Here is a 72,089-nt window from a genome sequence, read left to right on the forward strand (position 1 = left end):
ATACACCACTAGTTCTATCCCCCTATACCAGACACCACTAGTTCTATCCCCCTATACACCACTAGTTCTATCCCCCTATACCAGACACCACTAGTTCTATCCCCCTATACACCACTAGTTCTATCCCCCTATACCAGACACCACTAGTTCTATCCCCCTATACACCACTAGTTCTATCCCCCTATACCAGACACCACTAGTTCTATCCCCCTATACACCACTAGTTCTATCCCCCTATACCAGACACCACTAGTTCTATCCCCCTATACACCACTAGTTCTATCCCCTAATACAACACTAGTTCTATCCCCCTATACCACCACTAGTTCTATCCCCCTATACACCACTAGTTCTATCCCCCTATACACCACTAGTTCTGTCCCCCTATACACCACTAGTTCTATCCCCCTATACACCACTAGTTCTATCCCCCTATACCAGACACCACTAGTTCTATCCCCCTATACACCACTAGTTCTATCCCCCTATACCAGACACCACTAGTTCTATCCCCCTATACACCACTAGTTCTATCCCCCCTATACCAGACACCACTAGTTCTATCCCCCTATACACCACTAGTTCTATCCCCCTATACCAGACACCACTAGTTCTATCCCCCTATACACCACTAGTTCTATCCCCCTATACACCACTAGTTCTGTCCCCCTATACACCACTAGTTCTATCCCCCTATACACCACTAGTTCTATCCCCCTATACCAGACACCACTAGTTCTATCCCCCTATACACCACTAGTTCTATCCCCCTATACCAGACCACCACTAGTTCTATCCCCCTATACACCACTAGTTCTATCCCCCTATACCAGACACCACTAGTTCTATCCCCCTATACACCACTAGTTCTATCCCCCTATACACCACTAGTTCTGTCCCCCTATACCAGACACCACTAGTTCTATCCCCCTATACACCACTAGTTCTGTCCCCCTATACCAGACACCACTAGTTCTATCCCCCTATACACCACTAGTTCTGTCCCCCTATACCAGACACCACTAGTTCTATCCCCCTATACACCACTAGTTCTGTCCCCCTATACCAGACACCACTAGTTATATCCCCCTATACACCACTAGTTCTGTCCCCCTATACCAGATACCACTAGTTCAGTCCCCCTATACTAGACACCACTAGTTCTATCCCCCTATACACCACTAGTTCTATCCCACTATACCAGACACCACTAGATCTATCCCACTATACCAGACACCACTAGTTCTATCCCCCTATACCAGACACCACTAGTTCTATCCCCCTATACCAGACACCACTAGTTCTATCCCCCTATACCAGACACCACTAGTTCTATCCCCCTATACCAGACACCACTAGTTCTGTCCCCCTATACTAGACACCACTAGTTCTGTCCCCCTATACTAGACACCACTAGTTCTATCCCCCTATACCAGACACCACTAGTTCTATCCCCCTATACCAGACACCACTAGTTCTATCCCCCTATACCAGACACCACTAGTTCTGTCCCCCTATACACCACTAGTTCTATCCCCCTATACCAGACACCAATAGTTCTATCCCCCTATACCAGACACCACTAGTTCTGTCCCCATATACTAGACACCACTAGTTCTATCCCCCTATACATCACTAGTTCTATCCCCCTATACCAGACACCACTAGTTCTATCCCCCTATACACCACTAGTTCTATCCCCCTATACCAGACACCACTAGTTCTGTCCCCCTATACCAGACACCACTAGTTCTATCCCCCTATACCAGACACCACTAGTTCTATCCCCCTATACCAGACACCACTAGTTCTGTCCCTCTGGTCTAAATAGATCACTACATATGTTTTATAAAAATAAAAAAAATTACCCGGTAATTTGACTGAGAAAACATTCTCATTTACATCAACGACCTGCGGAATTGTTATGGGGAGAGGAGGGGGATGGGAGATGTAAGAGTCAATTGGAACCATTTACACACAGTAGTCAGTGATGTGGATCAGAGCAGCAGTACACATTCAATGAAGACAGGTGAGCACCACTTTAAATTTGTTTTTGTTTTATTTCTCACGTTACGTCAAAACAGTCACTCGTAACAGGGGGGGGGGGGGGGGGGGGGGGGGGGTGGAAGGGCCGAAGATAAAAAACATACAAAGTGGAAATTCGTCTTCTTCTGACCCCTGACCCCAAGAGGAGGGTAGACAGTCAGCGGTGGTAGAGGGATTAAAGAAGGAGATGGAGGGTTTAGTTGATTTTGGGGTGACGGTAGTCCTTGCCGGCGAACTTGGCCTTGTTTCCAAGCTCCTCTTCAATCCTGAAGGACATAAGTCAGGGGTTAGAGGTCAGGTTCCTTCATCTTTGCAACAGAAAATCTTGTCCAGCAGTTTGAATTGAACACATCTGGTATGTATATACACACACACAGTGGGACAAAAAAGTATTTAGTCAGTCACCAATTGTGCAAGTTCTTCCACTTAAAAAGACGAGGCCTGTAATTTTTGTAGGTACACTTCAACAATAACAGACAAAATGAGAAGAAAAAAATCCATAAAAATCACATTGTAGGATTTATAATGAATTTATTTGCAAATTATGGTGGAAAATAAGTACTTGGTCAATAACAAAAGTTTCTCAATACTTTGTTATATGCCCTTTGTTGGCAATGACAGAGGTCAAACGTTTTCTGTAAGTCTTCAAAAGGTTTTCACACACTGTTGCTGGTATTTTGGCCCATTCCTCCATGCAGATCTCCTCTAGAGCAGTGATGTTTTGGGGCTGTTGCTGGGCAAAAAGGAATTTCAACTCCCTCCAAAGATTTTCTATGGGGTTGAGATCTGGAGACTAGCTAGGCCACTCCAGGACCTTGAAATGCTTCTTACGAAGCCACTCCTTCGTTGCCCGGGCGGTGTGTTTGGGATCATTGTCATGCTGAAAAGCCCAGTCACGTTTCATCTTCAATGCCCTTGCTGATGGAAGGAGGTTTTCACTCAAAATCTCACGATACATGGCCCCATTCATTCTTTCCTTTACACGGATCAGTCGTCCTGGTCCCTTTGCAGAAAAACAGCCCCAAAGCATGATGTTTCCACCCCCATGCTTCACAGTAGGTATGGTGTTCTTTGGATGCAACTCAGCATTCTTTGTCCTCCAAACGCGATGAGTTGAGTTTTTACCAAGAAGTTCTATTCTGGTTTCATCTGACCATATGACATTCTCCCAATCTTCTTCTGGATCATCCAAATGCTCTCTAGCAAACTTCAGACGGGCCTGGACATGTACTGGCTTAAGCAGGGGGACACGTCTGGCACTGCAGGATTTGAGTCCCTGGCGGCGTAGTGTGTTACTGATGGTAGGCTTTGTTACTTTGGTCCCAGCTCTCTGCAGGTCATTCACTAGGTCCCCCTGTGTGGTTCTCAGATTTTTGCTCACCGTTCTTGTGATCATTTTGACCCCATGGGGTGAGATCTTGCGTGGAGCCACAGATCGAGGGAGATTATCAGTGGTCTTGTATGTCTTCCATTTCCTAATAATTGCTCCCACAGTTGATTTCTTCAAACCAAGCTGCTTACCTATTGCAGATTCAGTCTTCCCAGCCTGGTGCAGGTCTACAATTTTGTTTCTGGTGTCCTTTGACAGCTCTTTGGTCTTGGCCATAGTGGAGTTTGGAGTGTGACTGTTTGAGGTTGTGGGCAGGTGTCTTTTATACTGATAACAAGTTCAAACAGGTGCCATTAATACAGGTAACAAATGGAGGACAGAGGAGCCTCTTAAAGAAGAAGTTAGAGGTCTGTGAGAGCCAGAATTCTTGCTTGTTTGTAGGTGACCAAATACTTATTTTCCACCATAATTTGCAAATAAATTCATTAGAAATCCTACAATGTGATTTTCTGTATTTTCTTTCTCATTTTGTCTGTCATAGTTGAAGTGTACCTATGATGAAAATTACAGGCCTCATCTTTTTAAGTGGGATAACTTGCACAATAGGTGGCTGACTAAATACTTTTTTGCCCCACTGTATATATCTATATATGGTATACACTACAGTAGTAACTTAGTATAAAGTCAGTCAGGGTGCAGTAGCTGGTGTTTTCCTGTAGGGGTCAGTCTACCATAACACTACATATATTAACTGAGTCGGTGTGCAGTAGCTGGTGTTTTCCTGTAGGGGTCAGTCTACCATAACACTACATATATTAACTGAGTCGGTGTGCAGTAGCTGGTGTTTTCCTGTAGGGGTCAGTCTACCATAACACTACATATATTAACTGAGTCGGTGTGCAGTAGCTGGTGTTTTCCTGTAGGGGTCAGTCTACCATAACACTACATATATTAACTGAGTCGGTGTGCAGTAGCTGGTGTTTTCCTGTAGGGGTCAGTCTACCATAACACTACATATATTAACTGAGTCGGTGTGCAGTAGCTGGTGTTTTCCTGTAGGAGTCAGTCTACCATAACACTACATATATTAACTGAGTCGGTGTGCAGTAGCTGGTGTTTTCCTGTAGGGGTCAGTCTACCATAACACTACATATATTAACTGAGTCGGTGTGCAGTAGCTGGTGTTTTCCTGTAGGGGTCAGTCTACCATAACGCTACATATATTAACTGAGTCGGTGTGCAGTAGCTGGTGTTTTCCTGTAGGGGTCAGTCTACCATAACACTACATATATTAACTGAGTCGGTGTGCAGTAGCTGGTGTTTTCCTGTAGGGGTCAGTCTACCATAACACTACATATATTAACTGAGTCGGTGTGCAGTAGCTGGTGTTTTCCTGTAGGGGTCAGTCTACCATAACACTACATATATTAACTGAGTCGGTGTGCAGTAGCTGGTGTTTTCCTGTAGGGGTCAGTCTACCATAACACTACATATATTAACTGAGTCGGTGTGCAGTAGCTGGTGTTTTCCTGTAGGGGTCAGTCTACCATAACACTACATATATTAACTGAGTCGGTGTGCAGTAGCTGGTGTTTTCCTGTAGGGGTCAGTCTACCATAACACTACATATATTAACTGAGTCCGTGTGCAGTAGCTGGTGTTTTCCTGTAGGGGTCAGTCTACCATAACACTACATATATTAACTGAGTCGGGGTGCAGTAGCTGGTGTTTTCCTGTAGGGGTCAGTCTACCATAACACTACATATATTAACTGAGTCGGTGTGCAGTAGATGGTGTTTTCCTGTAGGGGTCAGTCTACCATAACACTACATATATTAACTGAGTCGGGGTGCAGTAGCTGGTGTTTTCCTGTAGGGGTCAGTGTATTAAGGCTATAGTATTAACTAGGGTTAGTGTAACTAACCTCATCAGCTGGTTGTATTTGGCCAGACGTTCTGATCTACAGGGGGCCCCAGTCTTGATCTGTCCAGTGCAGAGTCCGACCACCAGGTCAGCGATGAAAGTATCCTCTGTCTCTCCGGAGCGATGAGACACCATCACACCCCATCCGTTAGACTGGGCCAGCTTACACCTGTAAGAATAATACAAAATCATTATTTAAACTTCTAAAGTACTTTTCATAACGGAAAGAAATCTCAAAGCAAAAATGAACTAATACTATATAATGAGAAGCCTAGTCACTACTACACCCGTTTCACATAAGAGATGGTCAATTTGTCCCTGTAATATAGTGCCTGTGGTGCAGCTCCAGCAGGGGGCACTGTAATATAGTTCCTGTTGTGCAGCTCCAGCAGGGGGCCCTGTAATATAGTGCCCGTAACACAGCTCCAGCAGGGGGCCCTGTAATATAGTTCCTGTTGTGCAGCTCCAGCAGGGGGCCCTGTAATATAGTGCCCGTAACACAGCTCCAGCAGGGGGCACTGTAATATAGTTCCTGTTGTGCAGCTCCAGCAGGGGGCCCTGTAATATAGTGCCCGTAACACAGCTCCAGCAGGGGGCCCTGTAATATAGTGCCTGTAGCGGAGCTCCAGCAGCGGGCACTGTAATATAGTCCTTGTGGTGCAGCTCCAGTAGAAGGTCCTGTAATATAGTGCCTGTAGCGCAGCTCCAGCAGGGGACCCTGTAATATAGTTCCTGTAGGGCAGCTCTGCGAGAGGGCCCTATACTTACGCCTTGATGGACTCTGTGACGGAGCCGATCTGGTTGACCTTGAGGAGCAGGCAGTTACAGGCCTTCTTCTCCACAGCCTGCTGGATACGCTTGGGGTTGGTCACTGTCAGATCATCTCCCACCACCTGTAGAATAACATACAGATTGTTTTACACCTTTATTTAACCAGGTGGCCAGTTGAGAACACCTTTATTTAACCAGGTGGCCAGTTGAGAACACCTTTATTTAACCAGGTAGGCCAGTTGAGAACAAGTTCTCATTTACAACTGTGACCTGGTCAAGATAAAGCAAAGCAGTGACACAAACAACACAGAGTTACACATAAACAAACATACAGTCAATAATACAATAGGAAAATCTATATACAGTGTGTACATATGAGGTAAGATTAGGGAGGTAAGGCAATAAATAGGCCATAGTGGTAATTACAATATAGCAATTAACACTGGAGTGACAGATGTGCAAGTAGAGCTACTGGGGTGCAAAAGAGCAAGATAAATAAATATGGGGATGAGGTAGTTGGGTGGGCTATTTACAGATGGGCTATATACAGGTATGTACTTGCTTAAACTAATATAATTTCTACTGACTCTCTACTGACTCCATGTGTCGGTAAAAAAACGCATTATTCTAAATAATAACGAATGCCGAAATTATTTTTGAACCGAACATTATCTAGCATCCCTCCTCCAGACCCAACAACATTATCTAGCATCCCTCCTCCAGACCCAACAACATTATCTAGCATCCCTCCTCCAGACCCAACAACATTATCTAGCATCCCTCCTCCAGACCCAACAACATTATCTAGCATCCCTCCTCCAGACCCAACAACATTATCTAGCATCCCTCCTCCAGACCCAACAACATTATCTAGCATCCCTCCTCCAGACCCAACAACATTATCTAGCATCCCTCCTCCAGACCCAACAACATTATCTAGCATCCCTCCTCCAGACCCAACAACATTATCTAGCATCCCTCCTCCAGACCCAACAACATTATCTAGCATCCCTCCTCCAGACCCAACAACATTATCTAGCATCCCTCCTCCAGACCCAACAACATTATCTAGCATCCCTCCTCCAGACCCAACAACATTATCTAGCATCCCTCCTCCAGACCCAACAACATTATCTAGCATCCCTCCTCCAGACCCAACAACATTATCTAGCATCCCTCCTCCAGACCCAACAACATTATCTAGCATCCCTCCTCCAGACCCAACAACATTATCTAGCATCCCTCCTCCAGACCCAACAACATTATCTAGCATCCCTCCTCCAGACCCAACAACATTATCTAGCATCCCTCCTCCAGACCCAACAACATTATCTAGCATCCCTCCTCCAGACCCAACAACATTATCTAGCATCCCTCCTCCAGACCCAACAACATTATCTAGCATCCCTCCTCCAGACCCAACAACATTATCTAGCATCCCTCCTCCAGACCCAACAACATTATCTAGCATCCCTCCTCCAGACCCAACAACATTATCTAGCATCCCTCCTCCAGACCCAACAACATGATCTAGCATCCCTCCTCCAGACCCAACAACATTATCTAGCATCCCTCCTCCAGACCCAACAACATTATCTAGCATCCCTCCTCCAGACCCAACAACATTATCTAGCATCCCTCCTCCAGACCCAACAACATTATCTAGCATCCCTCCTCCAGACCCAACAACATTATCTAGCATCCCTCCTCCAGACCAACAACATTATCTAGCATCCCTCCTCCAGACCCAACAACATTATCTAGCATCCCTCCTCCAGACCCAACAACATTATCTAGCATCCCTCCTCCAGACCCAACAACATTATCTAGCATCCCTCCTCCAGACCCAACAACATTATCTAGCATCCCTCCTCCAGACCCAACAACATTATCTAGCATCCCTCCTCCAGACCCAACAACATTATCTAGCATCCCTCCTCCAGACCCAACAACATTATCTAGCATCCCTCCTCCAGACCCAACAACATTATCTAGCATCCCTCCTCCAGACCCAACAACATTATCTAGCATCCCTCCTCCAGACCCAACAACATTATCTAGCATCCCTCCTCCAGACCCAACAACATTATCTAGCATCCCTCCTCCAGACCCAACAACATTATCTAGCATCCCTCCTCCAGACCCAACAACATTATCTAGCATCCCTCCTCCAGACCCAACAACATTATCTAGCATCCCTCCTCCAGACCCAACAACATTATCTAGCATCCCTCCTCCAGACCCAACAACATTATCTAGCATCCCTCCTCCAGACCCAACAACATTATCTAGCATCCCTCCTCCAGACCCAACAACATTATCTAGCATCCCTCCTCCAGACCCAACAACATTATCTAGCATCCCTCCTCCAGACCCAACAACATTATCTAGCATCCCTCCTCCAGACCCAACAACATTATCTAGCATCCCTCCTCCAGACCCAACAACATTATCTAGCATCCCTCCTCCAGACCCAACAACATTATCTAGCATCCCTCCTCCAGACCCAACAACATTATCTAGCATCCCTCCTCCAGAGGAGGACTGACTTGCCTCGTTAAATAAAGGTAAAATAAAAAGTGAGCCATGTCAGGCAGTAAATGAGGCTGAATGAACTGTTTCGCTGCCAGACAAGGCTCCGCTGATAGGACTCTGCTGTTGGGACAGCTTTATGGAGGCCCTAACAGTTTGTGGGCACCGTCTCACCATTATTGTGTTGTGTAGTGGCTTTGCTGCCATGCAAAAATAAAAAAAAATAAGCTTTACTCACCAAGATATTCATGAGAAAATTGCCACTCCGGCCAGCTATCTAATCTTGTAGTAAGCATGGTCGAATTACCGACCGGGGTGGGGCCCATTGATCAGTTAATATACAGTGCCTTGCGAAAGTATTCGGCCCCCTTGAACTTTGCGACCTTTTGCCACATTTCAGGCTTCAAACATAAAGATATAAAACTGTATTTTTTTGTGAAGAATCAACAACAAGTGGGACACAATCATGAAGTGGAACGACATTTATTGGATATTTCAAACTTCAACAAATCAAAAACTGAAAAATTGGGCGTGCAAAATTATTCAGCCCCTTTACTTTCAGTGCAGCAAACGCTCTCCAGAAGTTCAGTGAGGATCTCTGAATGATCCAATGTTGACCTAAATGACTAATGATGATAAATACAATCCACCTGTGTGTAATCAAGTCTCCGTATAAATGCCCATGCACTGTGATAGTCTCAGAGGTCCGTTAAAAGCGCAGAGAGCATCATGAAGAACAAGGAACACACCAGGCAGGTCCGAGATACTGTTGTGAAGAAGTTTAAAGCCGGATTTGGATACAAAAAGATTTCCCAAGCTTTAAACATCCCAAGGAGCACTGTGCAAGCGATAATATTGAAATTGAAGGAGTATCAGACCACTGCAAATCTACCAAGACCTGGCCGTCCCTCTAAACTTTCAGCTCATACAAGGAGAAGACTGATCAGAGATGCAGCCAAGAGGCCCATGATCACTCTGGATGAACTGCAGAGATCTACAGCTGAGGTGGGAGACTCTGTCCATAGGACAACAATCAGTCGTATATTGCACAAATCTGGCCTTTATGGAAGAGTGGCAAGAAGAAAGCCATTTCTTAAAGATATCCATAAAAAGTGTTGTTTAAAGTTTGCCACAAGCCACCTGGGAGACACACCAAACATGTGGAAGAAGGTGCTCTGGTCAGATGAAACCAAAATTGAACTTTTTGGCAACAATGCAAAACATTATGTTTGGCGTAAAAGCAACACAGCTCATCACCATGAACACACCATCCCCACTGTCAAACATGGTGGTGGCAGCATCATGGTTTGGGCCTGCTTTTCTTCAGCAGGGACAGGGAAGATGGTTCAAATTGATGGGAAGATGGATGGAGCCAAATACAGGACCATTCTGGAAGAAAACTTGATGGAGTCTGCAAAAGACCTGAGACTGGGACGGAGATTTGTCTTCCAACAAGACAATGATCCAAAACATAAAGCAAAATCTACAATGGAATGGTTCAAAAATAAACATATCCAGGTGTTAGAATGGCCAAGTCAAAGTCCAGACCTGAATCCAATCGAGAATCTGTGGAAAGAACTGAAAACTGCTGTTCACAAATGCTCTCCATCCAAACTCACTGAGCTCGAGCTGTTTTGCAAGGAGGAATGGGAAAAAATGTCAGTCTCTCGATGTGCAAAACTGATAGAGACATACCCCAAGCGACTTACAGCTGTAATCGCAGCAAAAGGTGGCGCTACAAAGTATTAACTTAAGGGGGCTGAACATTTTTCCACGCCCAATTTTTCTGTTTTTGATTTGTTAAAAAAGTTTGAAATATCCAATAAATGTCGTTCCACTTCATGATTGTGTCCCACTTGTTGTGTTGTGTAGAACTGCAGGAAATGTGATGTAAAAGAGAATATTTTTCTCTCCGCCCCATTGCAATTTTGTATTGGCTGTCACCAGGGGTTACGTTAAAATGTTAGACCCCTATAGATATAGGGACCCACAGAGTTAGACCCCTATAGATATAGGGACCCACAGAGTTAGACCCCTATAGATATAGGAGGAGCTGAAGACAAACAAACTGGACCCACCTGGATGTTAGACCCCTATAGATATAGGGACCCACAGAGTTAGACCCCTATAGATATAGGAGGAGCTGAAGACAAACAAACTGGACCCACCTGGATGTTAGACCCCTATAGATATAGGGACCCACAGAGTTAGACCCCTATAGATATAGGAGGAGCTGAAGACAAACAAACTGGACCCACCTGGATGTCGACGGCGGCGGTGAACTTTGACCATGCAGCCCAATCATCCTGATCGAAGGGATCCTCAATGGACTGGACTGGAGGAAGAGGAGAGGAGTTAGAGGGGAAGGGATCCTCAATGGACTGGACTGGAGGAAGAGGAGAGGAGTTAGAGGGGAAGGGATCCTCAATGGACTGGACTGGAGGAAGAGGAGAGGAGTTAGAGGGGAAGGGATCCTCAATGGACTGGACTGGAGGAAGAGGAGAGGAGTTAGAGGGGAAGGGATCCTCAATGGACTGGACTGGAGGAAGAGGAGAGGAGTTAGAGGGGAAGGGATCCTCAATGGACTGGACTGGAGGAAGAGGAGAGGAGTTAGAGGGGAAGGGATCCTCAATGGACTGGACTGGAGGAAGAGGAGAGGAGTTAGAGGGGAAGGGATCCTCAATGGACTGGACTGGAGGAAGAGGAGAGGAGTTAGAGGGGAAGGGATCCTCAATGGACTGGACTGGAGGAAGAGGAGAGGAGTTAGAGGGGAAGGGATCCTCAATGGACTGGACTGGAGGAAGAGGAGAGGAGTTAGAGGGGAAGGGATCCTCAATGGACTGGACTGGAGGAAGAGGAGAGGAGTTAGAGGGGAAGGGATCCTCAATGGACTGGACTGGAGAGGAGGATGAGGAGTTAGAGGGGAAGGGATCCTCAATGGACTGGACTGGAGAGGAGGATGAGGAGTTAGAGGGGAAGGGATCCTCAATGGACTGGACTGGAGGAAGAGGAGAGGAGTTAGAGGGGAAGGGATCCTCAATGGACTGGACTGGAGGAAGAGGAGAGGAGTTAGAAGGGAAGAGATCCTCAATGGACTGGACTGGAGGAAGAGGAGAGGAGTTAGAGGGGAAGGGATCCTCAATGGACTGGACTGGACTGGAGGAAGAGGAGAGGAGTTAGAAGGGAAGAGATCCTCAATGGACTGGACTGGAGGAAGAGGAGAGGAGTTAGAGGGGAAGGGATCCTCAATGGACTGGACTGGAGAGGAGGAAGAGGAGAGGAGTTAGAAGGGAAGAGATCCTCAATGGACTGGACTGGAGAGGAGAAGGGTTAGAGGGGAAGGGTGTATATACAGTGTGTGTGTTTCTCTACGTACCGGGATATCCCTTGATGAAGCTCTTGTACAGATCTCCCAGCTGATCCCCGGTGATGTACCTGGCAGGGTCGTCAGGTGACTTGAAGTCCAGGTCGTACTTTCCTGCCTTGTAGAACTCCGAGGCGGCCACGTCCATGCCGATGATGATCTTGTCTGGGTAGCCGGCCTTCTCAATGGCTGACTTCAGGAGCTCCAGAGCTGGAGGGAGAAGAAAGGGTTAAAGTATCACACACCTCCACCAGGGGGCCCTTTAGAATAGTCCCTGTGGTGTAGCTCCACAAGGGGGTCCTATAGTAATAGTCCCTGTGGTGCAGCTCCACAAGGGGGTCCTATAGTAATAGTCCCTGTGGTGCAGCTCCACAAGGGGGTCCTATAGTAATAGTCCCTGTGGTGCAGCTCCACAAGGGGGTCCTATAGTAATAGTCCCTGTGGCGCAGCTCCTACAGGGTGCCCTATAAACTCTTACCCTCGTTGTTCTCCAGGATGTTGGGTGCGAAGCCGCCCTCATCTCCTACGTTGGTGGCATCCTTTCCGTACTTGGCCTTGATCACGTTCTTCAGGTTGTGGTAAACCTCAGCTCCGATCCTCATGGCCTCGTGGAAGTTGGACGCTCCGATGGGCAGGATCATGAACTCCTGCATGGCCAGCTTGTTACCAGCATGGCTACCACCGTTGATCACGTTGAAGGCCTGGAGGACAAGCAAGAACACATATTTTCTTTAGGGTCATTTCTAATTTGATATGTTAGCCATTTTATTTCTTTTTCATTTCAAAGCTGACAATATACTGTACATCAAGTATAAAGGTAGTTGTAAATATGAAGCTATATGTACTCATGGGTTAGGGTGATGTCCTGGTTATATTATATAGGTAGGTATATGATGGGGCAGGGGTCAGGGTTAAAGGTTAAACCTGTACTCACGGGGCAGGGCAGGATGACATCCTTGTGTCCGGCCAGGTCAGCGATGTGTCGGTACAGGGGCACTCCCTTCTCTGCTGCTCCTGCCTTACAGACCGCTAGAGACACGCCCAGGATGGCATTGGCTCCAAACTTAGCTACAGGAGGGGGAGAGGCATGAGGCAGGGGGAGTGAGGGAGGCAAGAGGGAGGGGGAGGCAGGAGGGTAAGGGGGGCAGGAGCAGGCAGGAAGGAGTGGGGGGCAGGTGGAAGGGGGACTGTGTGAATATGCATATTGCTAAGAGTTTACACTGACAGTGTTAAGCCTCATTTAATTTGAACAACACAATGCATTATCAAAGTGCCCTCTCCCGTTTGCACTCTATGCGTCAGCAGAACACGTTTCCTAGGAGATGTGTGGACACAGACGAGGAATCCTGTGTTGATGGGAGTGGACGTTCGATAGAAGCAGAAGGTTTAAATTGGGCTTAAGCGCTCAAACTTTTAATGTCAAGAAAGACAAAGGAGGAGAGACATACACTTGTTCTCAGTTCCGTCCAACTCGAGCATGAATTGGTCAATCTTCTCCTGGTCAACAACACTGAACTTCTTCTCAATCAGTTTGGCAGCGATGTCCTTGTTTACATGATCCACAGCCTTAACGGTACCTTTAGAGATAGTAAAGATGATTAGATATTAAAGAGAGAGAACACTGTTAGATCACAGAGAAACCAATCAGTCTACTCCAGGGATATTCAAAACTGACTCTAGTCCAGTACCTCTACTCCATAGTCCAGTACCTCTACTCCATAGACCTGTACCTCTACTCCATAGACCTGTACCTCTACTCCATAGACCTGTACCTCTACTCCATAGACCTGTACCTCTACTCCATAGACCTGTACCTCTACTCCATAGACCTGTACCTCTACTCCATAGACCTGTACCTCTACTCCATAGACCTGTACCTCTACTCCATAGACCTGTACCTCTACTCCATAGACCTGTACCTCTACTCCATAGACCTGTACCTCTACTCCATAGACCTGTACCTCTACTCCATAGACCTGTACCTCTACTCCATAGACCTGTACTTCTACTCCATAGACCTGTACCTCACCAGGTGACTGCAATTAACTAGCAGTTAGAAATGAAAATCAAAAGTGGAACTGGACTTATGGTCTAGATTTGAGTATCTCTCATCCAGATCAACAGATCCCAGAGAGGTAGATCTGCCCAGGTCAACAGATCCCAGAGAGACATAACTCACCTTTTCCCAGGTAGCGTGACTTGTCTCCATCTCTCAGCTCCAGAGCCTCATGGACACCGGTAGAGGCACCGCTGGGCACGGCTGCCCTGAAACGGCCTGAACACACAGAGAGAGAGAGAGAGGTTAGACTGCTGGGTCTCTCTGAACACTGAGAGAGAGAGAGAGACAGAGAGATACAGAGGTTTGACTGCTGGGTCGGTGAACAACATTGTGGTACAGTATGTTTGTATGTAAACACTATGTGCACCTTTGGCGGTGTAGAGGTCCACCTCCACAGTGGGGTTTCCTCTGGAGTCGAGGATCTCTCGGGCATGGATCTTAGTGATAGACATACTGACTGGAGAGGAGCGATAGAAATAGATGAGGGGAGAGAGTGAGAGAAAGATGGGAGGGGACAGGGGGAAGGGGAGAGAAAAAAGGAATAATCAAGTATTATATTGACCTTCAGATTTCCACTGTTGCTCTCAGTCAATCAGAATTCAGGTCAGAGTCTACACTCTCCTAGCAATCTGTACTGTAGTCGGTATGTACACCTCTGTGTGTGACCTGACTTAGCCACTGTGTAGGTATCTTCATGTCTGCATCACAGTGGAATCTGTCCCACTCTCCACGCTGTGCTTCCTCCTACAAGCATCACACACAGCTAGTATGGTTACCTGGTTACGTAGGTTAGTGTAGTATGGTTACCTGGTTACGTAGGTTAGTGTAGTATGGTTACCTGGTTATGTAGGTTAGTGTAGTATGGTTACCTGGTTACGTAGGTTAGTGTAGTATGGTTACCTGGTTACGTAGGTTAGTGTAGTATGGTTACCTGGTTACGTAGGTTAGGGTAGTATGGTTACGTAGGTTAGGGTAGTATGGTTACCTGGTTATGTAGGTTAGTGTAGTATGGTTACCTGGTTACATAGGTTAGTGTAGTATGGTTACGTAGGTTAGTGTGGTATGGTTACCTGGTTACGTAGGTTAGTGTGGTATGGTTACGTAGGTTAGTGTGGTATGGTTACCTGGTTACGTAGGTTAGGGTAGTATGGTTACGTAGGTTAGGGTAGTATGGTTACCTGGTTACGTAGGTTAGTGTAGTATGGTTACCTGGTTACGTAGGTTAGTGTAGTATGGTTACGTAGGTTAGTGTAGTATGGTTACCTGGTTACGTAGGTTAGGGTAGTATGGTTACATAGGTTAGGGTAGTATGGTTACCTGGTTACGTAGGTTAGTGTAGTATGGTTACCTGGTTACGTAGGTTAGTATAGTATGGTTACCTGGTTACGTAAGTTAGGGTATTATGGTTACCTGGTTACGTAGGTTAGTGTAGTATGGTTACGTAGGTTAGTGTAGTATGGTTACCTGGTTACGTAGGTTAGGGTAGTATGGTTACGTAGGTTAGGGTAGTATGGTTACCTGGTTACGTAGGTTAGTGTAGTATGGTTACCTGGTTACGTAGGTTAGTGTAGTATGGTTACCTGGTTACATAGGTTAGGGTAGTATGGTTACCTGGTTACGTAGGTTAGTATAGTATGGTTACGTAAGTTAGGGTATTATGGTTACCTGGTTACGTAGGTTAGGGTATTATGGTTACCTGGTTACGTAGGTTAGTGTGGTATGGTTACCTGGTTACGTAGGTTAGTGTGGTATGGTTACGTAGGTTAGTGTGGTATGGTTACCTGGTTACGTAGGTTAGTGTAGTATGGTTACGTAGGTTAGTGTAGTATGGTTACCTGGTTACGTAGGTTAGTGTAGTATGGTTACCTGGTTACGTAGGTTAGTGTAGTATGGTTACCTGGTTACGTAGGTTAGTGTAGTATGGTTACCTGGTTACATAGGTTAGGGTAGTATGGTTACCTGGTTACGTAGGTTAGTATAGTATGGTTACGTAAGTTAGGGTATTATGGTTACCTGGTTACGTAGGTTAGGGTATTATGGTTACCTGGTTACGTAGGTTAGTGTGGTATGGTTACCTGGTTACGTAGGTTAGTGTGGTATGGTTACGTAGGTTAGTGTGGTATGGTTACCTGGTTACGTAGGTTAGTGTAGTATGGTTACGTAGGTTAGTGTAGTATGGTTACCTGGTTACGTAGGTTAGTGTAGTATGGTTACCTGGTTACGTAGGTTAGTGTAGTATGGTTACCTGGTTATGTAGGTTAGTGTAGTATGGTTACCTGGTTACGTAGGTTAGTGTAGTATGGTTACCTGGTTACGCAGGTTAGGGTAGTATGGTTACCTGGTTATTTGTAATGTGTGAGTGGGTGTGCGTATACGTGTTGAGCTAAGTGTGTTGTTAGCAGTGTGTGTATGTGTGTGTGTGTGTGTATACACGTGCTGAGATAAGTGTGTTGTTAGCAGTGTGTGTGTGTGTATACGTTCTGAGCTAAGTGTGTTGTTAGCAGTGTGTGTGAAGAGGTCTAGAGCCTGTTTAATCTCTAACCTTTTAGTTTGACCTTTCTGTAGATTCACTAGAGGCTTCAGTGTGACCTTTCACTCCATGTTATTGTTGGCCATGGCATTACTGTATTACAGTACGCAATACAGTGTGTATTAATAAACACACTGGCCCTCACCCACGCACTCAACATTCAGAACATTTGAGATTACATTTCCTATCTGGTTCTTGAGTTATCTTTTATGTCATTCTTCCTCTCTGCCTGAGACTCTGCCTGAGACTCTGCCTGAGACTCTGCCTGAGACTCTGCCTGAGACTCTGCCTGAGACTCTGCCTGAGACTCTGCCTGAGACTCTGCCTGAGACTCCCCTTATATGACTGGGAGACAACCTTCTCATTCCGTATGTCCTCATCAACATTTTAAAGCAATATCTTAGAGCAACATTAAGATGTTCTAGATTTAAAAATAAACTCTGGTCTAGGCTGTTGGTTTAGCTAAACTAGGCTAACATGCTGCATGTCCTCATTAACATTAAAACCCACATCCCACATCTCCTCTAAATGTACCCAATCTTCATTCATTCATTCTACACAAAAAGCTGTTGCACAGCACACCATTCACCCTGTTGGACTGGATCGCTAGCAGATGCACTGTACCACACTCTGCAACCTGGAACCAAAAGAGGTTCTTCGACTGTTCCCACAGGAGAAACAAGGGCTGTGTTCTTCGACTGTTCCCACAGGAGAAACAAGGGCTGTGTTCTTCGACTGTTCCCACAGGAGAAACAAGGGCTGTGTTCTTCGACTGTTCCCACAGGAGAAACTAGGGCTGTGTTCTTCGACTGTTTCCACAGGAGAAACAAGGGCTGTCGAAATTGCAAAAAGTGTATTTTTCCATATATCGATACATCCTGTGAGTTTAAATCAAATCAACTATATGCACCGAGGTTGTCTGACACTGTTAGATTAAATAATTAAGACACACAACTGACAAGAGGGAGTCCAACTGCAATTGATTTGATTGTGCAGGGCCTGGCTCAGACTGCGCCGTGTTAAAAAGAAAGGCAGCTAGTGATTGTGACTAGCACCCGTTCTCCCTGTCCTGACGGATTGTGCCATCCCCACAGCCTCCACAATGGATCAGTCCACTCAGACAGGCGTCATGTTAGACTGACAGACTGTGCCATCCCCACAGCCTCCACAATGGATCAGTCCACTCAGACAGGCGTCATGTTAGACTGACAGACTGTGCCATCCCCACAGCCTCCACAATGGATCAGTCCACTCAGACAGGCGTCATGTTAGACTGACAGACTGTGCCATCCCCACAGCCTCCACAATGGATCAGTCCACTCAGACAGGCGTCATGTTAGACTGACAGACTGTGCCATCCCCACAGCCTCCACAATGGATCAGTCCACTCAGACAGGCGTCATGTTAGACTGACAGACTGTGCCATCCCCACAGCCTCCACAATGGATCAGTCCACTCAGACAGGCGTCATGTTAGACTGACAGACTGTGCCATCCCCACAGCCTCCACAATGGATCAGTCCACTCAGACAGGCGTCATGTTAGACTGACAGACTGTGCCATCCCCACAGCCTCCACAATGGATCAGTCCACTCAGACAGGCGTCATGTTAGACTGACAGACTGTGCCATCCCCACAGCCTCCACAATGGATCAGTCCACTCAGACAGGCGTCATGATTATTATTATTTATTTTTTGCTACTCAACTAAAGAAATATTGGTCGACCAGCAGCCTATTGACCAGTAGACTAAATGGGGTCAGCCCTAGGAGACACTAAATGGGGTCAGCCCTAGGAGACACTAAATGGGGCCAGCCCTAGGAGACACTAAATGGGGCCAGCCCTAGGAGACACTAAATGGGGCCAGCCCTAGGAGACACTAAATGGGGCCAGCCCTAGGAGACACTAAATGGGGCCAGCCCTAGGAAACACTAAACCCCTTTTGGGTCTACATGGAACACTAAAGAGTTCTATCTGGAACCATAAAGGGTTCTCTTATGGGGATAGCTGCAGAACACTTTGGAACACTTTTTTTCTAAGAGTGTAGAGATGCAAGAGAGGCTGAAACAACAACCTTCATGTCCTTCACACAAATACAGCACACTGGTCTCTCTCACTCTCCCTGTTAGATGACAGCCGACAACGGTCGTTACAGGTTCAGCTGCCCAATAACTCCACCCAACACCAACTGTGTCCGGTGAGGAATCAAACAGAGTGCGTGCTTGGTAACTGCCTGGATACTTACAGAATGTTTGAATAGATTAGATGGTCGAGAGGAAGTATAACGTCACACAGAAATATCAAAAGAGCATCACAGTGACGCAACTGAAACGGCCAGTGCCCGACAGTGATTGTGAGACGGCACTTTATCGGGAGATTATGTAACAGTGTCCTGCTCCCCCTCCGATGCTATAGTCTACATCCTGCAAACTATCTCTGTTAGATGTGGTGTAGACCTGGACTATAATCAAATGCGCTGCAAATGTGGAAGTGAATTAAAGTCATCCCGCTACAATATTTAATTGCATGCTGGTCATAAATATATATGCCTAAATCAATATTGGGGCTTTACTATACAGGCTGTAGTATAGCTCAGATCCATCTGCAGAGAGTAACAGTCAAGTTAATTATTAGAGTTTATTCTAGGCCTTCAACTTTGTAGCTTACAACACATGAACTATTAGTGTCCTCAACTGAAGGTCATCACGTTGTCATTCGGCTACAAACACACAGGAGGAGGTTTGTGTACAAAAACTGAAAAGATGAAAAACAAATTAAATCGCAGACGCATGAGAACTAGGCTACACTGTATGTTTTTAACAGTTGCAATGTCTAAGAACATATCCCATTGCTTCAATCCCAAAGGCTAAAATTAAAGTATTCATTGTTTCTAAAGTTGATCAGGCATAGAACATAAGCAAACACAGTTACAAGGCTAGAGTTGAGAAAGCAAGAGGAACATTCAATTGACAACTACACAAGTTGGTCTTTCCAAGGCCTGTAAATGTTTCTGAAGTTTCTATGAATGTGTAGGCAGAGCGAATCGAATAACCCAGAAAGCATGGTACCTGAGGGGGGTTGATGCGGCTGGCTGGCTGGCTGGCTGGCTGGCTGTCCGACTGTCCTTCTGGAAAGTGACACCCCTGTCCCTCCTCCTGTGCTTTATAGACTGCCACTAGCGGCCTGCCGCCCCCATATAAGGACAAGGGTTTAGGGGCGGAAGGGAAATTATCAGACACACAAAAAAATGCAGAAAATGAAATGACGGTGAGATATGTCTGTGTTAATGTGTCGAATACATATGTTTCCCTACAAATGATTAATCAATATATAATATGTTTCCCTACAAATGATTAATCAATATATAATATGTTTCTTAGATTCTCTCCATATGATTCATAAATATATAATGTTTTGAGTTTCTCTCTCCAAATAATTCAACAGTATGTAAGATCATTTGAAGAGCATCACATAATAATTCCGATTTTTTTCTTCAAATTAAAACATGTAGGCCTACTGTTGACTTACAGGGAGGTTCATATGAACACATGAATATGACTGATACATGGATACAGCTCTACTACAGGACTGATAGATGGATACAGCTATACTTTAGGACTTTTACAGCTCTACTTTAGGACAGACATGGATACAGCTCTACTTTAGGACTGATACATGGATACAGCTCTACTTTAGGACTGAGAAATGGATACAGCTCTACTACAGGACTGATACAGCTCTACTTTAGGACTGAGACATGGATACAGCTCTACTTTAGGACTGAGACATGGATACAGCTCTACTTTAGGACTGAGACATGGATACAGCTCTACTTTAGGACTGATACAGCTCTACTTTAGGACTGATACATGGATACAGCTCTACTTTAGGACTTTTACAGCTCTACTTTAGGACAGACATGGATACAGCTCTACTTTAGGACTGATACATGGATACAGCTCTACTTTAGGACTGAGAAATGGATACAGCTCTACTACAGGACTGATACAGCTCTACTTTAGGACTGAGACATGGATACAGCTCTACTTTAGGGCTGAGACATTGATACAGCTCTACGTTAGGACTGATACATGGATACAGCTCTACTTTAGGACTGATACAGCTCTACTTTAGGACTGATACATGGATACAGCTCTACTTTAGGACTGATACATGGATACAGCTCTACTTTAGGACTGATACATGGATACAGCTCTACTACAGGACTGAGACATGGATACAACTCTACTACAGGACTGAGACATGGATACAGCTCTACTTTAGTACTGAGACATGGATACAGCTCTACTTTAGGACTGAGACATGGATACAGCTCTACTTTAGGACTGATACATGGATACAGCTCTACTTTAGGGCTGACACATGGATACAGCTCTACTTTAGGGCTGACACATGGATACAGCTCTACTTTAGGGCTGACACATGGATACAGCTCTACTTTAGGGCTGATACATGGATTCAGCTCTACTTTAAGACTGAGACATTGATACAGCTCTACGTTAGGACTGATACATGGATACAGCTCTACTTTAGGACTGATACAGCTCTACTTTAGGACTGATACATGGATACAGCTCTACTTTAGGACTGATACATGGATACAGCTCTACTTTAGGACTGAGAAATGGATTCAGCTCTACTTTAGGACTGATACAGCTCTACTTTAGGACTGATACATGGATACAGCTATACTTTAGGACTTTTACAGCTCTACTTTAGGACAGACATGGATACAGCTCTACTTTAGGACTGATACATGGATACAGCTCTACTTTAGGACTGAGACATGGATACAGCTCTACTACAGGACTGATACAGCTATACTTTAGGACTGAGACATGGATACAGCTCTACTTTAGGGCTGAGACATGGATACAGCTCTACTACAGGACTGATACATGGATACAGCTCTGCTTTAGGACAGGATACAGCTCTACTACAGGACTGAGACATGGATACAGCTCTACTACAGGACTGAGACATGGATACAGCTCTACTTTAGGACTGAGACATGGATACAGCTCTACTACAGGACTGATACATGGATACAGCTCTACTACAGGACTGAGACATGGATACAGCTCTACTTTAGGACTGAGACATGGATACAGCTCTACTACAGGACTGATAAATGGATACAGCTCTACTACAGGACTGATACATGGATACAGCTCTACTACAGGACTGATACATGGATACAGCTCTACTACATGACTGATACATGGATACAGCTCTACTACAGGACTGATACATGGATACAGCTCTACTACAGGACTGAGACATGGATACAGCTCTACTACAGGACTGATACATGGATACAGCTCTACTACAGGACTGATACATGGATACAGCTCTACTTTAGGACTGAGACATCGAAACAGCTCTACTACAGGACTGATACATGGATACAGCTCTACTACAGGACTGATACATGGATACAGCTCTACTACATGACTGATACATGGATACAGCTCTACTACAGGACTGATACATGGATACAGCTCTACTACAGGACTGATACATGGATACAGCTCTACTACAGGACTGATACATGGATACAGCTCTACTTTAGGACTGATACAGCTCTACTTTAGGACTGATACAGCTCTACTACAGGACTGAGACATGGATACAGCTCTACTACAGGACTGAGACATGGATACAGCTCTACTTTAGGACTGAGACATGGATACAGCTCTACTACAGGACTGATACATGGATACAGCTCTACTACAGGACTGAGACATGGATACAGCTATACTTTAGGACTGAGACATGGATACAGCTCTACTACAGGACTGATACATGGATACAGCTCTACTACAGGACTGATACATGGATACAGCTCTACTACAGGACTGATACATGGATACAGCTCTACTACAGGACTGATATATGGATACAGCTCTACTTTAGGACTGAGACATGGATACAGCTCTACTCTAGGACTGAGACATGGATACAGCTCTACTTTAGGACTGAGACATGGATACAGCTCTACTTTAGGACTGAGACATGGATACAGCTCTACTTTAGGACTGAGACATGGATACAGCTCTACTACAGGACTGAGACATGGATACAGCTCTACTACAGGACTGAGACATGGATACAGCTCTACTTTAGGACTGATACATGGATACAGCTCTACTACAGGACTGAGACATGGATACAGCTCTACTACAGGACTGAGACATGGATACAGCTCTACTACAGGACTGATACATGGATACAGCTCTACTACAGGACTGATACATGGATACAGCTCTACTACAGGACTGATACATGGATACAGCTCTACTACAGGACTGACACATGGATACAGCTCTACTTTAGGGCTGACACATGGATACAGCTCTACTTTAGGACTGATACAGCTCTACTACAGGACTGAGACATGGATACAGCTCTACTTTAGGACTGAGACATGGATACAGCTCTACTACAGGACTGAGACATGGATACAGCTCTACTTTAGGACTGAGACATGGATACAGCTCTACTTTAGGACTGAGACATGGATACAGCTCTACTTTAGGACTGATACATGGATACAGCTCTACTTTAGAGCTGACACATGGATACAGCTCTACTTTAGGGCTGACACATGGATACAGCTCTACTTTAGGGCTGACACATGGATACAGCTCTACTTTAGGGCTGATACATGGATTCAGCTCTACTTTAAGACTGAGACATTGATACAGCTCTACGTTAGGACTGATACATGGATACAGCTCTACTTTAGGACTGATACAGCTCTACTTTAGGACTGATACATGGATACAGCTCTACTTTAGGACTGATACATGGATACAGCTCTACTTTAGGACTGAGAAATGGATTCAGCTCTACTTTAGGACTGATACAGCTCTACTTTAGGACTGATACATGGATACAGCTATACTTTAGGACTTTTACAGCTCTACTTTAGGACAGACATGGATACAGCTCTACTTTAGGACTGATACATGGATACAGCTCTACTTTAGGACTGAGACATGGATACAGCTCTACTACAGGACTGATACAGCTCTACTTTAGGACTGAGACATGGATACAGCTCTACTTTAGGGCTGAGACATTGATACAGCTCTACGTTAGGACTGATACATGGATACAGCTCTACTTTAGGACTGATACAGCTCTACTTTAGGACTGATACATGGATACAGCTCTACTTTAGGACTGAGAAATGGTTTCAGCTCTACTTTAGGACTGATACAGCTCTACTTTAGGACTGATACATGGATACAGCTATACTTTAGGACTGATACATGGATACAGCTCTACTTTAGGACTGAGACATGGATACAGCTCTACTACAGGACTGATACAGCTCTACTTTAGGACTGAGACATGGATACAGCTCTACTTTAGGGCTGAGACATGGATACAGCTCTACTACAGGACTGATACACGGATACAGCTCTGCTTTAGGACTGGATACAGCTCTACTACAGGACTGAGACATGGATACAGCTCTACTACAGGACTGAGACATGGATACAGCTCTACTACAGGACTGAGACATGGATACAGCTCTACTTTAGGACTGAGACATGGATACAGCTCTACTACAGGACTGAGACATGGATACAGCTCTACTTTAGGACTGATACATGGATACAGCTCTACTTTAGGACTGAGACATGGATACAGCTCTACTTTAGGACTGAGACATGGATACAGCTCTACTACAGGACTGAGACATGGATACAGCTCTACTTTAGGACTGATACAGCTCTACTTTAGGACTGATACATGGATACAGCTCTACTTTAGGGCTGACACATGGATTCAGCTCTACTTTAGGGCTGACACATGGATACAGCTCTACTTTAGGACTGAGACATGGATACAGCTCTACTACAGGACTGAGACATGGATACAGCTCTACTACATGACTGATACATGGATACAGCTCTACTACAGGACTGATACATGGATACAGCTCTACTACAGGACTGATACATGGATACAGCTCTACTACAGGACTGATACATGGATACAGCTCTACTTTAGGACTGATACAGCTCTACTTTAGGACTGATACAGCTCTACTACAGGACTGAGACATGGATACAGCTCTACTACAGGACTGAGACATGGATACAGCTCTACTTTAGGACTGAGACATGGATACAGCTCTACTACAGGACTGATACATGGATACAGCTCTACTACAGGACTGAGACATGGATACAGCTCTACTTTAGGACTGAGACATGGATACAGCTCTACTACAGGACTGATACATGGATACAGCTCTACTACAGGACTGATACATGGATACAGCTCTACTACAGGACTGATACATGGATACAGCTCTACTATAGGACTGATATATGGATACAGCTCTACTTTAGGACTGAGACATGGATACAGCTCTACTCTAGGACTGAGACATGGATACAGCTCTACTTTAGGACTGAGACATGGATACAGCTCTACTTTAGGACTGAGACATGGATACAGCTCTACTTTAGGACTGAGACATGGATACAGCTCTACTACAGGACTGAGACATGGATACAGCTCTACTACAGGACTGAGACATGGATACAGCTCTACTTTAGGACTGATACATGGATACAGCTCTACTACAGGACTGAGACATGGATACAGCTCTACTACAGGACTGAGACATGGATACAGCTCTACTACAGGACTGATACATGGATACAGCTCTACTACAGGACTGATACATGGATACAGCTCTACTACAGGACTGATACATGGATACAGCTCTACTACAGGACTGACACATGGATACAGCTCTACTTTAGGGCTGACACATGGATACAGCTCTACTTTAGGACTGATACAGCTCTACTACAGGACTGAGACATGGATACAGCTCTACTTTAGGACTGAGACATGGATACAGCTCTACTACAGGACTGAGACATGGATACAGCTCTACTTTAGGACTGAGACATGGATACAGCTCTACTTTAGGACTGAGACATGGATACAGCTCTACTTTAGGACTGATACATGGATACAGCTCTACTTTAGAGCTGACACATGGATACAGCTCTACTTTAGGGCTGACACATGGATACAGCTCTACTTTAGGGCTGACACATGGATACAGCTCTACTTTAGGGCTGACACATGGATACAGCTCTACTTTAGGGCTGATACATGGATTCAGCTCTACTTTAAGACTGAGACATTGATACAGCTCTACGTTAGGACTGATACATGGATACAGCTCTACTTTAGGACTGATACAGCTCTACTTTAGGACTGATACATGGATACAGCTCTACTTTAGGACTGATACATGGATACAGCTCTACTTTAGGACTGAGAAATGGATTCAGCTCTACTTTAGGACTGATACAGCTCTACTTTAGGACTGATACATGGATACAGCTATACTTTAGGACTTTTACAGCTCTACTTTAGGACAGACATGGATACAGCTCTACTTTAGGACTGATACATGGATACAGCTCTACTTTAGGACTGAGACATGGATACAGCTCTACTACAGGACTGATACAGCTCTACTTTAGGACTGAGACATGGATACAGCTCTACTTTAGGGCTGAGACATTGATACAGCTCTACGTTAGGACTGATACATGGATACAGCTCTACTTTAGGACTGATACAGCTCTACTTTAGGACTGATACATGGATACAGCTCTACTTTAGGACTGAGAAATGGTTTCAGCTCTACTTTAGGACTGATACAGCTCTACTTTAGGACTGATACATGGATACAGCTATACTTTAGGACTTTTACAGCTCTACTTTAGGACAGACATGGATACAGCTCTACTTTAGGACTGATACATGGATACAGCTCTACTTTAGGACTGAGACATGGATACAGCTCTACTACAGGACTGATACAGCTCTACTTTAGGACTGAGACATGGATACAGCTCTACTTTAGGGCTGAGACATGGATACAGCTCTACTACAGGACTGATACACGGATACAGCTCTGCTTTAGGACTGGATACAGCTCTACTACAGGACTGAGACATGGATACAGCTCTACTACAGGACTGAGACATGGATACAGCTCTACTACAGGACTGAGACATGGATACAGCTCTACTTTAGGACTGAGACATGGATACAGCTCTACTACAGGACTGAGACATGGATACAGCTCTACTTTAGGACTGATACATGGATACAGCTCTACTTTAGGACTGAGACATGGATACAGCTCTACTTTAGGACTGAGACATGGATACAGCTCTACTACAGGACTGAGACATGGATACAGCTCTACTTTAGGACTGATACAGCTCTACTTTAGGACTGATACATGGATACAGCTCTACTTTAGGGCTGACACATGGATTCAGCTCTACTTTAGGGCTGACACATGGATACAGCTCTACTTTAGGACTGAGACATGGATACAGCTCTACTACAGGACTGAGACATGGATACAGCTCTACTACAGGACTGATACATGGATACAGCTCTACTACAGGACTGATACAGCTCTACTACAGGACTGAGACATGGATACAGCTCTACTACAGGACTGATACATGGATACAGCTCTACTTTAGGACTGAGACATGGATACAGCTCTACTACAGGACTGAGACATGGATACAGCTCTACTACAGGACTGAGACATGGATACAGCTCTACTACAGGACTGAGACATGGATACAGCTCTACTACAGGACTGAGACATGGATACAGCTCTACTACAGGACTGATACATGGATACAGCTCTACTTTAGGACTGATACATGGATTCAGCTCTACTATAGGACTGATACATGGATACAGCTCTACTACAGGACTGAGACATGGATACAGCTCTACTACAGGACTGAGACATGGATACAGCTCTACTACAGGACTGAGACATGGATACAGCTCTACTTTAGGACTGAGACATGGATACAGCTCTACTTTAGGACAGGATACAGCTCTACTACAGGACTGAGACATGGATACAGCTCTACTACAGGACTGATACATGGATTCAGCTCTACTACAGGGCTGATACATGGATACAGCTCTTCTACAGGACTGAGACATGGATACAGCTCTACTACAGGACTGATACATGGATTCAGCTCTACTATAGGACTGAGACATGGATTCAGCTCTACTACAGGACTGAGACGTGGATACAGCTCTACTTTAGGACTGAGACATGGATTCAGCTCTACTATAGGACTGGATTCAGCTCTACTTTTGGACCAGTTCTTGTTCTGCTGATACTGCACGTTTTTGACATTTTTAAGATTACGAGCGTTTAAGTGCAAAATATATAACAATGGTTTTGGTGATCAGCAATGTTCCTCTGAAATTTCTAACAGTGAACGTAGACTTAGAAAACCAGTTATTATAATTCATCCATTCACTGATATTGATCAATGAGTTGAGTTGGGGAGGTGATGTGGTGCTTGATTGGAACTAAACCCTGCACAAGGCCTTACTGCAGCTCTTCAGGAGCAGGGAGACTTACTATTGGGGTACAGGAGCCCACACTAATCAGGTAGAGGTAGTGATATTGTAGTGCAGTGCTTCCTAAGCTGTGGGTCGGGGCACAGGTCCAAGTGAGCCGTAGGAGAAAAAATGTTGTGTATTGAAAAAAAAATGGGGGATGCATAAAAGGGATGGGAAAAACGCTTTGTTTAAACTTAAATGATTAAACCCAAATAGAAGTATGTAGAAAAGCTAATGGACTGATATATTTTTTAGTAATAGCCTATAATCTTGGAGAATTTACAACAACAGAATTAAAGCTAGACAATCAGGCCCCCATTGATGTTTTTATAATGTTACAGCACTATAACAAGGCATTAGAACACTGCATTAGAACACTGCATTAGAACACGGCACTATAACACGGCATTAGAACACTGCATTAGAACACTGCATTAGAACACGCCACTATAACACGGCATTAGAACACTGCATTAGAACACTGCATTAGAACACGCCACTATAACACGGCATTAGAACACTGCATTAGAACACTGCATTAGAACACTGCATTAGAACACGCCACTATAACACGGCATTAGAACACTGCATTAGAACACGGCACTATAACACGGCACTATAACACTGCATTAGAACACGGCACTATAACACGGCATTAGAACACTGCATTAGAACACTGCATTAGAACACGCCACTATAACACGGCATTAGAACACTGCATTAGAACACTGCATTAGAACACGGCATTAGAACACTGCATTAGAACATGGCACTATAACACGCCACTATAACACTGCATTAGAACACGGCACTATAACAAGGCATTAGAACACGGCATTAGAACACTGCATTAGAACACTGCATTAGAACACGCCACTATAACACGGCATTAGAACACTGCATTAGAACACGGCACTACAACACGGCATTAGAACACTGCATTAGAACACGGCACTACAACACGACATTAGAACACTGCATTAGAACACAGCACTACAACAAGGCATTAGAACACGGCATTAGAACACGGCACTACAACAAGGCATTAGAACACGGCATTAGAACACGGCACTACAACAAGGCATTAGAACACGGCATTAGAACACGCCACTATAACACGACATTAGAACACTGCATTAGAACACGCCACTATAACACGGCATTAGAACACTGCATTAGAACACGCCACTATAACACGACATTAGAACACTGCATTAGAACACGGCACTATAACACGGCATTAGAACACTGCATTAGAACACGGCACTACAACAAGGCATTAGAACACGGCATTAGAACACGGCACTATAACACGGATTTAGAACACGGCATTAGAACACTGCATTAGAACACGGCACTATAACACAGCATTAGAACACTGCATTAGAACACGGCATTAGAACACTGCATTAGAACACGGCATTAGAACACTGCATTAGACCACTGCATTAGACCACTGCATTAGAACACGGCATTAGAACACGGCATTAGAACACGGCATTAGAACACTGCATTAGAACACTGCATTAGAACACGGCATTAGAACACGGCATTAGAACACGGCATTAGACCACTGCATTAGAACACGGCATTAGAACACGGCATTAGAACACGGCATTAGAACACGGCATTAGACCACTGCATTAGAACACTGCATTAGAACACGGCATTAGAACACGGCATTAGAACACGGCATTAGAACACTGTATTAGAACACGGCATTAGAACGCGGCATTAGAACACGGCACTATAACACTGCATTAGAACACGGCACTATAACACAGCATTAGAACACTGCATTAGAACACGGCATTGGAACACGGCATTGGAACACTATATTAGAACACGGTGTTAGAACATGGCATTCAAACAATGTATTAGAACACGGCATTAGAACACTGTATTAGAACACGGCATTAGAACACGGCATTAGAATACTGTATTAGAACACGACATTAGAACACGGATTTAGAACACTGTATTAGAACACTGCATTAGAATACGGCACTAGAACACTGCATTACAACACGCCATTACAACACGCCATTAGAACAAACCATTAGAACACGGCATTAGAACACTGCACTAGAACACGGTGTTAGAACATGGCATTAGAACACTGCATTAGAACACGGCATTAGAACACGGCATTAGACCACTGCATTAGAACACGGCATTAGAACACTGTATTAGAACACGGCATTAGAACGCGGCATTAGAACGCGGCACTATAACACTGCATTAGAACACGGCACTATAACACAGCATTAGAACACTGCATTAGAACACGGCTTTGGAACACGGCATTGGAACACTATATTAGAACACGGTGTTAGAACATGGCATTCAAACAATGTATTAGAACACGGCATTAGAACACGGCATTAGAACACTGTATTAGAACACGGCATTAGAACACGGCATTAGAATACTGTATTAGAACACGACATTAGAACACGGATTTAGAACACTGTATTAGAACACTGCATTAGAATACGGCACTAGAACACTGCATTACAACACGCCATTACAACACGCCATTAGAACAAACCATTAGAACACGGCATTAGAACACTGCACTAGAACACGGTGTTAGAACATGGCATTAGAACACTGCATTAGAACACGGCATTAGAACACGGCATTAGACCACTGCATTAGAACACGGCATTAGAACACTGTATTAGAACACGGCATTAGAACACTGTATTAGAACACGGCATTAGAACACGGCACTATAACACAGCATTAGAACACTGCATTAGAACACGGCATTGAAACACTGTATTAGAATACGGTGTTAGAACATGGCATTAAAACACTGTATTAGAACACGGCATTAGAACACGGCATTAGAACACTGCATTAGAACACTGCATTAGAACACGGCATTAGAACACTGCATGAGAACACGGCATTAGAATACTGTATTAGAACACGGCATTAGAACACGGCATTAGAACACTATTAGAACACTGCATTAGAATACGGCATTAGAACACTGCATTAGAACACGGCATTAGAACACGGCACTAGAACACTGCATTACAACACGCCATTAGAACAAACCATTAGAACACGGCATTAGAACACTGCACTAGAACACTGTATTAGAACACTGCACTAGAACACTGTATTAGAACACGGCATTGAAACACTGTATTAGAACACGGTGTTAGAACATGGCATTAAAACACTGTATTAGAACATGGCATTAGAACACGGCATTAGAACACGGCAGTACAACACCTCATTACAACACGCCATTAGAACACGGCAGTACAACACCTCATTACAACACCTCATTACAACACTGCATTAGAACACTGTATTACAACACATCATTACAACACGCCATTACAACACGCCATTAGAACACTGCATTACAACACGCCATTAGAACACAGCATTACAACACGCCATTAGAACACTGCATTACAACACCTCATTACAACACGCCATTAGAACACCGCATTACAACACGCGATTAGAACACGCCATTACAACACCTCATTACAACACGCCATTAGAACACTGCATTACAACACACCATTACAACACCTCATTACAACACACCATTAGAACACTGCATTACAACACACCATTAGAACTCTGCATTACAACACGCCATTAGAACACTGCATTACAACACGCCATTAGAACACTGCATTACAACACCTCATTACAACACACCATTAGAACACTGCATTACAACACACCATTAGAACACTGCATTACAACACGCCATTAGAACACTGCATTACAACACACCAATAGAACACCTCATTACAACACGCCATTAGAACACTGCATTACAACACGCCATTAGAACACTGCATTACAACACGCCATTAGAACACAGCATTACAACACGCCATTAGAACACTGCATTACAACACACCATTACAACACCTCATTACAACACACCATTAGAACACTGCATTACAACACACCATTAGAACACCTCATTACAACACGCCATTAGAACACTGCATTACAACACACCAATAGAACACCTCATTACAACACGCCATTAGAACACTGCATTACAACACACCATTAGAACACTGCATTACAACACGCCATTAGAACACTGCATTACAACACGCCATTAGAACACTGCCTTGCCAATGTGTAGAATTAAACAAGATTAGCTTTAAAACTGCAACATTCTCTGTCTGCGGCCAAGATGATATCTCTTTATTTATTCTTTGGTGTGTTTTTTCACCTCTCAACCCTTATGGTGGGTCGCAACTCAAAAGACACCTCAATTGGTGGTTCACGAAGCAAAAATGTCTGCCTCTCAGGCCGCCTTTAAGAGGCACATGGTCAACAGTACAGCAGGCCTACACTTTGAATCCATCCCTTAAAGCAATTTAGTTATAGACTAAATCACTTTTCCAATAACTATTCGTTCATTCATTCTCTCCTCTCCTCATGTCAGATGCTCCCTAGCTTTCCAGCTAAGGTGTAAAGGTCAAGGTTCAGCTAAAGGTGAAATGTGAGCTGCTCTGGGTTCACAGTAAAAGGCCAGCTACCCGACAAACACACAATCATGTACCCGTTTCACTGTACTGTACTTGGTGCGAGAAAGGCCAACACACACACACACACTCTTACCCTTTGCCAGTCCCCTCAGCAGCACCCCTACCCTTTACTACTGGGTACAAAAATATATTTAACCCTCCTGTGACCAGATAGTTAAATACTTCACAGAGAGATACGTAGTTAGTTACAGACAGAGAGGGTGTTAATGGGTACATAGAGATACGTAGTTAGTTACAGACAGAGAGGGTGTTAATGGGTACATAGAGATACATAGTTAGTTACAGACAGAGAGAGTGTTAATGGGTACATAGAGATATGTAGTTAGTTACAGACAGAGAGGGTGTTAATGGGTACATAGAGATAGGTAGTTAGACAGAGAGAGTGTTAATGGGTACATAGAGATACATAGTTAGTTACAGATAGAGAGAGTGTTAATGGGTACATAGAGATATGTAGTTAGTTACAGACAGAGAGAGTGTTAATGGGTACATAGAGATATGTAGTTAGTTACAGACAGAGCAAGTGTTAATGGGTACATAGAGATAGGTAGTTAGTTACAGACAGAGAGGGTGTTAATGGGTACATAGAGATAGGTAGTTAGACAGAGAGAGTGTTAATGGGTACATAGAGATACATAGTTAGTTACAGACAGAGAGAGTGTTACTGGGTACATAGAGATAGGTAGTTAGACAGAGGGGGTGTTAATGGGTACATATATATAGGTAGTTAGTTACAGACAGAGAGAGTGTTAATGGGTACATAGAGATATGTAGTTAGTTACAGACAGAGAGAGTGTTAATGGGTACATAGAGATATGTAGTTAGTTACAGACAGAGAGAGTGTTAATGGGTACATAGAGATATGTAGGTAGTTAGACAGAGAGAGTGTTAATGGGTACATAGAGATATGTAGTTAGTTACAGACAGAGAGAGTGTTAATGGGTACATAGAGATACGTAGTTAGTTAGTCCTGACCCCTCCTGTCTCAGCCTCCAGTATTTATGCTGCAGTAGTTTATGTGTCGGGGGGCTAGGGTCAGTTTGTTATATCTGGAGTACTTCTCCTGTCCTATTCGGTGTCCTGTGTGAATCTAAGTGTGCTTTCTCTAATTCTCTCCTTCTCTCTTTCTTTCTCTCTCTTGGAGGACCTGAGCCCTAGGACCATGCCCCAGGACTACCTGACATGATGACTCCTTGCCGTCCCCAGTCCACCTGACTGTGCTGCTGCTCCAGTTTCAACTGTTCTGCCTTATTATTATTTGACCATGCTGGTCATTTATGAACATTTGAACATCTTGGCCATGTTCTGTTATAATCTCCACCCGGCACAGCCAGAAGAGGACTGGCCACCCCACATAGCCTGGTTCCTCTCTAGGTTTCTTCCTAGGTTTTGGCCTTTCTAGGGAGTTTTTGAGAGAGTGTTAATGGGTACAGAGATACGTAGTTAGTTACAGACAGAGAGGGTGTTAATGGGTACATAGAGATATGTAGTTAGTTACAGACAGAGTGTTAATGGGTAAATAGAGATATGTAGTTAGTTACAGACAGAGAGGGTGTTAATGGGTACATAGAGATAGGTAGTTAGTTACAGACAGAGAGAGTGTTAATGGGTACATAGAGATATGTAGTTAGTTACAGACAGAGAGGGTGTTAATGGGTACATGGAGATAGGTAGTTAGACAGAGAGAGTGTTAATGGGTACATAGAGATAGGTAGTTAGTTACAGACAGAGAGGGTGTTAATGGGTACATAGAGATAGGAAGTTAGTTACAGACAGAGAGGGTGTTAATGGGTAGATAAACTCAGCAAAAAAAGTAACGTCCCTTTTTCAGGACCCTGTCTTTCAAAGATAATTCGTAAAAATCCAAATAACTTCACAGCTCTTCATTGTAATGGGTTTAAACACTTTCTCATGCTTGTTCAATGAACCATAAACAATTAATGAACACGCACCTGTGCAACGGTCGTTAAGACACTAACAACTTACAGACGGTAGGCAATTAAGGTCACAGTTATGAACACTTAGGACACTAAAGAGGCCTTTCTACTGACTCTGAAAAACACCAAAAGAAAGATGCCCAGGGTCCCTTCTCATCTGTGTGAACGTGCCTTAGGCATGCTGCAAGGAGGCATGAGGACTTGCAGATGTGGCAGGTCAATAAAGTGCAATGTCTGCAATGTGAGACACCGAAGACAGCGCTACAGGGAGACGGGACGGACAGCTGATCGTCCTCGCAGTGGCAGACCACGTGTAACACCTGCACAGGATCGGTCGATCCGAACATCACACCTGCGGGACAGGTACAGGATGGCAACAACAACTGCCTGAGTTACAGCAGGAACGCCCAATCCCTCCATTAGTGCTCACTGTCCGCAATAGGCTGAGAGAGGCTGGACTGAGGGCTTGTAGGCCTGTTGTAAGGAAGGTCCTCACCAGACATCACCGGCAACGTCTCCTATCGGCACAAACCCACCGTTGCTGGACCAGACAGGACTGGCAGAAAATGCTCTTCACTGAGGAGTCGCGGTCTTGTCTCACCGGGGGTGATGGTTGGATTCGAGTTTATCGTCGAAGGAATGAGCGTTACACCGAGGCCTGATCTCTGGAGCGGGATCGATTTGGAGGTAGAGGGTCCGTCATGGTCTGGGGCGGTGTGTCACAGCATCATCGGACTGAGCTTGTTGTCATTGTAGGCAATCTCCACGCTGTGCGTTACAGGGAAGACATCCTCCTCCCTCATGTGGTACCCTTCCTGCAGGCTCATTCTGACATGAGCCTCCAGCAAGACAATGCCACCAGCCATACTGCTTGTTCTGTGCATGATTTCCTGCAAGACAGGAATGTCAGTGTTCTGCCATGGCCAGCAAAGAGCCCGATACTCAATCCCATTGAGCACGTCTGGGACCTGTTGGATAAGAGGGTGAGGACTAGGGCCATTCCCCCCAGAAATGTCCGGGAACTTGCAGGTGCTTTGGTGGAAGAGTGGGTTAACATCTCAGAGCAAGAACTGACAAATCTGGTGCAGTCCAGTAAGTTTGCTGAAAATAAACGCAGTTGACAGTGAAGATGTGTTTTTGTTGCTGAGTTTAGATATACGTAGTTTGTTACAGAGTGTAAATGGGTACACAGATACGTCAGAGATACAGTGCATTCGGAAAGCATTCAGACCCCTTGCCTTTTTCCACATTTTGTTACGTTACAGCCTTATTCTAAAATGGATTAAATTAATATTTTTCCTCAATCTACAAACAATACATCATAATGACAAAGCAAAAACAGGTTTTTAGAGATGTTTGCTAATGTATTAAATAAACAAAAACACATGTACTTTATTTCCATCAGTATTCAGACTCTTTGCTATGAGACTCGACATTATGTACATCAGTATTCAGACTCTTTGCTATGAGATTCGACATTATGTACATCAGTATTCAGACTCTTTGCTATGAGACTCGACATTGAGCTCAGGTGCATCCTGTTTACATTGATCATCCTTGAGATGTTTCTACAATTTAATTGGAGTCCAGCTACAGCTACAGAGTTCCTCTGTGTAGATGGGAGAACCTTCCAGAAGGACAACCATCTCTGCAGCACTCCACCAATCAGGCCATAATGGTAGAGTGGCCTGAGAAGCCACTCATCAGTAAAAAGGCACGTGACAGCCCGTTTGGTGTTTGCCAAAAGGCACCTAAAAGACTCAGACCATGAGAAACAAGATTCTCTAGTCTGATGAAACCAAGATGGAACTCTTTGGCCTGAATGCCAAGCATCACGTCTGGAGGAAACAAGGCACCATCCCTATGGTGAAGCATGGTGTGGGAATGTTTTTCAGTCGCAGAGACTGGGAGACTAGTCAGGATGAAGGGAAAGATGAATGGAGCAAAGTACAGAGATCCTTGATGAAAACCTGCTCCAGAGCGCTCAGGACCTCAGACTGGGGTGAAGGTTCACCTTCCAACAGGGCAACGACCCTAAGCACAAGAGCCCAGACTTGAACCCGATCGAACATCTCTGGAGAGACCTGAAAATAGCTGTGCCGCAACACTCCCCATCCAACCTGACAGAGCTTGAGAGGATCTGCAGAAAATAATGGGAGAAACTCCCCAAATACAGGTGTGCCAAGCTTGTAGCGTCATACCCAGGAAGACTCAAGGCTGTAATCGCTGCCAAAGATGCTTCAATGAAGTACTGAGTAAATGGCTTGAATACTTATGTAAATGTCATATTTCAATTGTTTTATTTAATACATTCATGTAGACTGAGTGTAGTATTGAGTGTAGACAGATGAGGGGGAAAAACAATTAAATGAATTTTAAAATAAGTCTGAAATGTAACAAAATCTGGAAAATTCAAGAGGTCTGAATACTTTCCAAACTGTACGTAGTTAGCTGTACATATGTAACTGTTGAGTTGGTTAACAGTCCCCAGGTTGAACACTGCAGCGTGACCTGGTTATACATATGGATATAGAGAAAGACAGTGATTTAACTACACATCACAGTAAGTACATTCTCCTCAATAAATAATTAAATCAGTAGTCAAAATAAATATTTTCTTAGAATAAATCTGTTTATTTGCCACTATGATAATTTCACATGTTTGATCATTTGCATAGCATCATCATCAAAAACAACAAGGCACTGAGGCTGCTGGGATGACATTTCCACTAGGCACAGATGAGCTTCCCCCAATCCTAACCTTAAGCATTAGTGGGGGAATGCTAAACTGAACCAAGACCAGCATCTAAGGGGAGTGTCGGGGTCAGGGGTCAAGCGTTAGTAGCCATTCTTCCTCAGGTAAGTCTTCATGTCGGAGGCCTTTATGTTGATCTTTCCTCCAGGAATGTCCTTCATCCCTTTAACAATGATCAGAGCTGAGAGAGAGAGGGATAGAAAGAGAGAGAGGGATAGAAAGAGAGAGAGGGATAAAAAAAGAGAGACACTCCTTTAGAACATATTACCTTTTTCAATATGAACAAATATTATTGTGTCCCCAAAACTGTCCCGGGTGGTGTCCCCAAAACTGTGGTGTCCCCAAAACGGTCCCCAAAACTGTGGTGTCCCCAAAACGGTCCCGGGTGGTGTCCCCAAAACGGTCCCGGGTGGTGTCCCCAAAACGGTCCCGGGTGGTGTCCCCAAAACGGTCCCGGGTGGTGTCCCCAAAACGGTCCCGGGTGGTGTCCCCAAAACGGTCCCGGGTGGTGTCCCCAAAACGGTCCCGGGTGGTGTCCCCAAAACGGTCCCGGGTGGTGTCCCCAAAACGGTCCCGGGTGGTGTCCCCAAAACGGTCCCGGTGGTGTCCCCAAACGGTCCCGGGTGGTGTCCCCAAAACGGTCCCGGGTGGTGTCCCCAAAACTGTCCCGGGTGGTGTCCCCAAAACTGTCCCGGGTGGTGTCCCTAATAAACGGTATAATCCAATACAGGACAACATCAGACGATGTACAGAAGACGTGTGTGTGTGTGTGTGTGTGTGGTTCGTACTCTGGACAGTCTTTGCGATGGTGATGCTGTAGGAAAGGGGATCAGTAGCAGTGGGCCTCATCTTAACATCTAAAGTGTTGTCCTCTTCAGTGTGGAGATTATCTCTCAGGACAGTACACTTGTTCCCACCGAGATGAAGACCACTGGCGAAGAGAGGAGAACGATCCAATGACATCATCGCCTTGATCTCTGCAACCTGGGGGAGGGAATCAATACTTTGTCATAAAACACACAGACACAGAGTTCTCATCAAATAATGCAGGAGCTGCTGCACAACCTGGAGGACTGGCTGCATCCCTCATACATTTCAATGGTCTACAGACATTCAGTATACACATTGTAGAAAAGTTAGAGAGAGGGTGACAGAGGGACCTTTTTGTTTGTGCCTTCGCACTACACAGCTGAGTTCACTAATCAACTCATCATCAAGCTATGCAGAAGCTCACTCATTTCACTAACAGTCACATTCAATGCACATTGCCACTGCTACTCCTCTGTCTCTATTCCCGTCAACACCCTGCAGTGCCACCTAGTGGTAGTAGAGTTATTCTACAGCTGGAGATCTACCCCACCCTGTTCCTGGGGGGGATCCACCCCACCCTGTTCCTGGGGGGGATCTACCCCACCCTGTTCCTGGAGATCTACCCTACCCTGTTCCTGGAGATCTACCCTACCCTGTTCCTGGAGATCTACCCTACCCTGTTCCTGGAGATCTACCCTACCCTGTTCCTGGAGATCTACCCTACCCTGTTCCTGGAGATCTACCCTACCCTGTTCCTGGAGATCTACCCTACCCTGTTCCTGGAGATCTACCCTACCCTGTTCCTGGAGATCTACCCTACCCTGTTCCTGGAGATCTACCCTACCCTGTTCCTGGAGATCTACCCTACCCTGTTCCTGGAGATCTACCCTACCCTGTTCCTGGAGATCTACCCTACCCTGTTCCTGGAGATCTACCCTACCCTGTTCCTGGAGATCTACCCTACCCTGTTCCTGGAGATCTACCCTACCCTGTTCCTGGAGATCTACCCTGTTCCTGGAGATCTACCCTGTTCCTGGAGATCTACCCTGTTCCTGGAGATCTACCCTGTTCCTGGAGATCTACCCTGTTCCTGGAGATCTACCCTGTTCCTGGAGATCTACCCTGTTCCTGGAGATCTACCCTGTTCCTGGAGATCTACCCTGTTCCTGGAGATCTACCCTGTTCCTGGAGATCTACCCTCCTGTACTGTAGGGTTAGTCCAACCATAACCTAACGAATCTGATTCAGCTAGACAAGGGTTGTTTCCCTGCTTAGATGTTGCTGACACATTCGAGATCTTACGCCTGGATAGGTATTTTACCTATCAGCTAAACACATAATGTTACAGCAATCTGGTGTCTGACTGCACTGTCGATGACATGGCACAACCATTGGTTGATGAATGCAAAGTCCGAGTAGGGGAACACAACCAAGGTCAGGGTCAGCTAATAAAACTCAGGGTCAGCTAATACAACTCAGGGTCAGCTAATACAACTCAGGGTCAGCTAATACAACTCAGGGTCAGCTAATACAACTCAGGGTCAGCTAATACAACTCAGGGTCAGCTAATACAACTCAGGGTCAGCTAATACAACTCAGGGTCAGCTAATACAACTCAGGGTCAGCTAATACAACTCAGGGTCAGCTAATACAACTCAGGGTCAGCTAATACAACTCAGGGTCAGCTAATACAACTCAGGGTCAGCTAATACAACTCAGGGTCAGCTAATACAACTCAGGGTCAGCTAATACAACTCAGGGTCAGCTAATACAACTCAGGGTCAGCTAATACAACTCAGGGTCAGCTAATACAACTCAGGGTCAGCTAATACAACTCAGGGTCAGCTAATACAACTCAGGGTCAGCTAATACAACTCAGGGTCAGCTAATACAACTCAGGGTCAGCTAATACAACTCAGGGTCAGCTAATACAACTCAGGGTCAGCTAATACAACTCAGGGTCAGCTAATACAACTCAGGGTCAGCTAATACAACTCAGGGTCAGCTAATACAACTCAGGGTCAGCTAATACAACTCAGGGTCAGCTAATACAACTCAGGGTCAGCTAATACAACTCAGGGTCAGCTAATAAAGCTCAGGGTCAGCTAATAAAGCTCAGGGTCAGCTAATAAAGCTCAGGGTCAGCTAATAAAGCTCAGGGTCAGCTAATAAAGGTCAGCTAATAAAGCTCAGGGTCAGCTAATAAAGGTCAGCTAATAAAGGCCAGGGTCAGCTAATAAAGGCCAGCTAATAAAGGCCAGGGTCAGCTAATAAAGGCCAGGGTCAGCTAATAAAGGCCAGGGTCAGCTAATAAAGGTCAGGGTCAGCTAATAAAGGTCAGGGTCAGCTAATAAAGGTCAGGGTCAGCTAATAAAGGTCAGGGTCAGCTAATAAAGGTCAGCTAATAAAGGTCAGGGTCAGCTAATAAAAGGTCAGGGTCAGCTAATAAAAGGTCAGGGTCAGCTAAAAAAGGTCAGCTAATAAAGGTCAGGGTCAGCTAATAAGTACAATCAGATGTACTAAATTCTCCAGGAACAGGGTTGGGCAGCCCTGAGCTAGACGCACTACAAAGTTAACTCAACTCACTGGTGTGCAAACAGCCTCACGGACCCCGTCGCCTACAGCCTCACGGACCCCGTCGCCTACAGCCTCACGGACCCTGGTCAAAATGACTAAATAGGAAATATGGTGTCATTCGGCACACATACCCTAAAGTACATTAACTAGCGTATTTACATAATCTATGTAACGAGAAAAATATCTCGTGGATGACTGCAGTATTTCTTATGATACAGTATATATGAACATGTTTTAATGATACACACCCTCAGAGAGGGGAGACAGGAAAATATATAGTACATGCTCAAACAAGTTCCTGCTATTTGTTTTTAGAAAGATTCAAACTTTTCACTCCCATCAATCTCTTCTTCTTCTTCTCCCTCTACCCCCCCCTCACCTTTCTCTCTAACTCTCCCTCTCTCCCCTCCCCCCAAAATGTCCCAGATTTCCAGCTAAGGAATTCCAACACTTCCAGTCCAGTCATGTCCCATCCTGAACCTCCAGCTTAGACCCGATACACAAACACACAAACTAAATATGTGTAAAGGTTTTGCTATAGCTAAGTAAGCCTTGTCCCAGCCAGAACTGCCCATAAGGCAGCAGTCTATCTCCTGTTTCTGTAGTGAGACAGCTTGATGTACCAGGACACCCCCTGGACAGGACACTAGTCTATCTCCTGTTTCTGTAGTGAGACAGCTTCATGTACCAGGACACCCCCTGGACAGGACACTAGTATATCTCCTGTTTCTGTAGTGAGAGCTTGATGTACCAGGACACCCCCTGGACAGGACACTAGTATATCTCCTGTTTCTGTAGAGAGACAGCTTGATGTACCAGGACACCCCTGGACAGGACACTAGTCTAAGGAAGTGCCTTACCACTAATCGATCTCCCTAACAGAGCTGGGACAAAAATCCATATCAGGATACATTTTGTGAATTGATGCGATAAGGAAGGAGAAGTTTAAAACATTCATGTGAAGCAGTTTGTTATTCTCCTTTAAACTAGTACTACTAGTTGGACGGTTGTAGCCATCAATTGTCCCATTAACAGCCATAAAGGGCTAACTTTTTCATTTCAAACTTCACATTTCTCTACTACAAGCTACTTATCATAATGAACGATATCAGCAAAATGCCTGCGAAACGTGTTTGGTATTGTCAGTGTGGATAATTTAACTGGGGATGAAACCCCCAACCTACCAGTCTTTAACCACAATGCCCCTGAGTTAGCTATAGTCCATCTATCTCCAGTGGTACTGCACTTCACCACTAAGAGACAGTATTTCACCACTATGTTACTACCAACAGCCTAGAGATCACTTCAGCACTGAGAGGAAGTGGTCACAAACACACACGCGTGATAGCATGTACACTCACAGACACGCGCACACGCAACAGAGAGATTGAGAGAAGAGGTGGAAAGAGCGAGAGAGAAAGAAAGAAAAACAAAATGGAGAGAGAGAGAAAGAATATGCAAGTCCTGACAGGGGAAAGAGAGGAGAACTCTGCACAAGTACTGACTTGTCCTCAAAACACACAATGTTGTCTTCAGAGTTCAACTGACTTCCTGAAAATGTAACCACGAGAGAGAGCGAGAGAGAGGGGGAAGAGATCAGAGAGGAGGGAGAGAGAAGAAAGAGCGAGAGAAGAGAGAAAGAGGGAGAAGGGGAGGGGGAGAGACTTGCCTGCTTCAGAGAAACTGTCAAAGAAACTCTGGACATTGACAATGATTCTCTTCTACCACAATGTCTCCCTCTCTCCTCTTGGGTAATCTGCATGCCTACTGTTTGCTCAATCATTTGTGTGCGTGTGCACGCGTGCGCTTGTGTGTGTGTGGACAGAGTTAGAGCATTCTGGAGAAAGACTGCAGGTTTGTTTACAAACACCACACCCACCACCCTGAGCTTTCCAAACCCTGAAAATGTCTGTGACACACACACACACATCTTCATGCTCCTCATGTGACTGGCTGTAGGTGTGTGTGGCAGACGTTCTCGATGGGGGAAGTGGCTCAGAAGAGGCTCTCTTCACTTCCTATATGTTGCGGTGTGTGTGTGTGTGTGTGTGTGTGTGTGTGTCTCAAGTTGCTGTGTGCAACATGACCAAATAAGGAGCTGAGAATCTAACTGAAAACACGGAACTAGCACAGACACCATTCTGCAGTATGAATAGTTAAGTAATGCCAGTCTCATTTGAACACTTTTGCCAGAAGTCAGGAGAGTCCTCACAATACAAGGTCACAGAGAGTAAGAACTTGACAAAATATTCTATACTGTTTATAAAGAACCAGAACCAACTGCTTGTTGATGTGACCGTGTCAAAATTGCCCCCTCCAATTGAATTCAAGGGCTCTATTGGCATGGGAAACACATGTTAACATTGTCAAAGTAATGCAATTCTCTCTCTCCACCCCTCCCTGTCAGTTGGCTACTCCCTGGTTGGTCAACTACAGAAAAACACACCCCTGATGTCAGAGCTGCCAGGAAACATCAAACCCCCAAACTAGTCAACAGCCGGCACAATTAAACACCTATGACTAGGTACACCACACACACACACGTTAGCTAGCCTACTTACCGTCACACCAGCCAGTTGACCTCCAGGTGTTGCTGCCCAGACCGACTCCTTCCCCGCATCAGAACCACAGATCGCTGCCTCTTGCACAAAGGGAGGTGTTCCCGCCATCAGGTTGGTTATATAGCCATCCCACGCCATGGTTCTACAGCACTGATTTGACTATAAACACCTATAGACTAGGGGGAGATGGAGAAGAGAGGTGGTGTGGACAAGAGGGAGAAGAGAGGTGGGGTGGACGAGAGGGAGAAGAGAGGTGGGGTGGACGAGAGGGAGAAGAGAGGTGGGGTGGACGAGAGGGAGAAGAGAGGTGGGGTGGACGAGAGGGAGAAGAGAGGTGGGGTGGACGAGAGGGAGAAGAGAGGTGGGGTGGACGAGAGGGAGAAGAGAGGTGGGGTGGACGAGAGGGAGAAGAGAGGTGGGGTGGACGAGAGGGAGAAGAGAGGTGGGGTGGACGAGAGGGAGAAGAGAGGTGGGGTGGACGAGAGGGAGAAGAGAGGTGGGGTGGACGAGAGGGAGAAGAGAGGTGGGGTGGACGAGAGGGAGAAGAGAGGTGGGGTGGACGAGAGGGAGAAGAGAGGTGGGGTGGACGAGAGGGAGAAGAGAGGTGGGGTGGACGAGAGGGAGAAGAGAGGTGGGGTGGACGAGAGGGAGAGGGAGAAGAGGAACCAACATTCTCAACATTCAGAGGCTACTGCATAAAATCTTCACAGTGGGATTAAAAGGTAGAATGTAACACAAATCACCAAAGAGAACAAATAGTCATAAAGACGTGTAGGCCAATGTGGAGAACCATAAAGTTCTTACCTGAGCGGCTCGCAGGGACCAGGGAGTGAAGCAGGAGGAAGAGCAGTCGCGCGATTATATACGGTGTCGCGCCCACCCCTCCGGACTTCCTCATTCAGGCAGAGAAAATCCGGGCTGCGTTCAGTTCACTCAACGTTTCATTCTGTTATGTAGAGTACTGAAGGCCCCTTTCCCCCCCCCAAAAAAAACATTTATTCAACAGTCTCGTAGGCTGCAGCAAAATTCGTACAGCAGCACTCTAGACCAGTCCCCTCCGGTCACCTTAATTACAACGATTTTCAACTGGTCGTTCAGAACAACTGGTCGTTCAGTACAGCACCATTACCCTATTAATTAAACGTTGCACACCGTTGTGTCCTGATGAATGGGTCAGCGGACTCTCAGAAGCACACGGGGATTTACATAGGGCGCAATTGTATCATGCTGCTGCAAACAACGTCCTGGCATTCTCTTGAGGAAGTTTTTTGCTCTCTTGGTTTTGGCGATCTAACAGCATTAGAAGTGTTAATATTTTGACAACACCAATTACAAACTAGTATACACTTTTCCTACAAATTTTCCGTTAAATTATTTGTTGTTAAATTGTAGGTAATTTATATTTTATTCCCACTAAAACGTGTCCAATATTTATTAAAGAATGGTCATGGTTAAGTTGACAGTTCTCTTTCTGCATATGCACAGCATTCCACACAGTCCTTCACACACCTCTGGGATTCTCAGACCTGTCCCAGCAGAACTCACTGTGTGTGTGTGTGTGTGTGCGCGCGTGCTTCAGTGAGTGAGTGAGTGAGTGATGGCTCAGAACTGTCTGGTCAGACTGCAGGCCTCTTGGTCAGTCTCCTGAATCCAGGTGTTATTGTTTGAAGGTGTGTGTGTATCGCGGGTAAAGCATGCACACGCACTCACAGACACACACAGACACTCACAGACAGACAAACAGACAGACAGACACAAACAGACACACAGACACTCACAGACAGACAGACAGACACACACACACACACACACACACACACACAGACAAACAGACACAGACAGACAGACAGACAGACAGACAGACAGACAGACATGCAAGAACCACATCCTGTAACCTTATAGAAGAGAGGGGGAGAAAGGGTAGGGAGGAGTACTTGAGAACACAAGATGGAGGGGAGAAAGAAGAGATGAGATGACAGAGAGAAGGAGGACTAGACTGACGAGCAGAAAGAGACACGCTTTAGGAGAATCACAAGATGGAGGGGAGAAAGAAGAGATGAGATGACAGAGAGGAGGAGGACTAGACTGACGAGCAGAAAGAGACGCAGTGGCAGACCACGTGTAACAACACCTGCACAGGATTGGTCGATCCGAACATCACACCTGCGGGACAGGTACAGGATGGCAACAACAACTGCCTGAGTTACAGCAGGAACGCCCAATCCCTCCATCAGTGCTCACTGTCCGCAATAGGCTGAGAGAGGCTGGACTGAGGGCTTGTAGGCCTGTTGTAAGGAAGGTCCTCACCAGACATCACCGGCAACAACGTCTCCTATCGGCACAAACCCACCGTTGCTGGACCAGACAGGACTGGCAGAAAATGCTCTTCACTGAGGAGTCGCGGTCTTGTCTCACCGGGGGTGATGGTCGGATTCGAGTTTATCGTCGAAGGAATGAGCGTTACACCGAGGCCTGATCTCTGGAGCGGGATCGATTTGGAGGTAGAGGGTCCGTCATGGTCTGGGGCGGTGTCACAGCATCATCGGACTGAGCTTGTTGTCATTGTAGGCAATCTCAACGCTGTGCGTTACAGGGAAGACATCCTCCTCCCTCATGTGGTACCCTTCCTGCAGGCTCATTCTGACATGACCCTCCAGCATGCCAATGCCACCAGCCATACTGCTCGTTCTGTGCATGATTTCCTGCAAGACAGGAATGTCAGTGTTCTGCCATGGCCAGCGAAGAGCCCGGATCTCAATCCCATTGAGCACGTCTGGAACCTGTTGGATTGGAGGGTGAGGACTAGGGCCATTCCCCCCAGAAATGCCCAGGAACTTGCAGGTGCTTTGGTGGAAGAGTGGGTTAACATCTCAGAGCAAGAATTGACAAATCTGGTGCAGTCCAGTAAGTTTGCTGAAAATAAACGCAGTTGACAGTGAAGATGTGTTTTTGTTGCTGAGTTTAGATATACGTAGTTTGTTACAGACAGAGTGTAAATGGGTACACAGATACGTCATAGAGATAGTGCATTCGGAAAGCATTCAGACCCCTTGCCTTTTTCCACATTTTGTTACGTTACAGCCTTATTCTAAAATGGATTAAATTAATATTTTTCCTCAATCTACAAACAATACATCATAATGACAAAGCAAAAACAGGTTTTTAAAGATGTTTGCTAATGTATTAAATAAACAAAAACACATGTACTTTATTTCCATCAGTATTCAGACTCTTTGTTATGAGACTGGACATTATGTACATCAGTATTCAGACTCTTTGCTATGAGACTCGACATTATGTACATCAGTATTCAGACTCTTTGCTATGAGACTCGACATTATGTACATCAGTATTCAGACTCTTTGCTATGAGACTGGACATTATGTACATCAGTATTCAGACTCTTTGCTATGAGACTCGACATTATGTACATCAGTATTCAGACTCTTTGCTATGAGACTGGACATGATGTACATCAGTATTCAGACTCTTTGCTATGAGACTGGACATTATGTACATCAGTATTCAGACTCTTTGCTATGAGACTCGACATTGAGCTCAGGTGCATCCTGTTTACATTGATCATCCTTGAGATGTTTCTACAACTTGATTGGAGTCCACCTGTGGTAAATTCAATTGATTGGACAGGATTTGAAAAGGAACACACCTGTCTATATAAGGTCCCACAGTTGACAGTGCATGTCAGAGCAAAAACCAATCCATGAGGTCGAAGGAATTGTCTGTAGAGCTCCGAGACAGGATTGTGTCGAGGCACAGATCTGGGGAAGGGGACCAAAACATTTCTGCAGCATTGAAGGTCCCCGAGAACACAGTGGCCTCCATCATTCTTAAATGGAAGAAGTTTGGAACAAGACTCTTCCTAGAGCTGGCCGCCCGGCCAAACTGAGCAATCAGGGGAGAAGGGACTTGGTCAGGGAGGTGACCAAGAACCCGATGGTCACTCTGACAGAGCTACAGAGTTCCTCTGTGTAGATGGGAGAACCTTCCAGAAGGACAACCATCTCTGCAGCACTCCACCAATCAGGCCATAATGGTAGAGTGGCCTGAGAAGCCACTCATCAGTAAAAAGGCACGTGACAGCCCGTTTGGTGTTTGCCAAAAGGCACCTAAAAGACTCAGACCATGAGAAACAAGATTCTCTAGTCTGATGAAACCAAGATGGAACTCTTTGGCCTGAATGCCAAGCATCACGTCTGGAGGAAACAAGGCACCATCCCTATGGTGAAGCATGGTGTGGGAATGTTTTTCAGTCGCAGAGACTGGGAGACTAGTCAGGATGAAGGGAAAGATGAATGGAGCAAAGTACAGAGATCCTTGATGAAAACCTGCTCCAGAGCGCTCAGGACCTCAGACTGGGGTGAAGGTTCACCTTCCAACAGGGCAACGACCCTAAGCACAAGAGCCCAGACTTGAACCCGATCGAACATCTCTGGAGAGACCTGAAAATAGCTGTGCCGCAACACTCCCCATCCAACCTGACAGAGCTTGAGAGGATCTGCAGAAAATAATGGGAGAAACTCCCCAAATACAGGTGTGCCAAGCTTGTAGCGTCATACCCAGGAAGACTCAAGGCTGTAATCGCTGCCAAAGATGCTTCAATGAAGTACTGAGTAAATGGCTTGAATACTTATGTAAATGTCATATTTCAATTGTTTTATTTAATACATTCATGTAGACTGAGTGTAGTATTGAGTGTAGACAGATGAGGGGGAAAAACAATTAAATGAATTTTAAAATAAGTCTGAAATGTAACAAAATCTGGAAAATTCAAGAGGTCTGAATACTTTCCAAACTGTACGTAGTTAGCTGTACATATGTAACTGTTGAGTTGGTTAACAGTCCCCAGGTTGAACACTGCAGCGTGACCTGGTTATACATATGGATATAGAGAAAGACACAGTGATTTAACTACACATCACAGTAAGTACATTCTCCTCAATAAATAATTAAATCAGTAGTCAAAATAAATATTTTCTTAGAATAAATCTGTTTATTTGCCACTATGACAATTTCACATGTTTGATCATTTGCATATCATCATCATCAAAAACAACAAGGCACTGAGGCTGCTGGGATGACATTTCCACTAGGCACAGATGAGCTTCCCCCAATCCTAACCTTAAGCATTAGTGGGGGAATGCTAAACTGAACCAAGACCAGCATCTAAGGGGAGTGTCGGGGTCAGGGGTCAAGCGTTAGTAGCCATTCTTCCTCAGGTAAGTCTTCATGTCGGAGGCCTTTATGTTGATCTTTCCTCCAGGAATGTCCTTCATCCCTTTAACAATGATCAGAGCTGAGAGAGAGAGGGATAGAAAGAGAGAGAGGGATAGAAAGAGAGAGAGGGATAAAAAAAGAGAGACACTCCTTTAGAACATATTACCTTTTTCAATATGAACAAATATTATGGTGTACCTAATAAACTGTCCCGGGTGGTGTCCCTAAAACTGTCCCGGGTGGTGTCCCTAAAACTGTCCCGGGTGGTGTCCCTAAAACTGTCCCGGGTGGTGTCCCTAAAACTGTCCCGGGTGGTGTCCCTAAAACTGTCCCGGGTGGTGTCCCTAAAACTGTCCCGGGTGGTGTCCCTTCCCTAAAACTGTCCCGGGTGGTGTCCCTAAAACTGTCCCGGGTGGTGTCCCTAAAACTGTCCCGGGTGGTGTCCCCAAAACTGTCCCGGGTGGTGTCCCCAAAACTGTCCCGGGTGGTGTCCCCAAAACTGTCCCGGGTGGTGTCCCTAATAAACTGTCCCGGGTGGTGTCCCTAATAAACTGTCCCGGGTGGTGTCCCTAAAACTGTCCCGGGTGGTGTCCCTAAAACTGTCCAGGGTGGTGTCCCTAAAACTGTCCAGGGTGGTGTCCCTAATAAACTGTCCAGGGTGGTGTCCCTAATAAACTGTCCAGGGTGGTGTCCCTAATAAACGGTATAATCCAATACAGGACAACATCAGACGATGTACAGAAGACGTGTGTGTGTGTGTGTGTGTGTGTGTGTGGTTCGTACTCTGGACAGTCTTTGCGATGGTGATGCTGTAGGAAAGGGGATCAGTAGCAGTGGGCCTCATCTTAACATCTAAAGTGTTGTCCTCTTCAGTGTGGAGATTATCTCTCAGGACAGTACACTTGTTCCCACCGAGATGAAGACCACTGGCGAAGAGAGGAGAACGATCCAATGACATCATCGCCTTGATCTCTGCAACCTGGGGGAGGGAATCAATACTTTGTCATAAAACACACAGACACATCAGAGTTCTCATCAAATAATGCAGGAGCTGCTGCACAACCTGGAGGACTGGCTGCATCCCTCATACATTTCAATGGTCTACAGACATTCAGTATACACATTACACATGGTAGAAAAGTTAGAGAGAGGGTGACAGAGGGACCTTTTTGTTTGTGCCTTCGCACTACACAGCTGAGTTCACTAATCAACTCATCATCAAGCTATGCAGAAGCTCACTCATTTCACTAACAGTCACATTCAATGCACATTGCCACTGCTACTCCTCTGTCTCTGTTGCCGTCAACACCCTGCAGTGCCACCTAGTGGTAGTAGAGTTATTCTACAGCTGGAGATCCACCCTACCCTGTTCCTGGAGATCTACCCCACCCTGTTCCTGGGGGATCTACCCCACCCTGTTCCTGGGGGATCTACCCCACCCTGTTCCTGGGGGATCTACCCCACCCTGTTCCTGGGGGATCTACCCCACCCTGTTCCTGGGGGATCTACCCCACCCTGTTCCTGGGGGATCTACCCCACCCTGTTCCTGGGGGATCTACCCCACCCTGTTCCTGGGGGATCTACCCCACCCTGTTCCTGGGGGATCTACCCCACCCTGTTCCTGGGGGATCTACCCCACCCTGTTCCTGGGGGATCTACCCCACCCTGTTCCTGGGGGATCTACCCCACCCTGTTCCTGGGGGATCTACCCCACCCTGTTCCTGGGGGATCTACCCCACCCTGTTCCTGGGGGATCCACCCCACCCTGTTCCTGGGGATCCACCCCACCCTGTTCCTGGGGATCCACCCCACCCTGTTCCTGGGGATCCACCCCACCCTGTTCCTGGGGATCCACCCCACCCTGTTCCTGGGGATCCACCCCACCCTGTTCCTGGAGATCTACCCTGTTCCTGGAGATCTACCCTGTTCCTGGAGATCTACCCTGTTCCTGGAGATCTACCCTGTTCCTGGAGATCTACCCTGTTCCTGGAGATCTACCCTGTTCCTGGAGATCTACCCTGTTCCTGGAGATCTACCCTGTTCCTGGAGATCTACCCTGTTCCTGGAGATCTACCCTGTTCCTGGAGATCTACCCTCCTGTACTGTAGGGTTAGTCCAACCATAACCTAACGAATCTGATTCAGCTAGACAAGGGTTGTTTCCCTGCTTAGATGTTGCTGACACATTCGAGATCTTACGCCTGGATAGGTATTTTACCTATCAGCTAAACACATAATGTTACAGCAATCTGGTGTCTGACTGCACTGTCGATGACATGGCACAACCATTGGTTGATGAATGCAAAGTCCGAGTAGGGGAACACAACCAAGGTCAGGGTCAGCGAATAAAGGTCAGCTAATAAAGGTCAAGGTCAGCTAATAAAGGTCAGGGTCAGCTAATAAAGGTCAGCTAATAAAGGTCAGGGTCAGCTAAAAGGTCAGGGTCAGCTAATAAAGGTCAGGGTCAGCTAATAAAGGTCAGGGTCAGCTAATAAAGGCCAGGGTCAGCTAATAAAGGTCAGGGTCAGCTAATAAAGGTCAGGGTCAGCTAATAAAGGTCAGCTAATAAAGGTCAGCTAATAAAGGTCAGCTAATAAAGGTCAGCTAATAAAGGTCATGGTCAGCTAATAAAGGCCAGCTAATAAAGGCCAGGGTCAGCTAATAAAGGTCAGGGTCAGCTAATAAAGGTCAGGGTCAGCTAATAAAGGTCAGCTAATAAAGGTCAGGGTCAGCTAATAAAGGTCAGCTAATAAAGGTCAGGGTCAGCTAATAAAGGTCAGCTAATAAAGGTCAGGGTCAGCTAATAAAGGTCAGCTAATAAAGGCCAGGGTCAGCTAATAAAGGCCAGGGTCAGCTAATAAAGGTCAGCTAATAAAGGTCAGCTAATAAAAGGTCAGGGTCAGCTAATAAAGGTCAGGGTCAGCTAATAAAGGTCAGCTAATAAAGGCCAGGGTCAGCTAATAAAGGTCAGGGTCAGCTAATAAAGGTCAGCTAATAAAGGCCAGCTAATAAAGGTCAGCTAATAAAGGTCAGGGTCAGCTAATAAAGGTCAGGGTCAGCTAATAAAGGTCAGGGTCAGCTAATAAAGGTCAGCTAATAAAGGTCAGGGTCAGCTAATAAAGGTCAGCTAATAAAGACCAGCTAATAAAAGGTCAGGGTCAGCTAATAAAGGTCAGGGTCAGCTAATAAAGGTCAGCTAATAAAGGTCAGGGTCAGCTAATAAAGGCCAGGGTCAGCTAATAAAGGTCAGGGTCAGCTAATAAAGGCCAGGGTCAGCTAATAAAGGTCAGCTAATAAAAGGTCAGGGTCAGCTAATAAAGACCAGGGTCAGCTAATAAAGGTCAGCTAATAAAGGTCAGGGTCAGCTAATAAAGGCCAGGGTCAGCTAATAAAGGTCAGGGTCAGCTAATAAAGGTCAACTAATAAAGGCCAGGGTCAGCTAATAAAGGCCAGGGTCAGCTAATAAAGGTCAGGGTCAGCTAATAAAGGTCAGGGTCAGATAATAAAGGCCAGGGTCAGCTAATAAAGGTCAGCTAATAAAGGTCAGGGTCAGCTAATAAAGGTCAGCTAATAAAGGTCATGGTCAGCTAATAAAGGCCAGCTAATAAAGGCCAGGGTCAGCTAATAAAGGCCAGCTAATAAAGGTCAGGGTCAGCTAATAAAGGTCAGGGTCAGCTAATAAAGGTCAGGGTCAGCTAATAAAGGTCAGCTAATTAAGGTCAGGGTCAGCTAATAAAGGTCAGCTAATAAAGGCCAGGGTCAGCTAATAAAGGTCAGGGTCAGCTAATAAAGGCCAGGGTCAGCTAATAAAGGTCAGCTAATAAAAGGTCAGGGTCAGCTAATAAAGACCAGGGTCAGCTAATAAAGGCCAGGGTCAGCTAATAAAGGTCAGGGTCAGCTAATAAAGGTCAGCTAATAAAGGTCAGGGTCAGCTAATAAAGGTCAGGGTCAGCTAATAAAGGTCAGCTAATAAAGGTCAGGGTCAGCTAATAAAGGTCAGCTAATAAAGGCCAGGGTCAGCTAATAAAGGTCAGCTAATTAAGGCCAGGGTCAGCTAATAAAGGCCAGGGTCAGCTAATAAAGGCCAGGGTCAGCTAATAAAGGCCAGGGTCAGCTAATAAAGGTCAGGGTCAGCTAATAAAGGTTAGGGTCAGCTAATAAAGGTCAGGGTCAGCTAATAAAGGCCAGGGTCAGCTAATAAAGGTCAGGGTCAGCTAATAAAGGTCAGCTAATAAAGGCCAGGGTCAGCTAATAAAGGCCAGGGTCAGCTAATAAAGGTCAGGGTCAGCTAATAAAGGTTAGGGTCAGCTAATAAAGGTCAGGGTCAGCTAATAAAGGTCAGGGTCAGCTAATAAAGGTCAGCTAATAAAGGCCAGGGTCAGCTAATAAAGGTCAGGGTCAGCTAATAAAGGTCAGGGTCAGCTAATAAAGACCAGCTAATAAAGGTCAGGGTCAGCTAATAAAGGTCAGCTAATAAAAGGTCATGGTCAGCTAATAAGTACAATCAGATGTACTAAATTCTCCAGGAACAGGGTTGGGCAGCCCTGAGCTAGACGCACTACAAAGTTAACTCAACTCACTGGTGTGCAAACAGCCTCACGGACCCCGTCGCCTACAGCCTCACGGACCCCGTCGCCTACAGCCTCACGGACCCCGTCGCCTACAGCCTCACGGACCCCGTCGCCTACAGCCTCACGGACCCCGTCGCCTACAGCCTCACGGACCCTGGTCAAAATGACTAAATAGGAAATATGGTGTCATTCGGCACACATACCCTAAAGTACATTAACTAGCCGTATTTACATAATCTATGTAACGAGAAAAATATCTCGTGGATGACTGCAGTATTTCTTATGATACAGTATATATGAACATGTTTTAATGATACACACCCTCAGAGAGGGGAGACAGGAAAATATATAGTACATGCTCAAACAAGTTCCTGCTATTTGTTTTTAGAAAGATTCAAACTTTTCACTCCCATCAATCTCTTCTTCTTCTCCCTCTACCCCCCCTCACCTTTCTCTCTAACTCTCCCTCTCTCCCCTCCCCCCAAAATGTCCCAGATTTCCAGCTAAGGAATTCCAACACTTCCAGTCCAGTCATGTCCCATCCTGAACCTCCAGCTTAGACCCGATACACAAACACACACAAACTAAATATGTGTAAAGGTTTTGCTATAGCTAAGTAAGCCTTGTCCCAGCCAGAACTGCCCATAAGGCAGCAGTCTATCTCCTGTTTCTGTAGTGAGACAGCTTGATGTACCAGGACACCCCCTGGACAGGACACCCCCTGGACAGGACACTAGTCTATCTCCTGTTTCTGTAGTGAGACAGCTTCATGTACCAGGACACCCCCTGGACAGGACACTAGTCTATCTCCTGTTTCTGTAGTGAGACAGCTTCATGTACCAGGACACCCCCTGGACAGGACACTAGTCTATCTCCTGTTTCTGTAGTGAGACAGCTTGATGTACCAGGACACCCCCTGGACAGGACACCCCCTGGACAGGACACTAGTCTATCTCCTGTTTCTGTAGTGAGACAGCTTGATGTACAGGACACCCCCTGGACAGGACACTAGTATATCTCCTGTTTCTGTAGTGAGACAGCTTCATGTACCAGGACACCCCCTGGACAGGACACTAGTATATCTCCTGTTTCTGTAGTGAGACAGCTTGATGTACCAGGACACCCCCTGGACAGGACACCCCCTGGACAGGACACTAGTCTATCTCCTGTTTCTGTAGTGAGACAGCTTCATGTACCAGGACACCCCCTGGACAGGACACTAGTCTATCTCCTGTTTCTGTAGTGAGACAGCTTGATGTACAGGACACCCCCTGGACAGGACACTAGTCTATCTCCTGTTTCTGTAGTGAGACAGCTTGATGTACCAGGACACCCCCTGGACAGGACACTAGGGAAGTGCCTTACCACTAATCGATCTCCCTAACAGAGCTGGGACAAAAATCCATATCAGGATACATTTTGTGAATTGATGCGATAAGGAAGGAGAAGTTTAAAACATTCATGTGAAGCAGTTTGTTATTCTCCTTTAAACTAGTACTACTAGTTGGACGGTTGTAGCCATCAATTGTCCCATTAACAGCCATAAAGGGCTAACTTTTTCATTTCAAACTTCACATTTCTCTACTACAAGCTACTTATCATAATGAACGATATCAGCAAAATGCCTGCGAAACGTGTTTGGTATTGTCAGTGTGGATAATTTAACTGGGGATGAAACCCCCAACCTACCAGTCTTTAACCACAATGCCCCTGAGTTAGCTATAGTCCATCTATCTCCAGTGGTACTGCACTTCACCACTAAGAGACAGTATTTCACCACGATGTTACTACCAACAGCCTAGAGATCACTTCAGCACTGAGAGGAAGTGGTCACAAACACACACGCGTGCAAGCATGTACACTCACAGACACGCGCACACACAACAGAGAGATTGAGAGAAGAGGTGGAAAGAGAGCGAGAGAGAAAGAAAGAAAAACAAAATGGAGAGAGAGAGAGAGAAAGAATATGCAAGTCCTGACAGGGGAAAGAGAGGAGAACTCTGCACAAGTACTGACTTGTCCTCAAAACACACAATGTTGTCTTCAGAGTTCAACTGACTTCCTGAAAATGTAACCACGAGAGAGAGCGAGAGAGAGGGGGAAGAGATCAGAGAGGAGGGAGAGAGAAGAAAGAGCGAGAGAAGAGAGAAAGAGGGAGAAGGGGAGGGGGAGAGACTTGCCTGCTTCAGAGAAACTGTCAAAGAAACTCTGGACATTGACAATGATTCTCTTCTACCACAATGTCTCCCTCTCTCCTCTTGGGTAATCTGCATGCCTACTGTTTGCTCAATCATTTGTGTGCGTGCGTGTGCGCACACGCGCTTGTGTGTGTGTGTCTGTGTGAGACAGAGTTAGAGCATTCTGGAGAAAGACTGCAGGTTTGTTTACAAACACCACACCCACCACCCTGAGCTTTCCAAACCCTGAAAATGTCTGTGACACACACACACATCTTCATGCTCCTCATGTGACTGGCTGTAGGTGTGTGTGGCAGACGTTCTCGATGGGGGAAGTGGCTCAGAAGAGGCTCTCTTCACTTCCTATATGTTGCGGTGTGTGTGTGTGTGTGTGTGTGTGTGTCTCAAGTTGCTGTGTGCAACATGACCAAATAAGGAGCTGAGAATCTAACTGAAAACACGGAACTAGCACAGACACCATTCTGCAGTATGAATAGTTTAGTAATGCCACAGTCTCATTTGAACACTTTTGCCAGAAGTCAGGAGAGTCCTCACAATACAAGGTCACAGAGAGTAAGAACTTGACAAAATATTCTATACTGTTTATAAAGAACCAGAACCAACTGCTTGTTGATGTGACCGTGTCAAAATTGCCCCCTCCAATTGAATTCAAGGGCTCTATTGGCATGGGAAACACATGTTAACATTGTCAAAGTAATGCAATTCTCTCTCTCCACCCCTCCCTGTCAGTTGGCTACTCCCTGGTTGGTCAACTACAGAAAAACACACCCCTGATGTCAGAGCTGCCAGGAAACATCAAACCCCCAAACTAGTCAACAGCCGGCACAATTAAACACCTATGACTAGGTACACCACACACACACACGTTAGCTAGCCTACTTACCGTCACACCAGCCAGTTGACCTCCAGGTGTTGCTGCCCAGACCGACTCCTTCCCTGCATCAGAACCGCAGATCGCTGCCTCTTGCACAAAGGGAGGTGTTCCCGCCATCAGGTTGGTTATATAGCCATCCCACGCCATGGTTCTACAGCACTGATTTGACTATAAACACCTATAGACTAGGGGGAGATGGAGAAGAGAGGTGGGGTGGACGAGAGGGAGACGGAGAAGAGAGGTGGTGTGGACGAGAGGGAGACGGAGAAGAGAGGTGGGGTGGACGAGAGGGAGACGGAGAAGAGAGGTGGGGTGGACGAGAGGGAGATGGAGAAGAGAGGTGGGGTGGACGAGAGGGAGATGGAGAAGAGAGGTGGGGTGGAGGAGAGGGAGAGGTGGGGTGGACGAGAGGGAGAGGGAGAAGAGAGATGGGGTGGACGAGAGGGAGAGGTGGGGTGGGGTGGGCGAGAGGGAGAGGTGGGGTGGGCGAGAGGGAGACGGAGAAGAGAGATGGGGTGGACGAGGAGGAGAGGTGGGGTGGACGAGAGGGAGACGGAGAAGAGAGATGGGGTGGACGAGAGGGAGAGGTGGGGTGGACGAGAGGGAGAGGTGGGGTGGACGAGAGGGAGATGGAGAAGAGAGGTGGGGTGGACGAGAGGGAGATGGAGAAGAGAGGTGGTGTGGACGAGAGGGAGAGGTGGGGTGGACGAGAGGGAGAAGAGAGGTGGTGTGGACGAGAGGGAGAAGAGAGGTGGTGTGGACGAGAGGGAGAAGAGAGGTGGGGTGGACGAGAGGGAGAAGAGAGGTGGGGTGGACGAGAGGGAGAAGAGAGGTGGGGTGGACGAGAGGGAGAAGAGAGGTGGGGTGGACGAGAGGGAGAGGGAGAAGAGGAACCAACATTCTCAACATTCAGAGGCTACTGCATAAAATCTTCACAGTGGGATTAAAAGGTAGAATGTAACACAAATCACCAAAGAGAACAAATAGTCATAAAGACGTGTAGGCCAATGTGGAGAACCATAAAGTTCTTACCTGAGCGGCTCGCAGGGACCAGGGAGTGAAGCAGGAGGAAGAGCAGTCGCGCGATTATATACGGTGTCGCGCCCACCCCTCCGGACTTCCTCATTCAGGCAGAGAAAATCCGGGCTGCGTTCAGTTCACTCAACGTTTCATTCTGTTATGTAGAGTACTGAAGGCCCCTTTCCCCCCCCCAAAAAAAACATTTATTCAACAGTCTCGTAGGCTGCAGCAAAATTCGTACAGCAGCACTCTAGACCAGTCCCCTCCGGTCACCTTAATTACAACGATTTTCAACTGGTCGTTCAGAACAACTGGTCGTTCAGTACAGCACCATTACCCTATTAATTAAACGTTGCACACCGTTGTGTCCTGATGAATGGGTCAGCGGACTCTCAGAAGCACACGGGGATTTACATAGGGCGCAATTGTATCATGCTGCTGCAAACAACGTCCTGGCATTCTCTTGAGGAAGTTTTTTGCTCTCTTGGTTTTGGCGATCTAACAGCATTAGAAGTGTTAATATTTTGACAACACCAATTACAAACTAGTATACACTTTTCCTACAAATTTTCCGTTAAATTATTTGTTGTTAAATTGTAGGTAATTTATATTTTATTCCCACTAAAACGTGTCCAATATTTATTATAGAATGGTCATGGTTAAGTTGACAGTTCTCTTTCTGCATATGCACAGCATTCCACACAGTCCTTCACACACCTCTGGGATTCTCAGACCTGTCCCAGCAGAACTCACTGTGTGTGTGTGTGTGTGTGTGTGTGTGTGTGTGTGTGTGTGTGTGTGTGTGTGTGTGTGTGTGTGTGTGTGTGTGTGTGTGTGTGTGTGTGCGTGTGCTTCCGTGAGTGAGTGAGTGATGGCTCAGAACTGTCTGGTCAGACTGCAGGCCTCTTGGTCAGTCTCCTGAATCCAAGTGTTGTTTGAAGGTGTGTGTGTATCGCGGGTAAAGCATGCACACGCACTCACAGACACACACAGACACTCACAGACACTCACAGACAGACAAACAGACAGACAGACAGACAGACAGACAGACAGACAGACAGACAGACAGACAGACAGACAGACAGACAGACAGACAGAGACAGACAGACAGACAGACAGACAGACAGACAGACAGACAGACAGACAGACAGACAGACAGACAGACAGACAGACAGACAGACAGACAGACAGACAGACAGACAGACAGACAGACAGACAGACAGACAGACATGCAAGAACCACATCCTGTAACCTTATAGAAGAGAGGGGGAGAAAGGGTAGGGAGGAGTACTTGAGAACACAAGATGGAGGGGAGAAAGAAGAGATGAGATGACAGAGAGAAGGAGGACTAGACTGACGAGCAGAAAGAGACACGCTTTAGGAGAATCACAAGAGTCAGAAAGTGGTGGCTCAGCTGGTAGAGCATGGCTCTTGCACTGCACAGTGGGTTCGATTCCCAGGAACATCCATAACCAAATGTATTCACCCACTACTGTAAGTCACTTTGGCTGAAAGGCATACAGTATATAGAAGTATCCTAACCTGTCTTCCAATCAGGGGAGAGAAGGACTGATGTATCCTAACCTGTCTTCCAATCAGGGGAGAGAAGGACTGATGTATCCTAACCTGTCTTCCAATCAGGGGAGAGAAGGAATGATGTATCCTAACCTGTCTTCCAATCAGGGGAGAGAAGGACTGATGTATCCTATCAGGGGGTGTCTTTGGATGGGGCCACAGTGTTTCCTGACCCCTCCAGTATTTATGCTGCAGTAGTTTATGTGTTGGGGGGTTAGGGTCAATTTGTTATATCTGGAGTACTTCTCCTGTCTTATCCGGTGTCCTGTGTGAATTTAAGTATGCCCTCTCTAATTCTTTCTTTCTCTCTCTCGGAGGACCTATGCCCTGGAACCATGCCTCAGGACTACCTGGCCTGATGACTCCTTGCTGTCCCCAGTCCACCTGGTCGTGCTGCTGCTCCAGTTTCAACTGTTCTGCCTGCGGCTATGGAACCCTGACCTGTTCATCGGACGTGCTACCTGTCCCAGACCTGCTGTTTTCAACTCTCTAGAGACAGCAGGAGCGGTAGAGATACTCCTAATGATCGGCTATGAAAAGCCAACTGACATTTACTCCTGAGGTGCTGACTTGCTGCACCCGCGACAACTACTGTGATTATTATTATTTGACCATGCTGGTCATTTATGAACATTTGAACATCTTGGCCATGTTCTGTTATAATCTCCACCCGGCACAGCCAGAAGAGGACTGGCCACCCCTCATAGCCTGGTTCCTCTCTAGGTTTCTTCCTAGGTTTTGGCCTTTCTAGGGAGTTTTTCCCAGCCACTGTGCTTCTACACCTGCATTGCTTGCTGTTTGGGGTTTAAGGCTGGGTTTCTGTACAGCACTTTGCGATATCAGCTGATGTAAGAAGGGCTTGATAAATACATTTGATTTGATTTGATACTAGTATCCTAACCTGTCTAGAGAGTAGCATTGCACACAGTATCAGGGGCGTGTTACTGCAAGTGTAATTACACACACAGCTACAGAATCCAACCCTTCAGGCAGACCTTGTACACAACATGTACAGACACACACTCTCTGGACTCTCTCCATCTCTCCCCTTCTTCTTCTCTCTCCATCTCTCCTATTCTTCTTCTCTCTCCATCTCTCCCCTTCTTCTTCTCTCTCTCTCCTTCTTCTCTCTCCATCTCTCCCCTTCTTCTTCTCTCTCTCTCCCCTTCTTCTTCTCTCTCTCTCCCCTTCTTCTTCTCTCTCTCCCCTTCTTCTTCTCTCTCTCTCCCCTTCTTCTTCTCTCCATCTCTCCCCTTCTTCTTCTCTCTCCATCTCTCCCCTTCTTCTCTCTCCATCTCTCCCCTTCTTCTTCTCTCTCCATCTCTCCCCTTCTTCTTCTCTCTCTCTCCCCTTCTTCTCTCTCCATCTCTCCCGTTCTCCTCTCTCTCCCCTTCTTCTTCTCTCTCCATCTCTCCCCTTCTTCTTCTCTCTCCATCTCTCCCCTTCTTCTTCTCTCTCTCTCCCCTTCTTCTCTCTCCATCTCTCCCGTTCTCCTCTCTCTCCCCTTCTTATTCTCTCTCTCCATCTCTCCCCTTCTTCTCTCTCTCCATCTCTCCTCTTCTCTCTCTCCTTCTGTCCCCTTCTTGTCTCTCTCCTTTTCTAACACACACACACATTCTGGGAGGCAGTGATGGAGCATGTAGACACACACACATACACTTCTGTGTAAGCATTCACCTGAAGATTACATATAGACTTGCCAGTGAAAGGGCTGAACTATGGGAAATGAGAAGTTGATCAGTAAACACACACAGACTTCCTGTAGCTAACGATACTCCGGCTTCCTGACTCATTTTGAGAGAATGAAGACGAGAGATGAGAGGAAGTGGTCACAAACATCACACACACGCACACACACACACACACACACACACACACACACACACACACACACACACACACACACACACACACACACACGCACACGCACACGCACACGCAACCTTTAACTAGAAGAGTTCTTAACCTCGTCTAACCATAGCTGTCAGTGTCTGATTGGTGCTAGTCTGTCTCCTTATTTGGCAAAACAGGAAGAGAGAGAGAGAAGGAGAGAATAAGAGAGAGAAAGAGAGCAAGCGAGATCAAGTGAGAGGAAAATTTAAAAGAAGATGGAATGTATAAAATGTATAGATTGACTAGTAGCTTCTGGACATGGGATGTTTGGTCTGCAGGCAGACTGTGTGTCTATTTGTCTCTATTAGTTTCCTGAGAAGAAGAGAAAGAATAGCTGCCTGCCTACACATTGTTTGAAGTATAGCCCACTACTGTAGTAGGTCAAAGTTATGGAAAACCATGAGAGGGTGAAGTTAAGCTTCGTGGAGCTCATTAGAAATACAGAAGCATCAAAAACAGGTAAAAATAGAGTTGAGAAATCAAATCAAATCAAAGTGTACTTGTCACGTGCGCCGAATACAACAGTGAAATGCTTACTTACAGGCTCCAACCAATAGTGCAAAAAAGGTATTAGGTGAACAATAGGTAGGTAAAGAAATAAAACAACAGTAAAAAGACAGGCTATATACAGTAGAGAGGCTATATACAGTAGAGAGGCTATATACAGTAGAGAGGCTATATACAGTAGAGAGGCTATATACAGTAGAGAGGCTATTTACAGTAGAGAGGCTATATACAGTAGAGAGGCTATATACAGTAGAGAGGCTATATACAGTAGAGAGGCTATTTACAATAGAGAGGCTACATACAGTAGAGAGGCTACATACAGTAGAGAGGCTATATACAGTAGAGAGGCTATTTACAGTAGAGAGGCTATATACAGTAGAGAGGCTATATACAGTAGAGAGGCTATATACAGTAGAGAGGCTACATACAGTAGTGAGGCTACATACAGTAGAGAGGCTATATACAGTAGAGAGGCTATATACAGTAGACAGGCTATATACAGTAGAGAGGCTATAAACAGTAGCGAGGCTATATACAGTAGAGAGGCTATATACTGTAGATAGGCTATATACAGTAGTGAGGCTATATACAGTAGAGAGGCTACATACAGTAGAGAGGCTATATACAGTAGAGAGGCTATATACAGTAGAGAGGCTATATACAGTAGAGAGGCTATATACAGTAGTGAAGCTATATACAGTAGAGAGGCTACATACAGTAGAGAGGCTATATACAGTAGAGAGGCTACATACAGTAGAGAGGCTATATACAGTAGAGAGGCTATATACAGTAGAGAGGCTATTTACAGTAGAGAGGCTATATACAGTAGACAGGCTATATACAGTAGAGAGGCTATAAACAGTAGCGAGGCTATATACAGTAGAGAGGCTATATACTGTAGATAGGCTATATACAGTAGAGAGGCTATATACAGTAGAGAGGCTATATACAGTAGAGAGGTTATATACAGTAGAGAGGCTATATACAGTAGAGAGGCTATATACAGTAGAGAGGTTATATACAGTAGAGAGGCTATATACAGTAGTGAGGCTATATACAGTAGAGAGGCTATATACAGTAGAGAGGCTATATACAGTAGAGAGGCTGTATACAGTAGAGAGGTTATATACAGTAGAGAGACTATATACAGTAGAGAGGCTATATACAGTAGTGAGGCTATATACAGTAGAGAGGCTATATGCAGTAGAGAGGCTATATACAGTAGAGAGGCTATATACAGTAGTGAGGCTATATACAGTAGAGAGGCTACATACAGTAGAGGTTTTATACAGTAGAGAGGCTATATACAGTAGTGAGGCTATATACAGTAGCGAGGCTATATACAGTAGAGAGGCTATATACATTAGAGAGGCTATATACAGTAGAGGTTTTATACAGTAGCGAGGCTATATACAGTAGAGAGGCTATATACAGTAGAGAGGCTATAAACAGTAGCGAGGCTATATACAGTAGAGAGGCTATATACAGTAGAGAGGTTATATACAGTAGAGAGGCTATATACAGTAGAGAGGCTATATACAGTCGAGGTTTTATACAGTAGAGAGGCTATATACAGTAGTGAGGCTATATACAGTAGAGAGGCTATATACAGTAGAGAGGCTATATACAGTCGAGGTTTTATACAGTAGAGAGACTATATACAGTAGTGAGGCTATATACAGTAGCGAGGCTATATACAGTAGAGAGGCTATATACAGTAGAGAGGCTATATACAGTAGAGAGGCTATATACAGTAGAGGTTTTATACAGTAGAGAGGCTATATACAGTAGTGGGTAGGCTATATACAGTAGAGAGGCTATATACAGTAGAGAGGCTATATACAGTAGAGAGGCTATATACAGTAGAGAGGCTATATACAGTAGCGAGGCTATATACAGTAGAGAGGCTATATACAGTAGAGAGGCTATATACAGTAGAGAGGCTATATACAGTAGTGAGGCTATATACAGTAGAGAGGCTACATACAGTAGAGAGGCTATATACAGTAGAGAGGCTATATACAGTAGAGAGGCTATATACAGTAGAGAGGCTATATAGAGTAGAGGTTTTATACAGTAGAGAGGCTATATACAGTAGAGAGGCTATATACAGTAGAGAGGCTATATACAGTAGAGAGGCTATATACAGTAGCGAGGCTATATACAGTAGAGAGGCTATATACAGTAGAGAGGCTATATAGAGTAGAGGTTTTATACAGTAGAGAGGCTATATACAGTAGAGAGGCTATATACAGTAGAGAGGCTATATACAGTAGTGAGGCTATATACAGTAGTGAGGCTATATACAGTAGAGAGGCTATATACAGTAGAGAGGCTACATACAGATACCTGTTAGTCAGGCTGATTGAGGTAGTATGTACATGTAGATATGGTTAAAGTGACTATGCATATATGATGAACAGAGAGTAGCGGTAGCGTAAAAAGAGGGGTTGGCGGGTGGTTGGTGGCGGGACACAATGCAGATAGTCCAGTTAGCCAATGTGCGGGGGCACTGGTTGGTCTGGCCAATTGAGGTAGTATGTACGTGTATCGTTGATCAGGCCTACCACTGTTGTGTCGTCTGCAAACTTAATGATGGTGTTGGAGTTGTGCCATGCAGTCATGGGTCAACAGGGAGTACAGGAGGGGACTGAGCAGGCACCCCTGGAGAGCTCCAGTGTTGAGGATCAGCTTGGCAGACGTGTTGTTGCCTACTCTTACCCCCTGGGGGTGGTCTGTCAGGAAGTCCAGGATCCAGTTGCAGAGGGAGGTGTTTAGTCCCAGAGTCCTTAGCTTAGTGATGAGCTTTGAGGGCACTGTGGTGTTGAACGCTGAGCTGTAGTTAATGAATAGCATTCTCACATAGGTGTTCCTTTTGTCCAGGTGTGAAAAGGCAGTGTGGAGTGCAATGGAGATCGCATCATCTGTGGATCTGTTGGGGCAATATGCAAATTGGAGTGGGTCTAGGTTTTCTGGGATAATGGTGTTGATGTGAGCCATTACCAGCCTTTCAAAGCACTTCATCAAATAAAATAAAATACAATTTTATTTGTCACATACACATGGTTAGCAGATGTTAATGCGAGTGTAGCGAAATGCTTGTGCTTCTAGTTCCGACAATGCAGTAATAACCAACGAGTAATCTAACCTAACAATTCCAAAACTACTGTCTTATACACACAAGTGTAAGGGGATAAAGAATATGTACATAAAGATATATGAATGAGTGATGGTACAGAACGGCATATGCAAGATGCAGTAGATGATATCGAGTACAGTATATACATATGAGATGAGTAATGTAGGATATGTAAACAAAGTGGCATAGTTTAAAGTGGCTAGTGATACATGTATTACATAAGGATGCAGTCGATGATATAGAGTACAGTATCTACGTATGCATATGAGATGAATAATGTAGGGTAAGTAACATTATATAAGGTAGCATTGTTTAAAGTGGCTAGTGATATATTTACATCATTTCCCATCAATTCCCATTATTAAAGTGGCTGGAGTAGAGTCAGTGTCATTGACAGTGTGTTGGCAGTAGCCACTCAATGTTAGTGGTGGCTGTTTAACAGTCTGATGGCCTTGAGATAGAAGCTGTTTTTCAGTCTCTCGGTCCCAGCTTTGATGCACCTGTACTGACCTCGCCTTCTGGATGACAGCGGGGTGAACAGGCAGGTAGTTTGCCCCCGGTGATGCGTTATGCAGACCTCACTACCCTCTGGAGAGCCTTACGGTTGTGGGCGGAGCAGTTGCCGTACCAGGCGGTGATACAGCCCGACAGGATGCTCTCGATTGTGCGTCTGTAGAAGTTTGTGAGTGCTTTTGGTGACAAGCCGAATTTCTTCAGCCTCCTGAGTTTGTCCGTGATGTGTACGCCGAGGAACTTAAAACGTACTACCCTCTCCACTACTGTCCTGTCGATGTGGATAAGGGGGTGTTCCCTCTGCTGTTTCCTGAAGTCCACGATCATCTCCTTTGTTTTGTTGACGTTGAGTGCGGTTATTTTCCTGACACCACATTCCGAGGGCCCTCACCTCCTCCCTGTAGGCCGTCTCGTCGTTGTTGGTAATCAAGCCTACCACTGTAGTGTCGTCCGCAAACTTGATGATTGAGTTGTAGGCGTGCATGGCCAAGCAGTCGTACAGGAGAGGGCTGAGAACTCACCCTTGTGGGGTCCCAGTGTTGAGGATCAGCGGAGTGGAGATGTTGTTACCTACCCTCACCACCTGGGTGCGGCCCGTCAGGAAGTCCAGTACCCAGTTGCACAGGGCGGGGTCGCCCTGTTCATGGCTACGGACGTGAGTGCTACGGGTCTGTAGTCATTTAGGCAGGTTGCCTTCTTGTTCTTGGGCACAGGGACTATGGTGGTCTGCTTGAAACATGTTGGTATTACAGACTCAATCAGGGACATGTTGAAAATGTCAGTGAAGACACCTGCCAGTTGGTCAGCACATCCCCGGAGCACATGACCTGGTAATCCGTCTGGCCCCGCAGCCTTGTGTATGTTGACCTTTTTCAAGGTCTTACTATCGTTTGCTACTGAGAGCGTGATCACACAGTTTTCCGGAACAGCTGATGCTCTCATGCATGCCTCAGTGTTGCTTGCCTCGAAGCAAGCATAGAAGTGATTTGGCTCGTCTGCTAGACTCGTGTCACTGGGCAGCTCTCGGTTGTGCTTCCCTTTGTAGTCTGTAATAGTTTGCAAGCCCTGCCACAACCGATGAGCATCGGAGCTGGTGTAATATGATTCAATCTTAGCCCTGTATTGACGCTTTTAATGTTTGATGGTTCGTCGGCGGTCATAGCAGGATTTCTTATAAACTTCCGAGTCCCGCACCTTGAAAGCGGCAGCTCAAGCCTTTAGCTCAGTGCGAATGTTGCCTGTAATTCATGGCTTCTGGTTGGGGTATGTACGTATGGTCGCTGTGGGGATGACGTAATCGATGCGCTTATTGATAAAGCCAGTGACTGAAGTGATGTACTCCTCAATGCCATTCGGAAGAATCCCAGAACATGTTCCAGTCTGTGATCACAAAACAGTCCTGTAGTTTAGCATCGGCTTCATCTGACTTCTTTTTTATAGACCGAGTCACTTCAATTTTTGCTTGTAAGCAGGAACCAGGAGGATAGAATTGTGGTCGGATTTACCAAATGGAGGGCGAGGGAGATCTTTGTATGAGTCTCTGTGTGTGGAGTACAGGTGATCTAGAATTGTTTTCCCTCTGATTGCACAGTGATGGAGAGAGGTAGAGAGAGGTAGAGAGAGGGGAAAAAAGAGAGAGGTAGAGAGAGAGAGGTAGAGAGAGGTAAACGCAAGTATTTCCCATGACTGTGCCTCAAAACCAAATGTTTTCCTGGCCCACCACTCCACCCTGGACTTGACCAGCCTCTATGACCAGGTCCACCTCTACAAGGCAGCAGTGCCCACCTTTGCCCGGACTCTAAAGGACATCGCTCTCAAACGTATCCCCAACACTTCACACAGGAGCAACAGATCAATAGACACCCCACCCAGACCAGTGAGACACTCTCCCAGACCTGCGGGACCACCCCCTGGACCTACACATAGAGGACCCACGCCAAGAGTTCTTACATCCAGACTACAGCACCCACAGACACATCCACACCCCCACCCCAACCAATCAATACCCCCCCACGTCAACCATGCCCACACCCCATTTAGGCCCCCTCAGATCAGGCCTATGCCCCTCCTGCCCACCCCATGCACCTCACCCCCGCAAAGAGGGCCTCAACATGGAAGTCACACATATGCCCAGGTAGTGAGCGGGCAAACAGGCCCAACCCCCACTCTTACACTAGCCCAAGCCAATGGCATGTACCAGATGCTCAGCAGGCTCTGCTCACACTTACTGGCCGGAAGCCAAACCACACAACCAACAACATTGGACACTCTATGGAACAAAAAGCCTTCACTATATCATCCTGGAATATCCAAGGCCTGAGGTCATCTGCCTTTGGCCTAAAGAGCAGGAACCCGGACTTCACCAAAGAAATAGGTAATACAGACATTGTCATCCTGCAAGAAACCTGGTATAGAGGAGACGGACCCACTGGTTGCCCTCTAGGTTACAGAGAGCTGGTAGTCCCATCCACCAAACTACCAGTTGTGAAACTGGGAAGGGACTCAGGGGGTATGCTAATTTGGTATAGAGCAGACCTAACTCACTCCATTAAATTAATCAATTTGGCTAGAAATTCAAAAGGAAATTATCTTAACAGAGAAAAATGTCCTCCTGTGTGCTACCTATATCCCCCCACTAGAATCCCCATACTTTAATGAAGACAGCTTTATCACTGACCTCAACCCAGAGTCTCTCAGAGCATTCACAGTCAGCCCACTGACACCACTATCAGACCACAGCACAATCACAGTCTACTTGAACAGAGCAATACTCAATCATGAGGCATCAAAGCCAAAGGAACTGAGTAACATTAAGAAATGCAATCGATGGAATGCAGTTTGGAAACCTACCAAAAAACAATTAGGCAACAACAAATTCAATCCCTTTTAGACCATTTCCTGGGTAAAACGTTCCACTGTAATAGTGAAGGTGTAAACTTGGCAGTAGAAAATCTTAACAGTATATTTGACCTCTCAGCTTCCCTATCAAATCTAAAAATCTCAAATAGAAAACTGAAGAAAATGAACAACAATGACAAATGGTTTGATGAAGAATGCAAAAATCTAAGAAAGAAATTGAGAAACCTGTCCAACCAAAAACAGAGAGACCCAGAAAATCTGAGTCTACGCCTTCACTATGGTGAATCACTAAAACAATACAGAAATACACTACGGAAAAAGAAGGAACAGCACGTCAGAAATCAGTTCAAAATAATTGAAGAATCCATAGACTCTAACCACTTCTGGGAAAATTGGAAAACACTAAACAAACAACAACACGAAGAATTATGTATCCAAAATGGAGATGTATAAACCACTTCTCCAATCTTTTTGTCTCTATAACAAAGAATAAAGAGCAAAAACATATACAGGATCAAATATAAATCTTAGAATCAACTATTAAAGACCAGAACCCACTGGATTCCAGAACCCACTGGATTCTCCAATTACATTGAGTGAGTTACAGGACAAAATAAAAACCCTCCAACCCAAAAAGGCCTGTGGTGTTGATGGTATCCTTAATGAAATGATCAAATATACAGACAACAAATTCCAATTGGCTATACTAAAACTCTCTAACATCATCCTTAGCTCTGGCATCTTCCCCAATATTTGGAACCAAGGACTGATCACCCCAATCCACAAAAGTGGAGACAAATTTGACCCCAATAACTACCGTGGAATATGAGTCAACAGTAACCTTGGGAAAATCCTCTACATTATCATTAACAGCAGACTCGTACATTTCCTCAATGAAAACAATGTGCTGAGCAAATGTCAAATTGGCTTTTTATGAAATTACCGTACAACAGACCATGTATTCACCCTGCACACCCTAATTGACAAACAATCAAACCAAAACAAAGGCAAAGTCTTCTCATGCTTTGTTGATTTCAAAAAAGCCTTTGACTCAATTTGGCATGAGGGTCTGCTATACAAATTGATGGAAAGTGGTGTTGGGGGTAAAACATACAACATTATAAAATCCATGTACACAAACAACAAGTGTGCAGTTAAAATTGGCAAAAAAACTGACAAATGTCTTCCCACAGGGCCGTGGGGTGAGACAGGGATGCAGCTTAAGCCCCACCCTCTTCAACATACATATCAACGAATTGGCGTAGGCACTAGAAACGTCTGCAGCACCCAGCCTCACCCTACTAGAATCTGAAGTCAAATGTTTACTGTTTGCTGATGATCTGGTGCTTCTGTCACCAACCAAGGAGGGCCTACAGCACCTAGATCTTCTGCACAGATTCTGCCAGACCTGGGCCCTGACAGATAATCTCAGTAAGACCAAAATAATGGTGTTCCAAAAAAGGTCCAGTCGCCAGGACCACAAATACAAATTCCATCTAGACACCGTTGCCCTAGAGCACACAAAAAACTATACATACCTTGGTCTAAATATCAGCGCCACAGGTAACTTCCACAAAGCTGTGAACGATCTGAGAGACAAGGCAAGAAGGGCATTCTATGCCATCAAAAGGAACATAAAATTCAACATACTAATTAGGATCTGGCTAAAAATACTTGAATCAGTCATAGAGCCCATTGCCCTTTATGGTTGTGAGGTCTGGGGTCCGCTCACCAACCAAGACTTCACAAAATGGGACAAACACCAAATTGAGCCTCTGCATGCAGAATTCTGCAAAAATATCCTCTGTGTTCAGCGTAGAACACCAAATAATGCATGCAGAGCAGAATTAGGCCGATACCCACTAATCCAGAAAAGAGACGTTCAATTCTACAACCACCTAAAAGGAAGAGATTCCCAAACCTTCCATAACAAAGCCATCCAGATGAACCTGGAGTCCCCTAAGCAAGCTGGTCCTGCGGCTCTGTTCACAAACACAAACACACCCCACAGAGCCCCAGGACAGCAGCACAATTAGACCAAACCAAATCATGAGAAAACAAAAAGATAACTACTTGACACATTGGAAAGAATTAACAAAAAAACAGAGCAAACTAGAATGCTATTTGGCCCTAAACAGAGAGTACACAGTGGCAGAATACCTGACCACTGTGACTGACCCAAACTTAAGGAAAGCTTTGACTATGTACAGACTCAGTGAACATAGCCTTGCCATTAAGAAAGGCTGCCGTAGGCAGACCTGGCTCTCAAAAGAAGACAGGCTATGTGCTCACTGCCCACAAAATGAGGTGGAAACTGGGCTGCACTTCCTAACCTCCTGTCCAATGTATGACCATATTAGAGACACATATTTGCCCCAGATTACACAGATTCACAAAGAATTCGAAAACAAACCCAATTTTGATAAACTCCCATATCTACTGGGTGAAATTCCACAGTGTGCCTCACAGCAGCCAGATTTGTGACCTGTTGCCACAAGAAAAGGGCAACCAGTGAAGAACAAACACCATTGTAAATACAACCCATATTTATGCTTATTTATTTTCCCTTGTGTACTTTAACCATTTGTACATCGTTGCAACACTGTATATATACGTAAAACGACATTTGTAATGTCTTTATTGTTTTGAATCTTCTGTATGTGTAATATTTACTGTTCATTTTTATTGTTTATTTCACTTTTGTATATTATCTACCTCACTTGCTTTGGCAATGTTAACACATGTTTCCCATGCCAATAAATCGAATTGAGAGGGGAAAAGAGAGAGACAGAAAGAGGGGGAGAGAGAGAGATGGGGGAAGAGAGAGAGGTAGAGAGAGACAGGGAGAGGGGGAAAGAGAGAGAGACAGAGAGAGTGAGAGAGAGAGAGAGAGGGTAAGAGAGAAGGGTAAAGAGAAAGAGAGAGAGAGGGGGTAAGAGAGAAGGGTAAAGAGAGAGAGAGAGAGGGTGTAAGAGATAAGGGTAAAGAGAGAGAGAGAGAGAGGGGGTAAGAGAGAAGGGTAAAGAGCGAGAGAGAGAGAGAGAGAGAGAGAGATGGGGGAAGAGAAAGAGGTAGAGAGAGACAGGGAGAGGGGGAAAGAGAGAGAGACAGAGAGAGTGTGAGAGAGAGAGAGAGAGAGAGAGAGAGAGGGTAAGAGAGAAGGGTAAAGAGAGATATATATAGAGAGAGAGGGGGTAAGAGAAAAGGGTAAAGAGAGAGAGAGAGAGAGAGAGAGAGAGGGTAAGAGAGAAGGGTAAAGAGAGAGAGAGAGAGGGGGGGGTAAGAGAGAAGTGTAAAGAGAGAGGGAGAGAGAGAGAGGGGGTAAGAGAGAAGGGTAAAGAGAGAGAGAGAGAGAGCGAGAGAGAGAGAGAGAGAGGGAGGGGGGGTAAGAGAGAAGGGTAAAGAGAGAGGGGGGGAGGGTAAAGAGAGAGGGGTAGAGAAAGGGGGAAAGAGAAAGAAACAGGGAGAGAGATATATAGAGAGAGGGAGATTGAGAGAGAGAGAGTTTAGAAAAATATAGTTTTAGAGTTAGATAAATGTGGATTTTATCATATACAGGATACTACCCTCTAAAACATAACCTTCACTATGTCACCAGGACATATAAAGGATACTACCCTCTACAACACTATGTCACCAGGACATATACAGGATACTACCCTCTACAACACTATGTCACCAGGACATATACAGGATACTACCCTCTACAACACTATGTCACCAGGACATATACAGGATACTACCCTCTACAACACTATGTCACCAGGACATATACAGGATACTACCCTCTACAACACTATGTCACCAGGACATATACAGGATACTACCCTCTACAACACTATGTCACCAGGACATATACAGGATACTACCCTCTACAACACTATGTCACCAGGACATATACAGGATACTACCCTCTACAACATAACCTTCACTATGTCACCAGGACATATACAGGATACTACCCTCTACAACACTATGTCACCAGGACATATACAGGATACTACCCTCTACAACATAACCTTCACTATGTCACCAGGACATATAAAGGATACTACCCTCCACAACATAACCTTCACTATGTCACCAGGACATATACAGGATACTACCCTCCACAACATAACCTTCACTCCAAATCAAATCTCTGGAAAGATTCCTACTGCCAAAGATAGTTAGTTCCAAGATATAGCAAATGCTCTGGCAAACAAACAACAGAAACCTGAAAACATCATCCAACCTGGAACTGAGTGAGTCATGTTTAGTCTGAAGTCCAACCTGGAACTGAGTGAGTCATGTTTAGTCTGAAGTCCAACCTGGAACTGAGTGAGTCATGTTTAGTCTGAAGTCCAACCTGGAACTGAGTGAGTCATGTTTAGTCTGAAGTCCAACCTGGAACTGAGTGAGTCATGTTTAGTCTGAAGTCCAACCTGGAACTGAGTGAGTAATGTTTAGTCTGAAGTCCAACCTGGAACTGAGTGAGTCATGTTTAGTCTGAAGTCC

The 72,089-nt window shown here is 45.4% G+C and overlaps 3 protein-coding genes across 6 annotated transcripts; all 3 read right to left on the reverse strand.

The window, feature by feature from the left end:
- Positions 1-2,040: 2,040 nt before the first annotated feature.
- LOC109885655 (beta-enolase) lies at positions 2,041-19,723 on the reverse strand. Of its 2 annotated transcripts, none has more exons than XM_031832699.1 (11): positions 19,622-19,723; positions 14,393-14,482; positions 14,146-14,241; positions 13,415-13,543; positions 12,901-13,034; positions 12,445-12,667; positions 11,979-12,176; positions 10,861-10,937; positions 6,068-6,192; positions 5,301-5,468; positions 2,041-2,312 (listed from the first exon to the last, which is right to left on the reverse strand). In XM_031832699.1, exons 2-11 carry the CDS (start codon positions 14,475-14,477, stop codon positions 2,243-2,245), a joined length of 1,305 nt encoding a protein of 434 aa, XP_031688559.1. In that variant the 5' UTR covers positions 14,478-14,482; positions 19,622-19,723; the 3' UTR covers positions 2,041-2,242. The 2 variants fall into 2 exon arrangements, with proteins under 2 accessions (XP_031688559.1, XP_031688558.1); XM_031832698.1 differs by lacking the exon at positions 19,622-19,723 and adding an exon at positions 19,221-19,242.
- Positions 19,724-37,113: 17,390 nt separating this feature from the next.
- pfn1 (profilin 1) lies at positions 37,114-44,141 on the reverse strand. Of its 2 annotated transcripts, none has more exons than XM_031832703.1 (4): positions 44,014-44,141; positions 43,210-43,385; positions 38,050-38,245; positions 37,114-37,442 (listed from the first exon to the last, which is right to left on the reverse strand). In XM_031832703.1, exons 2-4 carry the CDS (start codon positions 43,345-43,347, stop codon positions 37,345-37,347), a joined length of 432 nt encoding a protein of 143 aa, XP_031688563.1. In that variant the 5' UTR covers positions 43,348-43,385; positions 44,014-44,141; the 3' UTR covers positions 37,114-37,344. The 2 variants fall into 2 exon arrangements, with proteins under 2 accessions (XP_031688563.1, XP_031688564.1); XM_031832704.1 differs by having other exon boundaries at positions 43,210-43,378; positions 44,014-44,040.
- Positions 44,142-47,862: 3,721 nt separating this feature from the next.
- LOC116375325 (profilin-1) lies at positions 47,863-57,247 on the reverse strand. 2 transcript variants are annotated; one of them, XM_031832700.1, is made up of 4 exons: positions 57,119-57,247; positions 56,096-56,271; positions 49,228-49,423; positions 47,863-48,523 (listed from the first exon to the last, which is right to left on the reverse strand). In XM_031832700.1, the coding sequence occupies exons 2-4, from the start codon at positions 56,231-56,233 to the stop codon at positions 48,426-48,428; spliced, it is 432 nt and encodes a 143-aa protein (XP_031688560.1). In that variant the 5' UTR covers positions 56,234-56,271; positions 57,119-57,247; the 3' UTR covers positions 47,863-48,425. The 2 variants fall into 2 exon arrangements, with proteins under 2 accessions (XP_031688560.1, XP_031688561.1); XM_031832701.1 differs by having other exon boundaries at positions 48,197-48,523; positions 56,096-56,264; positions 57,119-57,223.
- Between the last annotated feature and the right edge of the window lie 14,842 nt (positions 57,248-72,089).

This window comes from Oncorhynchus kisutch, linkage group LG9 (assembly GCF_002021735.2).
Source record: "Oncorhynchus kisutch isolate 150728-3 linkage group LG9, Okis_V2, whole genome shotgun sequence".
NCBI lineage: Eukaryota > Metazoa > Chordata > Actinopteri > Salmoniformes > Salmonidae > Oncorhynchus > Oncorhynchus kisutch.

Excerpts from the sequence above, each read along its gene's own strand:
- LOC109885655 (XM_031832698.1), bottom strand. Across the intron at positions 14,242-14,392 it reads GGACCTCTACACCGCCAAAG|GCCGTTTCAGGGCAGCCGTG; the intron begins GTGCACATAGTG and ends CTGTGTGTTCAG. Across the intron at positions 6,193-10,860 it reads CCGCCGCCGTCGACATCCAG|GTGGTGGGAGATGATCTGAC; the intron begins GTGGGTCCAGTT and ends GTTATTCTACAG.
- pfn1 (XM_031832703.1), bottom strand. The coding sequence starts at position 43,347 with ATGGCGTGGGATGGCTATATAACCAACCTGATGGCGGGAACACCTCCC. Across the intron at positions 38,246-43,209 it reads GTCAACTGGCTGGTGTGACG|GTTGCAGAGATCAAGGCGAT; the intron begins GTAAGTAGGCTA and ends TCCCTCCCCCAG. Across the intron at positions 37,443-38,049 it reads CATCGCAAAGACTGTCCAGA|CTCTGATCATTGTTAAAGGG; the intron begins GTACGAACCACA and ends TCTCTCTCTCAG.
- LOC116375325 (XM_031832700.1), bottom strand. The coding sequence starts at position 56,233 with ATGGCGTGGGATGGCTATATAACCAACCTGATGGCGGGAACACCTCCC. Across the intron at positions 49,424-56,095 it reads GTCAACTGGCTGGTGTGACG|GTTGCAGAGATCAAGGCGAT; the intron begins GTAAGTAGGCTA and ends TCCCTCCCCCAG. Across the intron at positions 48,524-49,227 it reads CATCGCAAAGACTGTCCAGA|CTCTGATCATTGTTAAAGGG; the intron begins GTACGAACCACA and ends TCTCTCTCTCAG.